The sequence below is a fragment of the Henckelia pumila genome, chromosome 2, assembly GCF_033568475.1.
Source record: "Henckelia pumila isolate YLH828 chromosome 2, ASM3356847v2, whole genome shotgun sequence".
NCBI classification, from domain to species: domain Eukaryota; kingdom Viridiplantae; phylum Streptophyta; class Magnoliopsida; order Lamiales; family Gesneriaceae; genus Henckelia; species Henckelia pumila.
Window position 1 is genome coordinate 165,207,685 of NC_133121.1, and position 72,089 is coordinate 165,279,773.

The 72,089-nt window shown below is 37.6% G+C and overlaps 4 protein-coding genes and 1 long non-coding RNA gene across 5 annotated transcripts; 2 read left to right on the plus strand and 3 right to left on the minus strand.

The window, feature by feature from the left end:
- Positions 1 to 1,345: 1,345 nt before the first annotated feature.
- Positions 1,346 to 4,951, minus strand: LOC140882422 (UDP-galactose transporter 1-like). The gene is made up of 5 exons (XM_073288415.1): positions 4,502 to 4,951; positions 3,223 to 3,472; positions 2,786 to 2,993; positions 2,314 to 2,545; positions 1,346 to 1,831 (listed from the first exon to the last, which is right to left on the minus strand). The coding sequence occupies exons 1-5, from the start codon at positions 4,610 to 4,612 to the stop codon at positions 1,592 to 1,594; spliced, it is 1,041 nt and encodes a 346-aa protein (XP_073144516.1). The 5' UTR covers positions 4,613 to 4,951; the 3' UTR covers positions 1,346 to 1,591.
- Positions 4,952 to 5,874: 923 nt separating this feature from the next.
- Positions 5,875 to 7,476, plus strand: LOC140878874 (uncharacterized). The gene is made up of 2 exons (XM_073282498.1): positions 5,875 to 6,807; positions 7,093 to 7,476. The coding sequence occupies exons 1-2, from the start codon at positions 5,875 to 5,877 to the stop codon at positions 7,474 to 7,476; spliced, it is 1,317 nt and encodes a 438-aa protein (XP_073138599.1).
- Positions 7,477 to 16,669: 9,193 nt separating this feature from the next.
- On the minus strand, positions 16,670 to 19,173 carry LOC140885239 (uncharacterized). The gene is made up of 6 exons (XR_012150846.1): positions 19,053 to 19,173; positions 18,855 to 18,889; positions 18,670 to 18,748; positions 17,611 to 17,673; positions 17,424 to 17,518; positions 16,670 to 17,079 (listed from the first exon to the last, which is right to left on the minus strand). It is a non-coding gene; the product is annotated as an uncharacterized lncRNA (long non-coding RNA).
- Positions 19,174 to 21,470: 2,297 nt separating this feature from the next.
- Positions 21,471 to 23,721, minus strand: LOC140883134 (KIN17-like protein). Its single transcript, XM_073289482.1, has 2 exons — positions 23,510 to 23,721; positions 21,471 to 22,874 (listed from the first exon to the last, which is right to left on the minus strand). The coding sequence occupies exon 2, from the start codon at positions 22,852 to 22,854 to the stop codon at positions 21,649 to 21,651; it is 1,206 nt and encodes a 401-aa protein (XP_073145583.1). The 5' UTR covers positions 22,855 to 22,874; positions 23,510 to 23,721; the 3' UTR covers positions 21,471 to 21,648.
- Positions 23,722 to 64,647: 40,926 nt separating this feature from the next.
- LOC140878875 (uncharacterized) lies at positions 64,648 to 66,358 on the plus strand. The gene is made up of 3 exons (XM_073282499.1): positions 64,648 to 65,220; positions 65,313 to 66,079; positions 66,274 to 66,358. Exons 1-3 carry the CDS (start codon positions 64,648 to 64,650, stop codon positions 66,356 to 66,358), a joined length of 1,425 nt encoding a protein of 474 aa, XP_073138600.1.
- The last annotated feature ends 5,731 nt before the right edge of the window (positions 66,359 to 72,089 follow it).

Here is a 72,089-nt window from a genome sequence, read left to right on the forward strand (position 1 = left end):
AATGTGGATACAAACACCAATTTAAGACAATAAATTGAACATAAGGAAAAATCTGACAATACACAATTCATCTCATATTTTTTAATAAATAAATAAATAATAATAATAATAATAATAATAATAATAATAATAATAATAATAATAATAATAATAATAATAATAATAACTACTACTACTACTATTACTACTATTAGATATATCGGTAAAGTAAATTAATTTTTTGTATTATTTAATGAAATTATTTAGACCGTTATTACTATTATCGATAAGTCATTTTACATAACTAATTATTTTAATTAATATTATTATATATTTATTTTAATAAACAAATACTATAGTTATATAAATATTATTAAAGAAAATTTCTATATCTTACATTATAAATATTGAATTTTAATAATAATGTGTTTTTATAGTGCAATCATTTTTTTAAAAATAAAATATTGATAATTTTACAATTATTTTAATTATTTTTATGTTATAAACTATTTATCCAATTAGGTTTCTAATGATGACAACTAAATTTTTAATTTTCATTCTATCTCCATTAAATTTGGTAAAAATCAAATAAAGAAATTTTTTAATTTAGTGGAAATAGAATGAAAAAATTTAGTGGATACATAAAAAACCATAATTAATGGGGATGCAAACATCAATTTAAGACAACTAATTAAATATAAAGACAATTTGAATGATACACAAAATTATTTACACAATGAATTTAAAAAAACGTAGTTTTATTTTATGTTTACACAATAAATTAAAGAGAACATGACAACAAAATTTAATTGAATAGTAAGAGGGGAAAAGAAATATTTGCAGGATAAAAAAATCATCTAACGCGTCAATAAATTAAGAGGAAGACAATTAAGAGGAAGAAAATTCACCTTCTTTAATTTAATTTAATGTTGACACAAGGACAAATTGGACATGACACAATTAAACTCTACCTTTTTAATATTTACATAGACAAAATAAACATTACACAATTAAACTCACACGTTTTAAGATATTAGAATTAGAATTAGAATCCGAATATGAATATTAGATAATACCATACACACAAATGAATATCTTTTTCTCTCTTCTTCTTAATAACATTAATCTTTCTTCTTAATAACATTAATCTTCCGTAAAACTTTTGACTTTTGAGACATGTTGAATTAAACATATATTCTTATTAATAACATTAATCTTTCGTAAAACGTGAGAGAATGTTGGATTAAACAAATATGTGTAATTCATCGTCCTTAACACCAAAGGGTGCTTAGTATATCACCATCAATCACTTACACCCTATGCTAAAAGCACAAAATTGTAGCAGTAGAGTGCAACAAGCAAGAAATGGCTTAAAAGGAGGGGAAATCGTTCCCCAAAACATGATATGCTATTAAAATTTTTAAGGAATTACATCCATCTGTTCATACAAGAACAAATATGTGAAATCATTTGAGTTAAAAAGAAGACTTGAGTATGTATAATAATCAAGCAAAATATGCAGTCCTATGTAGATCCTACACTAAAGACTCTTTTACTTTCTACTTCCATCCATCTGTTGCCGTTCTACGACCAGGTTCTGCAGATGCTCGGTTCAAACCTTATCGTCTAATTTCTCGCTAATTAAAGGAATCAACTCTGTTTTCCCTCGTGGGGTCCGAGGTGTTCGAGGGGTACGAGGCGTACGAGGGGTTCCGGGTGTTTGGAGTGAAAGCTTTTGCCTAACATATCCATAGAAGGTACATCCAGCTAGAGTTATAGCACATCCAACAGCATTCATCGCCGAGATTGGGTTTCGGAAGATCATCCACGAGCATGTGACAGCAACCGCAACCTTGAAAACCAAACAAGAAATAAGATTTCAACAACATTGACGAAGGTGGCGACTAACATAGAAATGCGTTCACACCGCAAGGACACTGGCAAAGCCACATTCTATGATGGAAGTATAGATAGTAGGGCTCGTCGATTTATCAGAAGTTAGAGTAAAGCTAAGCTGAAACTCATATATTTAAACCACAAATACAGCCGGTGCCCACACGGACCACCAATGATAATTTTTGTTTCCAACCTAGTATAAAATGGAAACGAACAAATTCTGCATCATAGTTTAGATAAAAACCGGTGTATTTTGCATTGCTATTCATGGCTACTAAATAACAGGTAGCTGATAGATTAAAAAATACATTTTTTTTATTTCATTTACAAGCAATGAATTCCACGTGGTACTTCAACAAACAAACATTATTGCTTCACATGACATTTAAGATAATATACAAGAAGGTGAAGAGTATGTATCCAGAACGAAAAACTCACCTTTAGGTTCCCCGCAACATTGAATGTCACAGCAGTTGTAGAGTGAATTACATAAAAGATCGAGAAGTTCAAGCAAAAAGCTAGAACACCCGAGCCAAAAATGATAATGAGAGATGAGAAAAGCGAGGGACATGTATGAATCCATTCCAGAACCCCCGCACCTTCCAGTAGAATGGCTGGCACAGCCAAGATCATAGTTGCAAATGGCGCCATGTAGTACACCGTGTTTATGCTGCAGTCATAAAACATAATTTCTTAATAATTTACCATTCTTTAATGATTAAAATTAAATAAAGGACAATCGTAAACTGAAAAAGAAAAAGGACATCATATCATTTTAGGACCATGAAAAGAAATGAATGTAAAAGGAGTTAACTGTTACTCTTATCGCCATGGTTGTTAACTTTCTTCTCGCATTGCTTGTGGTTACGGCGAAATGAAGGGGGAAAAAGAGGGGGCAAGAAACCAATACCTGTCAAATTTGTACCCGTGCAACAGAGACTCGGCAAGAATCGTTTTTGTAGAGGTAGCAATGCAACCAAACAACGCAGCACAGAACCCGAGCATATTAAAACTCAGCTCTGTTATAGATGTGACTAATATCCCTCCAACAATGGGAATCAAGGAAGTCCAAATTCGCCAGTCAAAATACTTGTTCCAGATCAGCCACTGCAAGACAACTGTTTGGAAGCATTAGAACTCCACGTGGCATTTTCCGTTGACGCAAAAGTACAAGTCATTCACAACATAAGATCCATAAAATTTATCAAAACAAAAGAGTATTTTATTGAATGAAGCCACAAAATGAAAGTTCTGATGAATTGAATCGTCGTTAATAATGGCTTTTCCTGACAGACAGTAATAATCTAATATTTGATACTTCAAAATAAATTTTTCTACAAAATTTACCTGTTGTCGCAGGAGTGAAAGATTTGATTGTTTGCATGAAAGAAACAGGAATATACCGCAGGCTCACATTTCCTAGAACTATGTTGATACAAAATATAAATGACATGGGAAAAATCCTCCTCCATCGATCTTCAGGTTCAACCAAAATGAGCGGCTTAAGTTTTAGCACTTTAATTACCAAGTATGCACCGATTGCCGAAGATATGAAGTGAATGCACGACACCGTTAACGGAAACTTAAAGTCCAATTTCTGTTAAGGAAAAAACACGGACATTTAGTTAGCCATATCAATTATAGTAAAAAAAATCAATTCACAGACATTTAATACATTGATCACAACCCAGGATATCAAATCACAAACTTTATCATATTTAATATTGTATTGGTTGGACTAACTTAAAAGTGTATAACCATTTTGTGAATTGATCATGAAATTAAAATTTTCACAGGGCAAAATAATTCATCACGGCTAGCCACCATCATCATCCAAGGACTGAAATAGGACCATTCGTCACTAACTCCTCGCCTATAAACTGTATCACTTCAAAAGCACCGATTATCACAAGCAAATGCATACTTCCACAGGGCGAGTTTAAATAATTTTATTTAAGATCTACAAAAAGTCACACCTCACAACACACAAAAGAACAGAAGATTCGCTCTAGTTTAGCAGCTACAATCATATAACTCTACAGACAGTTCAAAAATACGTTTTTCCTATCCTCCCTGTGAAATGCACCCAGCTAAAACACTTGTTAAATGCAACATCTACATGCCACAAGAAAATATAAATGTACAGATAGTCGAACGGATAGAAGTAAAAGGGCATAACAAAAAACAGTGTCGATTATGAAAGTTAAATATTCAAACATACAAACATTATAAAGCTGTCACAAAACCAGAAATCACGAAAAATGTCCTCATTGAAGATTAAAAAACAACATAAACAAAGAGACCAAAAGTTGCTTCAATCAAATCAAACTGATGATTCACACAAACCTTCTCAAGATTAGAATTCCCACAAACTTTGGAACTGAATCACACGATAGATAAACACAATTCAATCTGGATACAAACACAATCCAAATTTCAAAGGAAATAAGTAGAAACACAAAGATCAATTTAAAAAAATCCAATTTGCACAAAACGTCAAACTAAAAAAGAAACAAAATTCCACCAAATTAAGCTGCATACAAAACTTAAAAAACGCAAATACGCAAAATAAAGCTGTTTTCACTCAAGAATCTTGGCTACAAACAAAGGGGAAAAATAATCCCACCTGAAAGATCCATTTGTTTGTGATAATAACGGCGACATTGAAACTCCACCATTGAAGAATAGCTAACAGCGATCGAATTACACCCCACTGACACAAAACACTCTCCTCCATTTCCCTTCACCACCCAGATCAGAAATCGCAAAAAGAAACAATCTTTACCCAAAAACAAGAAGAAAAAACCCAAGAAAACAGATCAACGGTGCAAGAAATGAGAAACCCAGATGAATTCGAATGGAAGGCGAAGAGGTGGTGTAGAAATGTGGCCTGCTGGAGCAGTGGCACGAGGCTGAGGTGGCTTGTTTCCGGTAAGAAAAATGCACATATGTATGATATAATATATGGTGTGTTGTTCCTACTTTTTTTAATTTGATTTGAATTGAATCCAAAACGTATGCGGCTTTCTCACCAGCCTCACGCCTTTGGTCTCCCTCTTGCTAATCACACAATTCACACAGACATGTGAGAGTGAGACACGCAGTTTAGGTGGGGGTGGGTTGGATTGGGGTGGCAATTAGGGCGATTAAATTTTTTTATAATAATAAATAAATTTCTTCAAAAAAAAATAAATTAATTAATTAAAAAAAAAAGCTCGCAAGCTCGCATAAGCCGATATGGTCGAATAATATTATATTTTACGCTAAAAGTATTATTTTGCATTATAGATATTGGTCGAGTCCATCTTTCTTACAAATGCAGATTGGTGAGATTGTTTTATAGGATAGGACATCTAGTCTTAAATTTAAATTTAAATTTAAATTAATCTATGTTATACAAAAAAATACTATATTGTCTATTATATTATTAATGATGTGATGGAAGTCCAATTTGTTAATTAATAAAATAAGTCTAAATTTATGAGCCCAAGACACAAGGGCCCAAGCCTGCGAAGCATTCCTAAAACATCTATAAATAGATGTGTCTCTCTTATATCCAAGGTACATTCTCATTTTTCTAGGGAACTTGAGCTTTCTTATTTTGGGAGATTATCATTGTGCTTTTTGCTGACTTGAGCGTCGGAGTGCCTACGCCGGGAAACCACCCGGCGCCTCTAACGTTTTTTTGTGACGCAGGTGACGATCCACGAAGTTTCATCTTACGCTACGCGATTATCTTACGCTACATGTTCACCTTACGCTGCAAGGTTCACCTTATGCTACGCGTTTACCTTACGTTGCAAGGTTCACCTTACGCTACGTAAGTACCCTACGTTGCAAGGTTCAGCCTACAGACCTTACGTACCAGTACTTGTATTTTTTGGCTACATCAGCTTGGCGCCGTCTATGGGAATCTTGTTTATCTCGTCACTGAGAATGGATAATTAGCCTCACACCTCTCAAGATACTGAAAACGATGGACTACCACATCAACCGACAATGCAGATTGCACAGGCAAAATTGAGAACCATGTTAGAGGAGACCTCCGCCCGCGCTGCGAGTGAAGCGTTGGCAAGATTCTTGGAATCCCAACAAAATGACAAGGCTGAGAAGATACCCGACAAAAATGGTTTATCCACCGCTAACCCGAAAGAGGACGCACAAAAAAAAACAGCAAATGAAGCAAAAACTCCACCACGTAATTCCAAAAAGAAGACAACTCAAAGAGAGGATGAGGCCCAGAGTCAAGCTCATAGCACCCCAATGAATGAAGAAGAAAAATCCTTGGAAATTCTACCTACCCGACGCAGCCCATTCACTACAGCTATCCTAGCTGAATCATTGCCCAAGGGAATGAAAATTATCAATATTCCAGAATATGAGGGAGCAGGTGATCCACAAGTTCACCTTTACAAATTTTATGTGAAAGCGGATTTATATGACATAAGTAATGCTGCTTACTGCAAGATATTTCGAACCACTCTGTCAGGACGTGCACTATCTTGGTTTAACAAACTACCTTTCGGAACCATTGAAAACCTGGAACAGTTAACCCAGCGTTTTCTCCATCAATTTTCGATCAACAAAAAGTATCCGAAAACTGGAGCATATCTGTTTACAATCATTCAAAAGGAGGGAGAAGGTTTACGAGACTATGTACAACGGTTTACACAAGCCGTCCATGAAGTTCCTCATGTTAACCATGATTTGCTAGCAGGAATAATTCAACAGAACCTCCAACACAGAAATTTCAAAGAGTCGATTGCAAGGAAGCCCTCAACCACCCTAGAAGAATTACTGGCAAGGGCAGAAAAATACATCCGCATAGAAGAGTCTATCGAGCCACGATACCTGGGGAAGAGAAAAAGGGAGGAAGAGAAACCGAAAATAAGAGGAAAGATGATAGGAGAACTCTTCAAACCCCCAACTCCAGTCCACCCCCCCCCCCCCCCCCCTAAATGCATGTCTGATAGACGTAATGATTGTGGCTGAACAACAGGGGTTATTGCAGTCCCCACGCCCGATGAAGGAGAACCCTAAACGAAAATGATCGGAGAAGTATTTCGTTTCTACAAGGATAAAGGGCACACCACTAAAGATTGTTTCAACCTTCGTGCTGAGATAGAAAGGGTCATCAAGCGAGGATACTTGGCCGATTACGTGGATACGTCTCACAGTCAACAATGAGATAACAAGAACCACGACAACAATCTTCAGCGCGAACAACATAAAGAGCGAGGGGATACAAGTAAAAAATCCGACCAAAGAGAAGTGAATATGCCCACAGGAGGCACAATATCTGTCATAGTCGGAGGGCCTGCTTGCGGTGATACAAATAATGCTTGGAAAAATTTGGCATGTGCAACTTCAGGAGATCATCCATACTCACGCCCAGTCTTCATCCAAATAGTACATGAGATTTCAAGACCAAGTGAAGAGGTGTCATTTGGAAATGCAGACTTGGAAACCTCTCGAGATGAGCACAAAGATGCCCTAATAATTTCTGCCACAATTTTTAACTTTTGGGTGAAAAATATACTAGTGGACTACGGAAGTTCAGCAGAGATTATTCTTACAGGGCATTCCAAAAAATGGGAATAAGCAACACACAACTAATGCAAGTGAAAACTCCTCTCGTCGGTTTTGTGGGAGAGACGGTTGAAGCAGCAAAAGAACTCACACTACCACTTTATCTAGGATCATATTCTCGACGAACCACCAAAATGGTGAAATTCTCAGTTGTTAAGGCCCCTTCGCCTTACAATGTCATACTTGAACTTCCAAGTCTGAATCTGTTTCAATCAATAACATCTACGCATCACATGAAATTGAAATTTCAAATTTCTGACGGAACCGATGAGGTGATCTGAGATAGTCGGCTTGCGATAATGCCATGCATCTATCCTAAGGAACTCTACGTGAAGTCGTAGATAGTCAGGTCCTTGTGACAACTCATTGAAAAAAAAAGAAGCAATAGCTTGACTATGATAAGGATGGAAACAACATACACCTTATCGAGGGAGAATCGGAAGAGTAGGAGAGAATGAAAGTCGCAAAAACCCTCAAATACATAGAGATAGTGCAAGAACATCCAAAAAAAATTCCAAAGATCGGATCAGATTTGCCAGTCAAAGAGGAAAATGCTTTGACAAACTTTTTGCAGCATAATATTGATGTCTTTGCTTGGGGTGATGAGGCTTTACCAGGTATACCTCCAGAATTAGCACTTCATCATCTTAATGCGGATCAGCGAATGAAACCAGTCGAGCAGATGAAAAGATCTTTCGGTCTAGACAAAAGCAAATATATTGTTGCAGAGATTGGAAAGCTTTTAATAATGAAATATATCAGACCGGATTTGTACCCAGAATGGCTAGAAAATGTCGTATTGTTTCCAAAACCCGGAGAAAAGTGGCGTCTTTGCATAGATTATACCAATTTAACAATGTTTGTCCAAAAGATATTTTTCCGTTGCCTTGCATAGATATCTTGGTCGATTCAACTGCAGGCTGCGAGCTTCTTAGCTTCCTTGATGTGTACCAAGGGTACAATCAAATAGACATAGCCCCCAATGATCAAGAAAAATCAAGTTTTATCACTTATCGTGGAATCTATTGCTATGATGTAATGCCCTTTGGACTCAAGAATGTCGGAGCCACATATCAGCGATGTGAATAAAATATTTGCAAACTTAATTGGACAAAACATGGAGGTATACATAGATGACATGAAAGTTAAGAGCATCCAAGCAAACAAACATGTGGAGGACTTTTTCGAGTGTTTTGAAATATTGGAAAAATATCAGATGAAGTTGATCCCCAAAAAGTGCTCTTTCGGCGTGCGAGGTGGAAATTTTTTGGGTTACATGGTTTCACAAAGAGGAATAGAGACGAATCTCGAAAATATTATAGTTGTTCTAGGCATGCAACCCCCACGGAGCGTTAAAAGAATACAGGAGTTGACTGGCAGAATAACAGCCTTAAACAGCTTCATTTCTCGTTTTGATTCGTCAAAATATTACGACAATTAAAGAGATTCCAATGGACCGAAACATGTCAACAAGAATTTGAAGATTTGAAGAGATATTTATCAACACCGTCACTCCTAACCAAATATCGCAAAGGAGATACTTTGCTACTTTATTTAGCAATATCATCCGAAACAGTTAGTGTTGTACTGGTAGTTGAATAAGGAAGAGAGCACAAACCCGTGTATAACACAAGCCAAACATTGCAAGGAGCAAAACTCTGTCACACCAACATAGAAAAACTAGCATTAGATTTAGTGACTACAACAGGAAAGTTACATCCAGACTTCCAATCTCATCAAATGGTGGTACTGACCAATCATCCACTCAAGCAAGTGCTCGCCGGACCGAAGGCGTCTGGTAGAATGGTTAATGGGTCGTCAAATGAGTGAGTACAGAATTGAGTTCCAGCATCACCCGGCTATTAAAGTGCAAGTTCTTGCAGATTTTCTCGTTGAAATGACAACTGCTGACGCAGAATCCTCAGCCTCAACCTAGACACTGTATGTAGATGGATCCTCCATATAGCATGGAAGTGGAGCCGGAATTCTGTTAGAAAGCCCTCGGCAAGACAAGTTCCAATATGCTGTCAGATTTCAATTCCATGTATCAAACAATGAAGCTGAATACGAAGCGCTCATCATTGACACCAAGTTGGCTCTCTCGATAGGAGAAACAACGTTTGTAGTTCACAGTGATTGCCAGCTAATAGTGAATCGAGTCCATGTCACTTATGAAACAAAAGAAGAAAAGTTGCTCATATACTTGACTTGAGTTAACGAGTTCCTTTCCCGGCTAGAGAACTACGAGATAAAACAAGTACCCAGGAATGAAAATGAAGAGGTTGATTGTTTAGCAAAACTAACAAGCTCCTTAGCCAACATTGATAGTCGAAAGATAACATTCCTGACGCTCAGTAAGAAAGAAACCAAGACGTTGGTTTTAATATTTTTTCCACAGAAGAACATAAATCTAGCTGGAAAATTGAAATTGTTAACTACCTGACACGTGACAACCTCCCTTCAGACCCTACCACTGTACGAAAGCTAAAAGTGCGAGCCACCAGATTAGCCATCATAGATGGAGAATTATACAAGCGAGGTTACTCCCAGCCATTCCTGAAATGTCTCATTCCAAGTAAAGTAGATTACGTTCTCCGTGAGATTCACGAAGGAATATGTAAAAATCATTTAGGGGGAAAATCACTTGCTGCCAAAGCATTACGTCATGGATACTTTTGGCCCACCATGAAGAAAGATGATTTGGCACTCGTCCAACATTGTTGACCATGCCATGAACACGCCAATTGACCGGCTTTTTCGGTATAAATAAATTCTACTAGCAAGTGAACCAGGTCAAATTATAATAAAGTGGACTAAGGTCCAGATGTCGAACCCACAGGGACTGTAAAAATATGATTACCAAAATATATTTATCTCTACTTAATCTAGACTAATGAATAAAGATGATTTCAGATTTTAGATAAAAATAATAAAATTGCAATAATATCAAATTAATTAGAACCCAAATTACAACACAGTTGGAAACTTTGAATTACGTAAAATTTTGGAAAAATTCGATCAAGGACACACGTAGGTACCAGACAATTCATGCAACAAGCAATCGATCTAAGATATCAGACTTAATCATAATTCACGGGAATTTTCCTAATTTGTTCGAAGGACTATTTCTAGAACAATCAAACCTATTCAAATCTTGATGAACTAATCTTTCGTAATTCTAATCAAATTTGAATGCATAATCACTGTGAAAATTCAGTTAACCCCTAAACCGCATAATGAAACCGAATTCTATTTCTAGTCAGTTTTACACTATGTTGAAAATCAAAGTGATCGAATTCGAAACCTCCTCTGTAGACTTGGAATCGATTAACAAGCAAACAAATAACTGGCCAAGAAATTTGTAAGACGAAGATAAATTTGATAATCAATAAAGTCAATTAAGTCTGAAAATCTCAAATAAATAAACCAAGTTTTTTTACATAAACTGTCTGGCTCAATCACGTGGCCTTGATCGAAAGAAAAAACTACTCACTAATAAACATGATTCAATAATCCAAGTTTTAAAACATAAAGTAAAAAAATACTAGAATAAAAGAAAATCTGAAGAACTTTGCTCCCTAGCCGCCGCAAGTTTTTCCCGTACTCCAAAAAGATCCAAAAGTCCTTAACAAAGGCATCCAAATTCTATATATATGACCGCGCCCAATAAAATTCCTTCAAAATAATATTAAATTCGAAAACTAGGTCACGGACATGCGCGCGCGCGCCTAAGCAGTCTCGCGCGCGCGCAGCTTAAAAGAACAGTGACTTCAAATGCCTCGCGCGCGTGCGAGGAAAGAGCTCGCGCGCGCGCGCATCCTCTCGAGATTCTCTGGAAATTTCTTCGGCGCGCGCGCGGGACATGAGCTCGCCCGCGCGCGCCTCGCCCTGGAAACCTCTGACTTTTCCTTCTGCACATGCGCGAGACTCTTTCTCGCGTGCGCGCGGCTTGGACGCACAGAAATCCCAAATTTTCTTTCATTTCCTACAAAATTCAACCAGGTGAACCCAAATCAAACACATAACATAAAATGCTAACAAAACTTACGAAAATCACTTAAATGCATGCAAACTAAACATGAAATGCTATAAACTAATGCATACTAAACACACTTATCACCAATCTTCACCCCTAGCCCGCAACATTGCTACAACCATTGGATAGCCCACTACCTTTTGTCCAATGGGGAATGGATCTTGTAGGCCCTTTTCCTCTTGCTACTTGGAAAAGAAAATTCTTTATTGTATTAGAGTAGGTGCCCATAGAGCCAATGTGTTGGTCGATGGTCCTTGAGAGAACTCTTGTATGACAATTTTTATTTTAATAATATTTGAAATTATTTAATTTGGCAAACATTTATTTTTATACTCATGCAAGCTGCATAGATAAAGCCCTTGAATATACAAATAGTAGAAAGAATATGAGATGGTCATGGGATGACTATCATGAAACTCATATTTGGAATACTGTATATTCTAAACTGTTCCTAGTCGATTCAGTTGCCACAAAGAAGGATAAAGGCCGCTCGAGCTTGAGACTAGTATTTGCGATGTGAGTACCACGTTTCATTGGTAGGGTACATGGTGATGTCCAAGCATGCAAATAGGTGCTCCTTGTAGAGTGCACTGAACAATCCTTCCTAAAGGATTTTCCAAGTGGTTCTCACTTATCGAGTTGAATAGTCCTAGTTTATGGTTGTACATCATTAGTCCTTATGACTCGGGACAACATGGAGACTCGATATGCTAGTGTTTTACTTTGACTTGTTTACCGACTCATCTGGGGTCATCAGGTGGCAATGTTGGGTGTTGTGATGAAACATATAGGAGTCGATGCATTGTAGTCGAAAATTCACCGCTTACCTACGGGTATGGATATCCTATGTGTTCTCATGCATATGTAGCTTGAAATCTTTGATCAGAGTAGGTGGTAATTAAGAAAGGGTTTCTTGAATTACACCTTCGATGCAACTACGGCATGACACATAGTTATCGATTCAATTACAACTCTCGATAAACCAATGGTTGTCGAATCGATCAGGATATATGAGTTGAAGGGACCGTATTGTACGTTAACCATGATTGATTGGTTCTTGCAGGCACTATCATTTGATACCTAGGGAGTCATGTAAGCGATGCTGCTAGACGTTTAACATGACTGATTGGGTACTATCAAACTTGAGTTTTCTGACGTTCTTATTATCAAGGAGTTGAACAATAAGAATGGAGCTATATAGGGTATGCTCATATAAGGGACTTGTTGATCCCGAATCACATGAAGATGTGAACCCGGTGCTAGTTGTATAAATGAACCATTGAGGGTCACACAAGTACTAGATTTCTAGATCCCGTTGAGATTAAAATTAGTTCAATATGTTGAACAACTTATAAAAGAGTTTATAAGTAATATAAATTAGAAGTATGACTTCTAATGGAGAATAAAGAGGAAAGTAACTTTTAATTTGTGAATGTGTTCCAAAATTAAAAGTTGACTTGAAAAATAATTATTTTGTGAAAATGGTGATTTTCTAAACTATTATTATGAACTTAATTAAATTAATTCAAGAGTTGAATTAATTTAACACTAGTAGACTTTGTAGTGTACAAACAATTAAATTAATTCAAGTGTTGGATTAATTAAACACTATTGAGTCTAGTAGAGCTCAAATCGATATAGTGTTGAATAATTATATACTAGTGGACTTGAATGAGTTCAAGTTAGATTTAATTAATTATTTAAACTTAAATGGGTTTAAATTTAATATTTAATTAAATATTAAGTTAAAAAGTCATGTATATATATTTATATATGTTTGACATATATATATATATATATATATATATATATATATACATATAAAATATATGTGTGAGGAAATTTGAAGGGTTGGAAGAATGGATGCAATTTTCCATGCAAGTCTTGCACTTTTTCATGCATGGTTTAATTGCTAATTAATCTTTGACCTTGAATTATTATTTATCAATATTCCTCACACAATATACATACATAGTTGTGGGTTCCCTTGAAAATTATCCAATTTTATGTCTTTCAATTTTGGGAGAAAAGGCAAGAAACATCTCAATGAAAAATGCTCTAAATATTCTAGTGCATATTTAGAGTGGATCTAGATTGTCTAGTCGTGGACCTAATTTGAAGGAGGAGCTATTTCGAAGAAGGTGTGCTCTTGGAAGCTTGTAGATTGTGTCTATCATTTCAAGAGCTAAGTTGTTCACAACTTGGTTAGAGCCATAAAGAAATCTTTTGAGATTGATAGGTAAAATTTTCTAAAACACCCTATGGATGTTTGATGATTTTGAATGCTACACAAGTGTTCGGTGTTTACTATAAAACTTTGAAATTCTGCTGCGTTTTCGGGCATGAGTTAATCGATCCCCAACATATTTTTGCAGTAGATAATTTCACCAAATGGGTCGAGGCGGAGCCACTGGCAAAAATCACCGAAAAAGATTTCATCGGTATTCTTTGGAAAAATATAGTGTGCAGGTTTGGAATTCCCCGAGCATTTATCTCAGACAATGGAACCCAATTTTCCGGGGTAAATATAAAAGGATGGTGCAAGGTTCTATCTATCCATCAGTTTTTCAAATTAGTCGGCAACCCATAGGCTAACGTCCAAACAGGCGTTACTAATCGAACAATCTTGCAGCATCTTAAAACCCCCTTGGGTAATGCTAAAGAAAAGTGGGTAGAAGAGTTACCAAGCGTACTATAGGCTTACTGAACGACACCCCGTGCATCAACAGGAGAATCACCATTCAATGATTTCAATCTAACTTACGGAGTTGAGGTTGTAGCTCCAGCAGAAATAGGAGAGACCTCTTCGCGGGTGGGTCAAACAATATGAATCGTCCCAGAATGATCAAGCACTTCGACACTCTTTGGATTTAATCGATGAATTGCGAGAAGAAGCATCAGTCCACGCAGAAAGTTATAAGGCTCGCATGGCTAAATCTTACAATAATCGAGTCAAACTTCAATCTTTCCAAGTAGGAAATTTCGTTATGAGAAGAGCGGATGTTCTGCACCCGGTCGGAAAATCTCGATCCAAAATTGAAAGGCCCATATAAAGTGATTGAAATCATCAAGATAGGCACTTATCGGCTCCAACATACCGAGGGAGGAATACTCCCCCGACCGTGGAATATGGCGAATTTGAAAAGATTTTATTCTTAAGATCTGTTTTAAGCGAGTCTCAACTTTGTCAACTCCTCACCTTACGTTACGCAGTTTCATCAATACCAGTTTAGATAAAGTTGATAGTTCTATTATCAAACACACCTTGGTTTACTATGCGCCATACGATTTCTCTTGCTCTCCATGCTTAACGAAAACGTCACCGACCCTATAAGGTGGGTTTATGACTTCCCCTTGAGACAAAATCTTGAGAGACTGATCTCCTCTCAAGCACACACCAGTTAAGCATTACAAAGCGCAACATACATCAATAAATACGCAAAAGATAATAATCATGCGAATGTTAGTTTCACGAGTATGTCATCCAACACCTCACGTAGATACCCGACATCATGCCAAGTCAAAGACCTATTGTGGCTACACTTTACTCGATTCAAGATCGTCATCTAACGATGGACTCTTAAGATAAATTCTACTATTTTCCCACAAAATCTACTTTGAACGTCTTCATTACATGAATTCACTCGAGAGTGGGGGGACTTATGATGGGATGGAAGCTCAATTTGTTAATTAATAAAATAAGCCCAAATTTATGAGCCCAAGACACAAGGGCCCAAGCCTGCGAAGCACTCTTAAAACATCTATAAATAGATGTATCTCTCTTATCCAAGGTACATTCTCATTTTTCTAGGGAACTTGAGCTTTCTTATTTTGGGAGATTATCATTGTGCTCTTTGTTGACTTGAGCATCGGAGTGCCTACGCCGAAAAATCACCCGGCGCCTCTGACGTTTGTTTGTGACGCAGGTGACGATCCACGAAGTTTCAGCTTACGCTACACATTTACCATACGCTGCAAGGTTCACCTTACGCTACGTGTTTACCTTACGCTACAAGGTTCACCTTACGCTCTGTAAGTACCCTATGTTGCAAGGTTCAGCCTACAGACCTTACGTACCAGTACTTGTATTTTTTGGCTACATCAATTAATAATAACTATTATTATATGAATTAAATTTTAATTTTAAACATGTTAATAATCTATTATAAATATCGTTAGATGATCTATAACTATATAGAAGAAAAGTAATCAATTTCGTCTTGAAAATTGTCAAGTTTTATATTTTGATCATCTAGCTTGGAAAAGTCGGATTAAGGTCCCGTGACTTTTCATTAGTTTAACTTTCTTTATTTATATTTGTTGGATTACTCATGTGATATTGAAAAAATATTAACATGTAATTGAAAAATTAATGATATATTCACACCTCGTTAACATTTCATCTAAATATAATTAAAAACCAATAAAATCAAATTTGCAAGATTATAGTTAATAGTATAACTTTGACTAGTAAAATGATCAAAACAAAAAACGTCACCACTTACTGAACAAAATTATCTATTGTCCCATTATATTATGTAGGATCCATTATTTTTTATTATTATAATGAGGATTAATGTTATAAATAATTCATAATACAAAAATCAAGTATGTAACTGAAATACATCATAAAATTTTATTCGATGTGTACATTTGCATTCTTTATGTGCGCGTCAATATAACTTTATATATGGAAAGTATTCAGATATATGGCAAGTGGAACGATGAGAATAGGGTTGAGAATAGTAGGGTTAGGAAAAAATACCAAAATGTTGTCATATCGCTTACTAATTATAACGACGTAAATAATTTCTGTCACTAATTATAACGACGTAAATAATTTTTTGTCACTAAACTTAAGGACTGAATAATTAATCTGTCATTACTTTTGCGACGGAAACAAATTATCTGTCGTTGAACTTAACGACAAAGTGTTTAAATCTTTCAATAAACTGGCGACGGAACTTAATTTGTTGTCGTTAGGTTTAGCGACAACTTTGACTATTTGTCACTAATATTAGCGACGCATCTTTTATTTCCGTCGCTAACTGTGCCAACCCAGAGCCAATAACCCCTGCTCCCCATATCTCAACCAATACAATGTAATACAAATTCAGAGTCAAAATATTCAATAAAACATTTTCCACCACAAATCCCAGCCAACACAATCTAACACAAATTTACAGTTAAAATATTCAATAAAACAACCAATAATCATTCCATAATATCAGTAGTTCCAAAATATCAAGACAAAAATCATTCTTACTGTTGTGGTCACATTCCAAAGTATACAATCATTCATTGACAAAAACATGAAAACAGTACCATAACACACAAGGTAACTTAAATACCTTCCAAAAAAGTCTAGCACCGACTTATCTAAGATGACTATGGCTGCATGCTATCATCATCGTCGTCAAGAGCACTCGAAAAGGGGGCAGATTGGGGATCAATAAGTGCATGCTCCATCAAATAATGAACCTGCTGTTGCAAAGTGTTTTCCTACATTGATCAGCTGCAAGTGTTTTCCATGTTGCCCTAATATGAGCATCATGGTCAGGACGCCAATTATATGTTTTCTGCATTTCAAAAAAATACATATTATTTATTCACATAAAACAAAGAAACAAAGGAACCAAAAAAAACCCAAGCAATCACTTTGAAACAAATGTGTACAATTATTCCAAAAATATCAGTCATGACCATAGAAAACAAGCAAAACACAATGAGATAGATGCTAAAAAGAATTTTTGCGTAATCAATTAAATTCCAAGAAAGCACGTACAGAAGAATGTAAAATTCATTAAAAAAAAATCTGTAGATTAAAAAATTATTGTTGTTAATTTTAAGTCAAATAATTAAATTAACCATGTTTTCCTAATGGATTTAATTATTATTAAATAGGTAAGATATTTAATCTTACCACAAACTCCCCCAGTTTTTCAGCACTGTTTCTCAGCAAATTTAGCAAATTTATCAGTGATAAAAGCCGATACTGCATTGCTCTCCGGTAAAAACCTACATCATATCGATCAAATAGTAATAGTAATTATATAAAATAATGAGCAAACAACTTGTAAAATAAATATAAACAACACAATATGACTTACTTGCCACCTTAGTCAACAATCAAGATCCTAGAATCATGAGAACTATTTTTGAAGCCGTCTCAGCTAATTTTCAAAATGAACAAATACAAATTCATATATAAATATGATCATCATGCATGATATTAATATTAAAACACATTCTAACAAAATATAAATATCGACATCCAGAAATTTCCTCAACATCGATGATATGCTGTCCAATTTCCTCGTTTTGGAAAGCTTCATTATCTGCAGACGATACCTCACCAAATAATAAAAAATGAGATAACTCAAGTACTGAAAAACTCTAATATACTAATATTAGGAATTGTTACTGTCTTGGTGAGGGAGTTCCCAGAAATGTAATTATACATGTGTGTGGCCTTCAATTAAAATAACTCGCACATAATCAAACTTTTCCAAAGGCTAAAAAAACATTAATCCAGTAAACTGTCAACCAAGCAATTAAGCACATATAAGCACTTTATTTTCAAGTTTCAATTGATAAATTATATCGTGTTTCCTTGTGAACTTGTGGAAAAAATTGACAAATCACATTTCTTCTATGATTAAATAATATTCATCCTAATTTTTAAGCTATTGTATCACCAAATAACGTACCGCTAAATAAAGATGTCGATATACCATATAATGTATAAATCCATTCCCTAAGTATCAAAAGTAGATATATATATATATATATATATAGATTTGATATTGTGAGCACCCATGATGTGCACTTAAGTGTGCACCGCTGACGTGACATCATCTACATCCAATAACATCCAATAGGTAAACGCCACATCAACAGGTGCGCACATAAGTGCACATGATAAGTGCTCACAATATCAAAACTCTATATATATATATATATATATATATATATATGTCGAAATTTTGTTCAAATTTCACATCACACGATAATTAGAGAAACACATTTTAACAGTACATACCAAAACCCAATTTTAGTAGTTTATAACAAAAAATTTTATTATTCTTTTTTCCCATAAAAAATCATTTATAAACAAAATCCTATGAATTTTTATAACAAAAATAAACAAAAAACAAAACCTTAAGTACCGAATCTGATGCAAGGGTAGACGGAGGATGCTACGGTCGGGATTCTCGGTAGTGACCGGCGTGGGTGGCAGTGAACAAACTAAAATTTTAAGAAAATATGGATCTGTTAATCGGAATGAAATAATTTTAAGAACAAGGTTTTTGTTCAGGGACAGAGGGGCGCGTCGACATTGGCGGAGAAATACCTAGAATTTGGGAGAAGAATGAATGAATCTGTAAACTGAAATAAAAAAAAAAAAAAAAACTTGTAAGTACCGGTCCATTTGCAATGTAGAATGAGAGACAACATAGGCCTATAATTTGGGGAAAATTTTGTGTTCTATCAAACCACAATTTTGTAAATTAAAAGTAAAAAAAGAAGCAAAAGAGTTATGTAAACATACCTGGGAGAGCTGAGAAGAGCTAGATGTTAACGTGAGGAGAATGAAACCCTCAATCTGTGAAAAGTGTTGTGTAGAAAAACAAAGGCGCGAAGAGGTGGGAATTACAATTGAGGCTAAAATCTTTATGAAACGACAGATGTTCATTTGTTGTCGTTAAATAAGGACATATAATTCAAATCCGTCGTTAATTAACGACAACTCAAATATATTTTGTCGTAAATACCGACAATATTTAATATTTGGTCATTAATTTAACGACAAGAGATGTTGTTGTCGTTAATTGACGACTAAACAATGACAAAACTTAAGACGTCACAAATTAACGACAAATATAATAATTTTGTCGTTAAACAACGACGGAATTTTTATTTGCCGTTAAATCAGCGACGGCGTTTTGAAAATCTGTCGTTATCTGCGACAAAGAATAAATTTTCATCATTAAATAATATTGGTGACATATTATTTAGTTCAGTCGTAAATTAGTGACAACATTTATATATTCAGTCGTTAAACGCATTTTTTCTTGTAGTGTTCGGTATTTCGATATATCGAAAAAAATATAAAAAATTCGGTCGGTATCATACCAATACCATACCGAATTTCGATATACCGAAATTTTTCGGTAAAAACGGTAAGGATTTATGTCATACCAAAAATTTTGGTATAACCGACATTTCGATATACTGAATTTTCGGTACGATATCGGAATCGAAATTTTCGGTACTGATATTTTCGGTACGTATATGCGGTATTCGTTGAATACCGCGGTATACCGTACCGAACCACCCCTAGACAATAGGGTAGGATTCATGGTTCATCTTGTCAAAAAAGAATTTGAATCAAGGCTTGAACTCATCTAATCTTAAAACGCAAAAAAAAAAAAAAAAAAAAAAAATCAGTTCGGATTGAACCCGCAAACACATTAAATATTAAAAATATTTTTAATTCTAGTTAATATAAAATAAAAAATTCAATAATTTACCAACAAAGGACGATAATATTTTTGATTAAGTTAAAGAATAAAAATTTTATTATTTAAAATATTATAAATATATTCGATGAGACTATTAAAATAAAAAAATCTCTTACTTGGCCCGAACTTACTTTCGGATTCGTTGACCGGTTAGCCTCTCCTTGCTCGGCAACTCATTTAATCAGGTTTAGCGGACTGGATGCAGTATTGATATTGTTTTTGGAAAGCACTTTTCATTTTTTATTTCACATAATTTTCAAAATTTGTGAAAGGAAGTATTTTTTTATATGCAATCACAAACACTATCTTAATAAGCGGGATCAATTATCATGCCTGATGAAAAGTGAAAAAGGACATATAAATTTGTATATTAGATATTTGGTGGTTACAAATTGCAAAATTATAGAATCGATTTTGAGATAAATGAAAACAAATATTGAACTTTTCTGACCAAAAAAATTCTAAATTTTAAAACATTCAAACCGCCAAACCCAAACAATGTCTTCTTGTGTTTAAAATTGAAATCACATGTATCCTAGAAAACAAAATAAGTGCTCGATTAAAATCGAAGGTATAAAATAATATATTTTAAAAAAGAATCTTCATTAAAAAACCAAACAAAACAAAAACAAAAAGTTCCATATATCCAAAATGCAGTAAAATAATATGATTTCTTATTTTTTTAAAATTTAATTTTGGTTTGGACTTGGAAAACCCAAGATTCAAGAAGATAATAATTTTGGAACAATAAATCTTTTTTTTACAATTTCCTACTTCATTTCGTAGCACACTCATTCTCCAATTGCCAAGTCTCCAAATTCATCCTAACTTTGCACTTCGATAAAAGTTATTATTCAGAATTAATTATTATGCACATCCAAAAGGTTGAATTTGACCTTTTTTTTGTGTGTGTGAAATTTGAAAATTTGAAGAAATTTTGGTGAAGAGGAATAAAAATTGGTGCCAAAAAATGTCGAGGGATAGAAGTGTGGGTAAATATCAAATCAAGAATAAATCTTTCTGTATTTCTAAATTTCTTCAATTTAGTTACGACTAAATCAACCACAAAGTTATACTTTTCGTGTGTTTAAACTAAATTGTCCCTACTCCCAATTCTTGACTCACGATATTCTCAGATGGCCAGCTACCCAAATATTTACCCATCAAAGCATGATACACATACAAAACATTCTGGTCAAGTTGCTCAAGAAGGAAACTCTGTTTTATACTTCATACTATTGTTTTCCAAAAAAACTTCTTTGGGCGAATTCAAGGGGACGGGACGATGCTTTAACATCAATATTACAGAAAGCACATAGAGGGAAAAAAATCTTTGGCTTAGTTTATGGGATGTGATATTCCGTCGGACTTGCCTAAACGTGGCAGATAACAGCGAGGTTTGAGAATCTCAGAATTGATGTATATTCGAATCAAAGAAGAGCTATAGTCACGGTTAGTAATTGACATACAATATGATGAACGCAAGAAGTGGATGTGAAATAGTATTTGAAATCCATTAACTGATAAAAAGGTTGTATTTGCAAATACAGTAGACAGAAGACAACCAAAAAACAAATACCTCTCAGAGAGCACAAAAGTAATCTCTCTCTGTACCCAAAGTACTCATTGCGCCAATTTGCACAAGTCTTCATACTCAACAGCCTTGAGAACCCTTCCATCATAAAGACCTTTCTCAACCCGCACCTTGGCGCAAAACCTTTCAGTATCAATTGCTAGCAACCTTGCATTCTCACCCCGATACGCCCCGTTCACTATCTTGACAAGGCCTCCTATCTGTGGAATCACCGTCTCCAGCTCCTCCTGATCGATCCTCAATACATGCTTATTCTCAAGCATTTCAATCTCCCCAACATATTTATCAATCACCCTCCTTACAAACCCCTTCTGCTTGTAATATCCTTTATCCGCCAATGCCTTGCTCATCACCTTCACGACTATCCCCTCAAACAACCAATAATCCTTCCTGTTGCTCCGTTCTTTTGCCTTTTCTTGTTCCTTCATCAGTTCATCCAGTGCTGATTCATTCTTCCCTGATTTATCGTCATCTTTCTGCTTCTTGCTTTTTCCATTCTTACTCTCGAACTCTTCCTCATCAAACAACAATTTTGAACTATCTTTCTTATCATGTGCATTCTTGGCCGATGACCCCAAACTCAGCTTAATCTTTTTATCGGCGTCTTCCTCGTTTTTCTCCAACATTCTTGATTTGCCTCCCTCTTCATTCTTCCCATTTGCAGCAGCAGAATCCACTGTTTCCATCATCTGCTCAGCCCGCTCTATTTGCCTCTGTATCTCCCTCTCCTGCTTCTCCTCATCAGCAAGATCTGCCCTTGCCCTCTTATTCTTCATCCTCTCCTTGAAAAGTGTCTCGGAATCTCGATCAATATATGTAATGAACCAACCCTTGGGGGTTTCTTCAACCTTACACTTCCCAGTTCGACCCAAATACTTAATAAACTCAGTCAAGGTAGCCCACTGCGTTGAATTCATGTGAACATGGTGGCGATCTGATATGTATTCATTGTACACAACTGTGGCGGCGATGCGGCTGAAGCGGTGGCTGCGCTTCATGTGTTCAAGGAATGTGGTTTCAAATTCTTCAGAGTACCCGCCGACAATACGGGTAGGATTTTGGCCAAATACCTGCATCTGGCGTTGGTGGGACTCGCTCATGCAATGACACTTGAACCCATTCTCATCGCGGCATTGTTTCTGGCACATTTGGCAGTACCATCGGAGTTTTTGCAAACCCTTGGCTTTGATTCGGTTTGCGATTGCTTTTGGGGTCAAGAATTCGTTCTTTCCCATTGCAGAACAATGTCAGTTAACTGATAGAACATAAAACAGATTAATAATTAACGGGGATATCATTCCTAATTATTGAACAATACAATCAAAATAAACGTAAAAATAAAAGCATTGAAACCATTCCAAAATCTCAATGAGCGAACTCCTGTAAACTATCAACCAAAGCATGCTACTACTAAAATATTTACATCTTCAGCTCATTAACATCTTTATAACTTGAGAACTAAACTATAAAGGCTAAAAAATTTATAAAACCTCTGATTCAGGCTAGTATACAAATTTGAGCTTCTTGGGCAAGAACCTAACTTTTAAATCCAAAACCCTATGAATGCAGGTTTGATCTTGGTACAGGATTTTCGGGCATCACACAACACTTCAAACATACACAAACTCAATTGTCCCCTGAATCAGCCCGAGACGCAGCAGCTTCTCCGCCGCTGTAGCCGAGTTTTCCATTCACCCCCCCCCCCCCCCCCCTTTCCTACCTTATTCCCCAACTTGTTTCTCAATCCTACCATGCCCCTACAGTTACCCTACATGGATTTGACCGTTCAAAAATGGATTAAATAGTCGTAATAACTCTTACAAAAAGACCATAAAATACTATCCAAATCTAAAGAAATGAAGAGACATAATTGAGAGTTGAGATTTAAACCTTTCGAGACCTAATTATCAACGAAAAGCGATGGAATCAGGGAACAGCAACGTGAAACAGCCCGGTCCTTGGCTTCGCTGTTGCGATTCAATTTCGGTGGTTTTATACGTTTTCCGATTACTCTGGCGGCTGTAATTGGCCGGTGACCGACCGGAGAAAGCGGTGGCTCGGGGCTGAATGAGGCCTGGTGCGCAGTTAGAGACTTGTTTGGATTGGCCGATAAGTAGTTATCATTTATTAATAATTAATAAGAAGATATAAAAGCTCAAAATTTCGATTAAGATCTAATCAAACTTTCTTTCAAAAAAAAAATAAATAAAACTAAACTTACTAACTGTGAAATAAATGTATAAAATATAATATTAATAAATGCCTTTACATTTTTATCAACCACAATATTTTCGATTCGATAATGTTTGGTGCGAAAGATAAAACATTTAATGATTATATGTTCTTGTTTTATCTAATTGATGAATGTTCTCTAGTATAGATTTTTAAAAATAATTTACTGATTTTTTAGAAATGAAAACAATGATGATTTTTTAACTATAAAAATATTTTTATAAATAGTTGTTCAAAAACATTTAAATAATTTTTATAATATTTTATAAAAAAATTAAAAAAAACTATTTTTATCAAAACGTTTTATAAATATTTGTTCAAATGAATGTGTGCCATTCTGTTCTCCATGCTACTTCTAGTGGGTCACGAACACACATGATATGTGTGTTAAGAATTAAATATTTTTTGACAAGAACAAGAAGTTAAAATAAAAAAGTTATGAATTTTTTAAAATTAAAATAGTAGGAGAAAAATAAAATATAAAGAAAATTGCTATCATAATATAGTAAATCATATATTATATAGTAAAAAATATATTTATTTATTTATTTATTTATTATTTCAATATTATCATTCTTCAACAGATACGCGTTGTGTGAGCATATATTTATATATATACATATATATATATATATATTATTTATTAATTTTTTAAATCATATAGAATAATTTAATTTGAATGGAAAATATGTATGCATTTTTTTCCCCAAAATCCGCCTGTTGTGCCGGGGGTTATGCGGACCCCTACTCGTTTATTAGAATAAAAAAAATACAAGAAAGAGGGACTAGACCAAAACCTCTCAAGAATTTCAAGAGCTCAAAACAAAATAAAAGAAGCAAAAGTTCGAATAAAATTTAAATACAAAAAAATAGATTTAACTCTAATATAAGGCAAACCAGATCTGTCTAGCCTACAAATCTCCTTGAGACGCCCATGAATATCCTCAGGATGTAAAATGGCCGCACCCTTAACCAATCCTAGATTAGCCAATTCGTCCGCCTCAGCATTAACTTTTCGATAGACATGAGACTTCCTGACCATAGAGGAACGAAGAATCCCCTGGATTTGTGTCTGGATGCTGCTATGTTCCCTCGTATTAACCACATCAATAATGGACAAGACCACTATGGAATCTACTTCCAGCCACAACGGAAACAGATCATAAAGCAAACAAAGCCACAACCCCTCCAAGATTGCACAGAGTTCGGTCCTCGTTTTAGTCCCAAGACCAATAGAGTCATGAAACGCAAGGATTGGCTTGCATGTGTGATCTCTGATAATACCACCAATCTCCGACTCCCCTCCACCTTTCGAACAACCATCCGTGTTTAATTTAAAATGATCAAAATTAGGCCGCACCCATTGAATCACCCGAACCTGAGTGGTACGAATGACTCGAGACTGCCGCCCCAGCGAAGAATCCACCTTCTCAAAACCATTCCAATGAGCATCCCTCAAGATACCTGCACGGCCAATAGATAGAATAAACTCATGAATATGCACAATAATTCTAGCCGATTGGATGCGAACACTCCTGTGCTTGTGATCATTCCTAGCTTTCTAAAGGAACCAGATAATCAGAAATGACATTAATTCTCTTATATGTCCACGACGCCAATCATCTGCCACCTTCCACCTCGAGAAATAATGATAATTCTGAACTCCAAATCATGCAGCAAAAAATTTCCAAACACGACAAGCTATAGGGCTCGAGAAAAATAGGTGACCTAATCAACAATTTTGGTCAAAGATATAATCAACAATTTGATATCTTCATGAGTAAGACCCTTCGTTTCAAATTTTAGATTTAACTCAAGAATGCCGCCGTAAGGACGGTCAAACTTAAAATACATCTAAAATTCTATCATTAGAGATCTAGCCTTGATATTGAATCAAAACGGACACCACCCTTAGGGTAACGAAATCAAAGCGTTAAAAGGCGTCATTCTAACTCCCACGTTGCATGACCAATGAAGGAGACCAATAAATAATTACTCATTATTTAATTGGTATTTTTTTATTAGATAACTAATTATCCAATACAAACTAGGTTTTAATAATCATATTATTAATTAGACATCATATATGTCATAATAACCGAGAGTTTTACAATTTCAATAGGATTCTCAATTCTATAAAATTCTAATGTACAAAATATTATTATTTTTGTTATGATCGAAAATATGTGTAGAGGGAGGGGGGGGGGTGAATACACTATTTTAAAATATAAAGAGTCTTCGATCTGATTTGTTAAAATCAGACAGAAGTTTTTGTTGCTTAAAACTTTTGATCTGCTCGAAAGATCTGAAAGATAACAGGCGGAAGAAATCTTTCTCGCAGATTTAATATATGTATAGCTAAGGCATATAAAGGTAAAGTAAGTGCAGTAAATAAATAGATAGAGTTGTTTCTGGATGTTCGAAGATGAATTCTCCTACGTCACCCCTTCTTCTGTTTTCAAAAGAATTTCACTAGAAGACTTTGATTTATACAAGACTTTGTACAAATCCAATCCAATCAATCCTTTGAGAGGAACTCCTAGCAATACTTTCTCTTAAAGAAGATCGAACTTTCTGCTTTGAATTATACAGTACAAATACAGAGTGTATTTCGGTGTTTTGATCTGGATAGCTATGAATGACTTTGATCTGGATCGATTTCGTATATGCTTCCTTTGAAGTTTGATCGATCTTGAAAATATATTCTAACTCAGAATATCGAGACTCTTATCTGATGATGTGGGTATCTGAGTTATGCTGAGTGAAGGCTTTTTGAATAAACTTCGATTTAGATAGCTTGTGTTTTTCACTCTTGGTCTCGTGTTTGAATCTTTGAAGTGTTTGAGTATTTATAATCTTCAAAAGTAGCCGGTGAGCCACCAACAATTTCTGATGATGAGACGCCAATCAATCTCTGATAGATAGCTGCCAACATATCTTAATAAATATCTCACAAATCTTGACTTTGATGGAGACAGATTAATGTTCAAAATATCATTAAATGATTTTGTCTTTTCTTCAACAATCTCAGCAGGCTTTTGATCTGGTTGAAAGCATGTTAGATCTGTCTTAGATCGATCTGTAAAATCCGTTGAGAGTCTTCTTGATTGATCTGGATATCGGACACTTGTTCTGGCAATTTATACTTCAATTGGTTTATCCGAATATCTTGCATTTGATCTGGCATTATATTTGATCCGCTTGAAATCTAGGACATTTGATCTTGAAGAATCCGAATAGATTTAGCCCTTCAATTATTTTATTACTTGGTTTTGTTTTGACTTGTTATCACCGAAACTATTAGGGTTTGATTTCCAACAATTTCCCCCTTTTTGGTGATATCAAAACCAAGTTCATTTTCGGATCAAATTTTGATAAAGGTGATAGATCAAAGAGCTTTCCAAAATTATTTTATCATAGATCGAATAATAATTTTAGACAAAATAAATGTCAAAAATTAATTTTCCAAGATGATCTGATCTACTCTGCTCTTCTTCAGATCTGGTGGTCCTTACTTCTTTCTTTTGCCTTTGGCTTTAGATGAGATAGCCTTTTCCCCCTTTTGGCATCACTATTCTCAGATAGAAGGTCTAGGATAACCGTGAGTTGGGTACCAAAAGTGTCATGAATCTGTTTATTGTGAGCTTCTGTAGAGGCTTCGAGTCTGTCAAGTTTCCGAAGAATATTTATATATTCTCTAGCTTGTTGCTTCTGAACACTCAAAACAGATTCACTGATGTTATTTATTATTGTCAGCACGTGTGATTTGAAATCACAAAGTTCTTCAAATGTCTGGATCTGATTAACGTGCAATTCTCTGACAAAAATAGATAGTTGAGCCAAAGATTCAGACAAAGAATTATCGGACCTATCTTCATTTGGACGAGTAGAAGAAGTTGTTGCAGCTTCAGATGAGGCACACATTTGAAGTAGTGGACTAGAGATAACCGGAGGTGTAAGAAGAACATCTTCCATAATCTTCGACGATACATCTGGATCTGTGATCTCTGAGAGGGTTGCAGATGGAAGACTTAACTTGTCTTTGAACATGATGGTAATAGGCCTGAATGGACTATGAATAAGATCAGTCCTAACTACCTTAAAGATAGGAGGCAGATCCATTACCAATCGTTTAGAAGAGACGATCTTCATAGAATCGTCATATAAGTGATGACTTTGTTCATCCACTGGAACGAATGGTACCATTGCTGTGTGCGGATCAATAGCAGAGATATTCATTCGTTCTGGAAAGTCCACGATCATTTCTTCAATAAAAGAATCTTCTTGAGCAGAAGTATCAACTAACAACTCATGTGCAACTAGTTATTCTGTAGGAATTAAGAGTTTCATCTGGTAAGGTTGTGAGAACAGTTGATGCAACCAGTGGTACCTCTATTTCACTTTCAAAGTCAGGATGTACAGAGAGGTCAGTTCTTTCTGTAATGATAAAATGATCACTCGATGTATCTAAAAAATGAAATAAAGTCAGTGGTTCCTCGAATAGGGATTCCTGAGAAGATTGATCTGTGGGAGCAACGTCAATGATTAATGACTTCTGTGGAGGAGAGGCAACTCTAACAAGTGAGACAATTGGAGAATTTGGATCAGTAGACAGACTGAGTTCATCCGATAAACTAAAATCATCTGTGGCAGATTGCATATCAGATGAAGAAGCCTTTGCTTTGATTGGAGCTTCCAGAGGAAAGTCTTGTCTCATTAAATTTGCCTTTGTAGTTAACACATGAGCGTCATTCTCCAGTTGAGTAAGTGCGACAGATATATCAATGATGTTCAAACTAGTGGGATGAAGCTTTGCTCTCTGTATTCGAATGTGAGATCGAAGAATGCTTTCCTGAAGCATGAGTTTTACAAACTCTCTTCTTTCCAGAGCTCGAGAAATGACTTGAGTCTCAGCCCATTCAAGAATTCTTTCTTCAAGAGATGCAATGCTTTCCAGTTTGTTCAAATTTTTGATATTGGTGAAGTGATCCTCAGTGCGATGAAATACCCATTTATCAAAGATCTTCATCTTTAAATCGACATGTTTGACAATACGATCAGCAGTCAGATCAATTAGTTGTTGAGTCTTTGATTGTGGATTTGAGACATCATCAGGCTTTTTGAAAAATCCAGAGCAAAAAGCAGTGATTTTCATCTGAGGTACTGGAGGGACAATATGTTCAACCATAGAAATAGGTATGGTGGGAACTGGTTCAGGTTGGGTAGGCATAGGGATCCGAGGGGGAAGTCTAAATGTCCTCCTTCTCTGTTGAAAATATGGTGCAATAATGTCTGCAAGAATCATTTGATCTGATTCCGAGGTCTTTGAGTCAGAAGAATGAATCACCACCTTTCTTTTTGCTGAAGATCTTTTCTTTGGAGTAGCCTTTTTGGGAGGTGATACTTCTTTAGCAGCTACGATTAATAGAGGCTTGCTTTCATCCGGAAGAGTAAGATCTTCAATTTCATCTGAATGAGATGAACCATGTTTGAAGACTGTTAATTTTTTAGCCCTGTAAACTTCAATTGCTCTCTCATTCAGAGTCTTATGCGGATGAAGTGCAGATGAGGGTCCCAGATGGACATTCAGATCATTCATGTGAGATCCCATTTCTAATAGTTTAATCATGAATAATTAAACACAATCGAATACAAAGAGCTGGGAAAACAAATCAAAAATTTTTTTTTTTTTTAAAAAGAGACCCCGCGCTCGCGCGAGATCCTCATCTCGCGCGCGCGCGGGCTAACTCAACAGAGCCCGACAGAAGACCTCGTGCTTGCGCGAGCTATACCCCTCAAGCGCGCGTGGGGTTACAAGACAGAACCCTCGGGAAAAACTCGCGCCTGCGTGAGACACTCAGCTTGCGCGCGCGCAGGCCAACAATCCAGAGCCCTCAGGCCTCCCCTGCGCGTGTGCGAGGTCAAGGCTCGCCCACGCGCAGGAAAAATAGACAGAAAAATGCTGGAACCTGGAAAATTCATCCAAAATTAATTCCAATCAATTCTAAACTCAAACACACCTACATATCAATAATCAGATCATACAATATTCTAAGTTCTGCCCAAAATACAATAAAAAGTTCGACGATAGGGTCATTCGACAAGTCAAATAAATTCGAGTTTCCTAAACATGATTCAAGACATGAAATTTCATCAACCCTATAATGCAAGATTTCTAAAAGAACGAACTTCTAGACGGTGTCTCACTCTATCACTTCCAACTCGATCTAGTCATGCAGCTTTTGACTCGATCCTGCCCCACCTGCCGTCAAGTACACATACAAACAAAACGACAGCCGGATAATCCGGTGAGAATATAATTCCCAGTAAAAGAGACAAATCAAGCAATTCCAAATAATATATCAAATCATGTTATATAGAACAACGAGTCAATCAATTCAAAAAGGCATATCAGCACTCGACTCGAAATGCATTAAAATGCAATGCATGACTTCAAAACTCGGGATTATCTAATCGGATAATCGAATATCAATCGGAACTCGGTTGGGATCTCGGGGTCAAGTTTTCACGAACAACTCACCGACACACCCATTCGGGGTGGATGTCGCTCAACTCAAACCCCTAGACTTCAGAGCAACTATAAGAAGTATTCTAGCAATTGGAAAAACTCAAAATCCAAAGTCACTTCAATATAGCTCCCTAAATCGTCTAAGTTCAAAACGAATCGAATCTTCGGCTCAAGATGTATGCAAGTGAAATTAAATTCATTCAAGTTAAAATCAAGTAATTCTAATAGCATACAAGTATGTGATTTCTTTTGGGCACTCGAACTAATTCAAATTCGAGTTAATCGTCTCATTCATTCAATTGTCGTCTTCTTACATTTTCAAGTTCGTCGGGGATTCAAATCTAAAAATAACAACGAACTCAACCAATATCGAATCGAATCAAACGAAACAATACAAGAACTATACCGTCTTCAATTCTCAAATCGATTCAAACTCCCAAGTTTGTTCCAAACCCGAATCTTCAACCCAAATCTGAAAATGTTGAACATACGGATTCGATATCAATCTACTCATTCAAACAAACCCGAAAAAAAACCGAAACAATAAAATCTCCAATTCAAACTCGATTTCGACGACATAATGACTATAAACGGTCAAACCAACAATCATCAACATCATCAAACAATTCTAAGAAACTCATATCATCTTCCAATCCATCAAAACAACCAAGTCCAACCAAAATTCCAAGACCCATTTTCAAAAATTTGCTCCAAAAATCATATAAAATCCAAACTTCGTTCTTTTTCCAAACCGACTTCGAATACACGGTCTATGCTAGCTCAAGCACATCATACTCGAAAATTATCAAATTCTGACAACCCGAACAAAAATCAAAGTTCATGGATCGTAGCAAAACTTACGTCAAAACGACGCCCTCGATGCGGTGATCGTGAATCTCAACTCTAACCTGAAATCTGACGGTCGGATCGTGCAAATCGGAAGGAAGAAAAGCTTGAAGAAGCAACGGCCATGGCTTCTCTCTCGGTCGACGTGAAGGAGGGAAGAAGAAATGAGGGTGGGATGGTAATGAGATGATAATAATAATAATAGTCTTGCTTTGACCAAGTACAACCATCTAATTACCAAATCGGCCCCTGAAAGCTCCAAATTAAATCGATTCAATTCCGGCTCAATTAATTTCCACTAATTCAATTCTAATAATTAATAAATTCCACTAATCCCAAAATAATTAATTTCAGGGCCTTACAATTCTCCCTCTCTAAGAATCGATTTCGTCCTCGAAATCAAAGAGGTTCCATCTCAGAAAAACAAGATACAGTTCGAAGACTGCTATAATAATTCTTCTCTCAAAATAACTCTGAAATCGCGGTTCTAATCAACTCCGCTTCTTGTATCGTTTCTTCAAATTCGTATCGGCTCATCTGCACAAACTCATCTGAATCGGTCGTCTCAAACAAAACTGGCGACTCATCAATTTCCGTCTCAACATCAAAGAACATCTGCGAATTTGGCAACAAAAGACGTGAAGCACGTTGAGAAAACTCGGAGAATACGGAAGAACAAAGCAGTGGAAAACATAGAGAACTGAAGGAGTAACAGTCGGTAGGCGAGATTGCCTATCTCCTCTAGAATCTCAAAGGAACCCGTGAGTTCATCAAGACAGTTCTTTCTTTAATCATAACTGCCACAGCCTCTAAAAGGGGAATCTTCTGAATTACTCGATCTTCCTGAACATAAGTACATAGATCTGCGTCGGAATCCGAATACTTCGTTCCTCCTTCTTCTCAAGTCGTCTTCATAATAGACAGGAAATCTTCATCCGTCTATCGAACCTCAAATCAAATCTGATCCCAAGTCAGGGAACTCAGAAAATCATCTCAATTCAATTGAGATTCTCATTTCTTCTCGTACAACTCATTCACAAAAATTGATATCAAGATACTCGTCTGGTAGCTGTTGTACAGAAACTTCGCAAAAGATGAGAAATCCATTCAGCTAGTGCTAAAATCAAGCACTATAGCTCAGCATATCCTCTTAAAGTTTATATCTTTTATTCTTGGATGTCCTTCGTTCTGAGGATAATAAACAGAACCCAATTATAATCCAATAATAAAAGTCTCTTAAAGACTGAGTTCAAGGTGAGAGTTAACTCAAAATCTCATTCTTAAAGGACATACCTTGACAAGTCAACTATCTGAAAGTCCTCCTGACAACAATCCCAATCATATTGTCGTATCTAAAATCCATTCTGTACGAAAACATAAGCAAACTACAGTAATATCTCAATTATAATCAGATAGCATCTCCAAATCAGACAATTCTATACCTTTGTGACCACATGCTAAACACTCCCAATTCTATTCTGCACGGGTATCCTACGACAGAGCAAAACAATCTAAAATTATTTCTGACCAACTTTCCAAAATCGGGTCGAGTCTGGAATTCATTCCGTATGGATTACAGTAGCAGATTTCTGCAATCGACCTAATAAAGCTCAGATGGCTTCTAATTTCCAAACTGATCGATAGCTTCAGAAAGGTATTCGCTGAAAAGTAATTCTTGTTTTCAGTCCAACAATTAACTATACCACAGACAGTCGGTTCCTTTTCTCTATCAGTTATCAAATGTGGACAGACTAGCAATTACGAAATCATACTTTGAACTTCATTCCTCAACTGTTCCTATAAAGGTCGATTCCTTAATCCTCTTAACATCTTTCGGTCGTCTGAAGGAATAATGAACAACTGCAAAGTGTCAATCTCAAGATACTCTGTCTCAATCAAAATCTCTGGCACAACAAAACAATTAATCATAAGTGAGGTATTGTCACTGTCCTGAAACTCAGACTGTGTCCAGTTCTGACTCTTCTTCAATAAATTCTCCAATTCGAATCTGTTTTCAGCGCTATCTCCATCTTCTGAACCAATTCTGGCTCAATTCGGATAAAAGAATTCTGATAGACTTCATATCTGTTCCAGACTCAAAATCAGAAGTGCAACACTCATCGGTCGGCGAGGTCAAGGATAGTAGATAAAATAAGAACAGATCCATCGGTTCAAAGAGAATAACGGTAGTAGATAAAATAATAATAGATCATTCTGTTCATACCTCAGTTGCTGCATTGAAGTACTTCGGATAATACTAGAATTCACTATCGGATTCTTCATCATATCCAATCTTTTCCTCAATCTCAAAATCAATTCGGTCGCGAAACTCATACTTTGACTTCTCCTCTGAATAAGAATACCTCCAGAATCTGGATAAGAAGATGCAATGTACTGAAGATTATCAGTACAGAGGAAATAAGAAATACTGGAGTTTGGGTCGGTCTCTTTTTCATGTCAAACAAACTGATCTCATAAGATTTGGTTAAGGTACAAGTGCACTCTCTGGAGTTAGATGAGAAATCGGCTCCACGACGCTAAGAATCTCTCGAAAATCTGCTATAGAACTCAAAATTCTCAATTCTCAGGTACATATGTCTGTTTGGCTTCAATCAAAATAATTTCGGTCTTACAATGATCGCAGAAATTCCAGCTCTAGAATTAATATGATCGAGGAAAGGACATCTCGATACCAACAAAATTCAGACTTCAATAGCATAGCATGCAACGTCTCGACACGCAGTTCTGTAAGACCATTCTCCAATACTCTGTATGATCAGTACTATTCTTCGAACATAACCAAAAAGATCGATAAGAATTTCTAATTTCATCTAGATACCTCTGATAGATTCAGTTCAAAAGATCTACAATACTGTAGACGAGTTTCACTTCAAACGGTATGACTATAATCCAAGGCAGTCATACCTCGATCCAATTCCAGTCTCAATACTTCTTTCTATCAAACTCTCAGCTGATAGTGTCTGATCTCAAGTCATTGCTGAATCTAACCTCATGACTCTGAGGTAATCCAGAAATCTCCTCTGGATAATAAAAAAAATTCTCTAACCACTGGTTTATCAACCAATTCAGGCTAGATTCTAGGACATTAGTTGCGAACAAGAGAATTTCTCCGCGAAATTATGAAATCAGAAGGTCATTCGGCAGATCAACTAACAAAGAATCCTGGAATCGAGAATCCTTACCAGAGGATTTCAGTTCGTCTATTGACTCGGATCTAAATCTATCAACTTCCTGAAACAATCCACAATAGTCCTGTACTGGATAAAGCAGCTAACAGACAATCAAATCAAAATCTCAATCAATTCAGAATCTGGAGTATAATACTGTTCGGTTCCAACTTATCTCATCAATTCAAAGAATTGCGACTACTGTTAATCAAATTTCAACAAACCGAGGTTCATCAATAAATATCAATAAGAAGAAAGATAAGGTGCGTAACCGATCACATCGGAATAAGAAGAGAAACCATACTCTACTGATTCCTGCAGTCGTCATCGGTGAAATCTAAGTCTGATCCTCGATAAGAGTACAACTAGAATATGTTGCCTCTAAGATCGATTCGTCATATGATTAAGTTCTCATAGAATCTGTTATTGCGGCCAAAAGGAGCAACTGAAACGGCTAGTATATTTGTCGGAGTTAAAGACACAAGGAAATTCCTTTCGGAGATCTTTCGATAATATCATGATGACGAACTCCGGCATGGTGTCCGGGCTGATAACAGACCTGAAAGCGTCTTCTGATCTCAAAGCACTGCTCACTGATTCCATAAACTGCTTTCTCTTCGATTAAAGATGATCTCTAAGTCCTTCTAACTCTGATCAAACGGTGCAAAGAAATCTGTCAAAGAAATTCGGATGAAAGCAGATTCCAAAAAGTGATCGAACCTTGATTCCCTAACTCTCTCTTCTTCAAATTCTACCAACGTTTATCATTCCTCTACGTTGGTACCATACTAACCGAATTCTCCGATCATCTGTGTAGTTCAGATAATCACCCACTGATCGATATCTTCTATTCAACTTCTGCGTCCAACAGCATTCTCGGTACTCTTCAGAATTGGTAATCTAAACAACTAAAACCTCCTCGGTAGTACTCCCATCGGTGTCAGAGTGACATCTATCAGTTGCAGTAGTGGTACGATCTAGATCAGTCAAAGGAGTTACTGCTGGTTGTCGTCTGCTAAAATTCTTCAGGAGACAATTTTGATATACAGTATGACAAGAATACCAAATCTCCATCTCAAAATTAGGTGTTCCACATCTCTGTTCGATAAGTTCATTCAACTACAAATCACTGAATTTCGGATCTCAATCGGATTCTAACTCAAATCGCAAACAATCTCTGATCTGCTAGCTCAAGCAGATGGTGGAACTCGGATCCGAAATTAAAAAGATACAGTTCATATTTCAAGTAATTCATGCTTTAAAATTTAAATCACCTAATCATGTAATTCCAAGTAACTCATAAATAATAAAGCATGCTTTCAATCAAATCAAATAATCGTGCTTCAAAAATTAAATCACAACTCATGTAATTCAATTAATTCAAGAATCAATAAATCATGCTCGCACGTATTTAAATAATCATTTAAATAAATCAATCACATGCGAGAATTCAATTCATGCGGACTCGATCTACCCCGCTCACTCTAATTCAATCCAAGATCTTATCTCTCTGATACCACTTAATGTGAGACCCCGTTTCTAATTGTCTAATCATGAATAATTAAACACAATCGAACACAAAAAGCCGCGAAAACGAATCAATTTTTTTTTAAAAGACACCCCGCGCTCGCGCGAGATCCTCATCTTGCTCGCGCGCGGGCTAACTCAATAGAGCCCGACGGAAGACCTCGCGCGCACGCGGGGTTACAAGACAGAACCCTCGGGAAAAACTCGCGCCCGTGCGAGGCACTCAGCTCGCGCGCGCGGGCCAACAATCCAGAGCCCTCAGGCCTCCCCTGCGCGTGCGCGAGGTCAAGGCTCGCCCGCGCGTAGGAAAAATAGACAGAAAAATGCTGGAACCTAGAAAATTCATCCAAAATCAATTCCAATAAATTCTAAACTCAAACACACCTACATATCAATAATCAGATCATACAATATTCTAAGTTCTGCCCAAAATACAATAAGAAGTTTGACGATAGGGACATTCGACAAATCAAATAAATTCAGTTTCCTAAACTTGATTCAAGACATGAAATTTCATCAACCCTATAATGCAAGATTTCTAAAAGAACGAACTTCTAGACGGTGTCTCACTCTATCACTTCTAACTCGATCTAGTCATGCAGCTTCTGACTCGATCTTGACCCACCTGCTATCAAGTACACATACAAACAAAACGACAGCCGGATAATCCAGTGAGAATATAATTCCTAGTAAAAGAGACAAATCAAGCAATTCCAAATAATATATCAAATCATGTTATATAGAACAACGAGTCAATCAATTCAAAAAGGCATATCAGCACTCGACTCAAAATGCATTAAAATGCAATGCATGACTTCAAAACTCGGGATTATCTAATCGGATAATCGAATATCAATAGGAACTCGGTTGGGATCCCGAGGTCAAGTTTTCACGAACAACTCACCGACACACCCATTCGGGGTGGATGTCGCTCAACTCAAACCCCTAGACTTCAAAACAACTATAAGAAGTATTCTAGCAATTGGAAAAACTCGAAATCCAAAGCCACTTCAATATAGCTCCCTAAATCGTCTAAGTTCAAAACGAATCGAATCTTCGGTTCAAGATGTATGCAAGTGAAATTAAATTCATTCAAGTTAAAATCAAATAATTCTATTAGCATACAAGTATGTGATTTCTTTTGGGCACTCGAACTAATTCAAATTCGAGTTAATCGTCTCATTCATTCAATTGTCGTCTTCTTACATTTTCAAGTTCGTCGAAGATTCAAATCTGAAAATAACAACGAACTCAATCAATATCGAATCGAATCAAAACGAAACAATACAAGAAGTTCAATACTATACCGTCTTCAATTCTCAAATCGGTTCAAACTCCCAAGTTTGTTCCAAACCCGAATATTCAACCCAAATCTGAAAATGTTGAACATACGGATTCGATATCAATCTACTCATTCAAACAAACCCGGAAAAAAAACCGAAACAATAAAATCTCCAATTCAAACTCGATTTCGACGGCATAACGGCTATAAACGGTCAAACCAACAATCATCAACATCATCAAACAATTCCAAGAAACTCATATCATCTTCCAATCCATCAAAACAACCAAGTCCAACCAAAATTCCAAGACTCATTTTCAAAAATTTGCTCCAAAAATCATATAAAATCCAAACTTCGTTCTTTTTCCAAACCGACTTCGAATACACGGTCTATGCTAGCTTAAGCACATCATACTCAAAAATTATCAAATTCTGACAACCCAACAAAAATCAAAGTTCATGGATCGTAGCAAAACTTACGTCAAAACGATGCCCTCGATGCGGTGATCGTGAATCTCAACTCTAACCTGAAATCTGACGGTCGGATCGTGCAAATCGGACGGAAGAAAAGCTTGAAGAAGCAACGGCCATGGCTTCTCTCTCGGTCGACGTGAAGGAGGGAGGAAGAAATGAGGGAGGGATGGTGATGAGTTGATAATAATAATAATTTTCTTGCTTTGACCAAGTCCAACCATCTAATTTGCAAATCGGCCCCTGAAAGCTCCAAATTAAATCGATTCAATTCCGGCTCAATTAATTTCCACTAATTCAATTCTAATAATTAATAAATTCCACTAATCCCAAAATAATTAATTTTAGGGCCTTACAATTCAATATATCTCCGATCTGAACTACAAATCCCTGGGATTGTTCTGCAGGAGCAGTTATCATAGAAGATAGGATGTTGAACAGAACAACAGACCAATTTACAGTAATACCAGAAGAGATAGCAACCATAACATCAAATTTTTCAGATGTAATAGCATCAAAAGAACCTGCTTTGGCCAAAAGAGAATTGGCCACAACATCGTGCAAAATTCTGAATTCCATCTTCAATTCCTTCTTTTGCAAGGAATGCGGACTGGTTTGTCCGTCAAGGAGTACATGCTCTTCATCCGTTGCTTTGTTTCGGTAGAGATAGTCGAGAAATCAATGATGCCCTGTCGAGGTAGATCGAATGAAGTGGTGAATAAAGTAGATGTAAGTTGGACTGATTCTCCACCCAAGGTTGCAAATATAATACCGTATTCGAATCTGGCTGTCTGAAAGAATTTGGGCAAAGCTTGCTTGTAGAGCGATTTCCCTCCTTCGACAAATTTTTGCAGTCCAGATGCTTCAATTGTTCTGAACATGTCCACCATTCCTTGATCTGTAAGATCGAATATGGTGTGGAAATCAACTAGAAGAACGTTTTGTGTAATGGGTGTCATGTTGTTCCTGCAAAAATCAAAGATACGAATGCGAGTATTCTGTTCTTGCAAAACAAATTTAGGGCTTCGTAGAGATTTTAAAAATGTGAAGAAGAATAAATCCGATATGTTTAAATAACCTAAATACGTGGCACATGACGTAAGCAACTATCCAAATTCAAAAAAAAAAATACGGCTGATGAGATATATCAAGCACACGACAAATAAAATAATATTTTAATAAATTCTCGGGAATGTAAAAAGACAAAGAAACATCCCCTTATAAATAGGACACTCGGATGAAAGATCTGAGTAACCTTTCGCAATTTCAAGGCAAGAGAGAGAGAGCAAATAATAGAATCATGAGTTCCAATCAGTCTGTCGAAGAGTTTAAAGAGGAATTGCAAGAGTTCATCCTTAAATGGGTGATGAGGCTTTGGTTCAAGGTTGAGGAGATACGGATGTATCAACATGCTCCATTCCCTCCATGCAAATATGAAGATGATTGCGAGTTAGAAGATCGCAAGGATAAGTATATGGAGTTGTTGGGTGCCATAACTGTTGATGAGATTCTTACCCATCAGGGGGTGTCCTTTCTGATGTACAGGAAGGAGGTGAAGGTCCTTAATCATCTGATTAATGCAGGTGAGTACAAGGGTAGGCGATTTGATCCGGCCTTGATTGAGTGGTTGAACCTGTGGCGTCTTGATGTTGATGTGAGGAAGAGGGTCTGGGGTCCAATATGACAGACTCTAGGTGATTAGGGTAGGTATTTGTAAGATGTATTTGTATTTTGTAAGCTTCCGAAGTTTATGAAATGAAATATTTTGCTAAAATATTTCTATCTTGTTCAGTAGATTAAACGAAGTGAAATAACATATAATACAGAATAAGACTATGAAAACTACTAAAGATAAATAAGGGAAAATCAGATGAGATTGTTCCGGATGAAAGTTTATCAACGCTTCATCAAAAGCAGATGAAACATTTAAATAGTCAGAAGAGAGATTTCCTAGAAAAGTGAACAGACAATAAATTAAATGCATAAGGTAATAATGATATTTTGAAAGTTTCGAAGCAAGATAATGTATACACATAAACAGAAAAAGAACTATTTATGATTGGACATGCTGTCTGTGAAATAATTGCGTGACTAATTAATTTCTTGCATGGAATATGAACTGGTATTAAATTCAAAGTAATTTTGATAGGCTTTGAGAATTTCAAGAAGGATTGATGCAATCCTCTAGATATGCAGATTAACTTTTATCAGCTCATAAACAGCATTGATTGGACAGTTGTGAGGTTGATATAATCGATGTCCCTTCATTTTCTTGCGATGTACCTCTAAAAGCAAGACTAAAAGAAATATTAGAATCACAAGATAAAGTATTCAGAAGATAATAGCTAGTATGAGTAATAGTAATGGTTTATCTGTTGAGCAAGAGTATGAAATCCGGAAGGATCTGTACAGGAGGAGAGTTTTCGATAAGAAAATGAAGATGTGGAATTTTCTTGACTCTCTACGCTGTCCTCGCCGTGCTAACCTTCCTCCATTGACTCCTGCAATGCGTCGCCGTAATCATGCTAGAATGTGATGGTGCAAATTCATGCTTGGTACTCAAAATACTCGAGATGTCTTGAAGTCTTCAGGAGTTCGGCTTCTCATTCTTTTCAAGGAGCGAGATGAGATGCAGAACATATGCTTTGAAGATGACGTCTGCAATGGTCAAGGCTCCCTAAGTGCTTGGATGATCAACTGGAGCCAAGAAATGCGTTGTAGAATAGATTCTGCTCGTGTAACTTATGATGCAGATCAATGAATGAAATGCAATATCTTTATGTTTTTTCATCTGTTCCTCTGTTCTTGAACAAAAAGTTTTATTATTGTATAGCAAATATTCCCCCTAAACAAATTCTTAACTAATTAATATCAATTAAACCAAGAACATTACAAAAATAAGAAAATTTAGCGTCGGGTAAAGGCTTTGTGAAAATATCAGCAACTTGCAGATCAGTTGAGACATGTTCCAGACGAACATCTTTCTTTTGAACATGGTCTCGGATGAAGTGATGACAAATGTCAATGTGTTTTGTTCTGGAATGCAAGACAGAATTATATGTAATAGCAATTGCACTTGTATTGTCACAGAAAATAGGTGATTCAGATGAATCAACACCATAATCTCTGAGTTGCTATTGAATCCATAACAATTGTGCACAACAAATTCCTGCGGCTTAGTATTCTGATTCAGCTGTAGATGTAGCAATAAAAGTTTGTTTCTTACTAAACCAAGAAATAAGCCTGTCTCCAAGAAATTGACAAGTCCCACTTGTGCTTTTACGATCAATTCTGCAACCTGCATAATCTGCATCTGAATAACCAATAAGATTAAAACTTGAATCCTTTGGATACCATAATCCGGCGTTCTGAGTTCTTTTAAGATATTTGAGAATCCTTTTGGCAGCAATGTAGTGAGATTTCTTAGGATCGGATTAAAATCTTGCCGACTGAGAACATAATGTCCGGTCTGCTTGCTGTCAGATAAAGTAAGGAACCTATAAGTCCTCTGAATAAGGTTTGATCTACTGAAGGTACAGCTTCATACTCATCTCGAATTTGTCCTGCATCATCTTAGAAAATTTCTTACATAATTTGGGGTTAGTTGACCCAAATATGATGTCATCAACATATATTTGCACTAATAAAGTATGATCGCCTTTGACAAATTTAAAAAGAGTTTTATCTACAGAACCAACAGTAAAACCATGTGCATTTAGAAAAAGTGAGAGAGTATCATACCAAGCTCGTGGAGCTTGTTTTAACCCATAAAGAGCTTTATCCAGTTTGAACACATGATTTGGATAAGTTTTGCTTTCAAAACCTGGGGGTTGTTCAACAAATACTTCTTCTTGGAGAAGAACATTGAGAAATGCACTTTTAACATCCATCTGGAATACCTTAAAGTCCTTGAAAGCAGCATAAGCAAGAAATATTCTAATAGCTTCAAGTCTAGCTACAGGAGCAAATGTTTCATCGAAATCAATACCTTCTTATTGTCTGTAACCCTGTGCTACTAAGAGAGCCTTATTTTTTATTACAGTACAACTTTCATTGAGTTTATTTTTAAATACCCATTTAGTTCCTATTATAGATTTATCTGAGAGTCTAGGAACTAAATGCCAGACAGAGTTCCTTTCAAATTGGTTCAGTTCATCTTGCATAGCTTATATCCAATTACTGTCAAGAAGAGCTTCTTCTATCTTCTTAGGTTCTATATGAAAAATAAAAGCAGCATGCATGAATTCATTAATCATCTGACCTCTGGTTCTCAAAGGTGCCGATGGATTACCTATTACCAGACTTGGTGGGTGAGTCTTGGACCATCTGTAATATGGACCAAGATGATCTGTGTTTCCTTGTTGGGTTTGATCATTGTGAGGTTCAACCTAATCTGTGTTAATTGGTATCTCATTATCAACTGGAGGTTCTTTTGGTCTCTGTTCTTCAACCTGATCTGGCTCATATTGAATTTCTCTGTTCTGTATGATCTGGATCTCTTCCTCATCATCTATGTCAAGCTTTGAATCTTTTATTCTGTTACTAAGATCATTTAAGCTTGGAGATTCATTAGTTATAGATGTTTCATCAAACACAATGTGAACTGATTCTTCAACTATTAGAGATTTAGTATTAAACGCTCTATATGCTTTACTAACAGATGAGTAACCAAAAAATTATGCCAGCATCTGATCTGACATCGAGTGCAGTCAGATGATTCTTACCATTGTTATGTATGAAGCATTTATAGACAAATACTTTGAAATAAGATATCACTGGAAATTTATCATACCAGATCTCATAAGGTGTATTTCCGACTTTCTTATTAATCATTGATCTGTTCTGAGTATAACAAGCTGTGTTTACAGCTTCTGCCCAAAATTTTTGTGAAATACCTGAATCAGCAATCATTGTTCTAGCAGCTTCCTTCAGAGTTCTATTTCTCCTTTCTGCAATACCATTTTGTTGTGGCGTTCTAGCTGCTGAATACTCATGCTTGATTCCATGATTTTCAAGATAAGTAGACAGAGTTTGATTTGTAAACTCGGTTCCTCTGTCACTTCTAATTTTATCAATCGATTGAGATTTCTCATTTTGAAGTCTTAAGAGAAGTTTAATCAATTGGGTGGCAGTTTGATCTTTGGATTTTAAAAATATCACCCAAGTGAATCTCGAGAAATCATCAACAATAACTAGGGTGTACTTCATTCCCCCTAAGCTTTTTACTGGCATAGGACCAAAAAGATCCATGTGCAATAGTTCTAAGCTTTTAGAAGAAGATTTACATCCTTTGTTTTTAAAAGTTGATCTGATCTGCTTACCCAGTTGGAAGGCAGAACACACTTTATCTTTTGAAAACTCGATTTTAGGCAGACCTGTAACCAATTCATGTTTACTCAGATTAGCTAACGCTTTGAAGTTCAAGTGATTTAGTCTCTTGTGCCATAACCAATTTTGATTCATTTTTGTTTCTACCAGACAGACTGTAGTGAGTGGTTGATCCGACCAATTTACCTTATAAGTATTTCCACTTCTCTCACCTGTCATAATGGTTAGTACAGATTGATCTTTTACAATGCAAGTGTGCTTTTGGAATTCTACACAATAGTCATAATCACACAATTGACTAATACTAATCAGATTATATTTTAAATTTTCTACAAGTAATACATCTTTAATGCGAATATTTTCATGGATAAGCTTACCCTTACCCATGGTTGTAGCTTTAGAGTTATCTCCGAAGGTAATCTTAGGTCCTGATCCTGGAATATAGTCAGATAGCATTCTTCTGTCTCCTGTCATATGCCTTGAGCATCCACTATCCAAGTACCAGACTGTTTGCTTAATGAGTTCATTTTTGTTTACCTGCAAAAGTAGAGTAAAATAACTTTGGTCCCCATTCCTACTTGGGTCCATGCTGGATTAATCCCTTTGAAATCCACACTTGTATTATTTTACAGGCTTTCCATGGTGTCGTTCTCTTGAGATAACTGATTTATCTGATGACCTTTGTGCATTGTGCTGTGTATGCCAAGTGTAGTGATCATATTAATTGTTCCTTTTTGGCTTCCAATACTTTCTATAAGAGTTATTAGAATGTGGTTTATGTTGAGTTGATGAAGTTCTTTGCCTTTCAAGACCATATCCAGACCAATTTGATCTAGGTTTAGTCCATCGAGACTTAGATCTGTCTGGTTCAACATATCCCAGCCCTCTATGTAAGAGTTTACTCTGTTGAGGTATTGAATATGTCATAGGAATCTCTGGTTCATATATCGTGCTGGATCTCACAAACTTCATGGATTTAAAGTTGTTATTTTCCAGGCAAGATTGAGTAGTTGAGATAGATGAACTTCCTTCATTCATGTTGTAGCCTAAGCCAGATTTATCTCCAGCTTGCTTTTGCATTTCGGTAAGTTTATCTAAGGATATCGATGCTTTATTCCAAGAGTTTACTAGATCTGTTAATCTCTGATTTTCAGATAGAGTTTCTTGAAGCTGACTTCTCATATCATTGTTCTCAGTCATTAACAAACTTATCTGAGCTTTTAGACTGTCTGATCCAGTGTACTCATCTGAGTTACTTTGATCTGAATTATCTGTTGAGCTCTTTCTATTTGTTCTGACCTCATCAAACTTATGAGATAGCATGCGATATTCATTAACCATCTCATTTAATGCATTAATAAGATCTTCCTTACTAAATTCATCAGAAGTAAAGTCTAGTACCTCTCCATCATCAAGAACATCAACGTCATTAGCCATAAGACATTTGTTAGCTTCATCTTCACTTTCACTTGATGATGTTTCTAAATCAGATGAAGTGGAGTCCGATTCAGCCCATTTGCTGTTGCTTTCATCTGCTAATAGGGCCTTTTGTTCTTTCTTCCTGCTGAATCTCTTCCTTTTTTCTCTTGAATTCTTCTTGTATGATGTTCTTTTATCGTTTTCTTAGGTTTGGTACAATCGGCTATGAAGTGTCCTTCTTTTCCACAATTGTAGCAAGCTCGGTTTTGTTCAGCTGGTTCCTTTGGTTTGAAGCTTGATCTGTTTGCTCTTTGGAAATTATTGTGATTCTTCCTCATGATTCTTCCAAACTTCTTAACAAATAGTGACATTGCATCACTACTGATTTGTTCTGCGGTTTTCATTGCTGGGATTTCATCTGCTGCAGTGAGAGCTTTAGTAACTTGTGATGTTGATGTGTCTTCCTCAGTTCGAACTCCCAGCTCGAACTCATAGGCTTTGAGATCTGCAAATAGATCATGTAGTTCGATCTTATTGAGGTCTTTGGATTCTCTCATTGCTACTGTCTTCACATCCCATTCTCGTGGAAGAGCTCTCATGACTTTGAGTGCTACTTCACGTTTGCTGTAACTTTTTCCGAGTGCATTTAGCTCGATCATAATGCTGCTGAATCTTTCATCAAATTCATTCATTGTTTCTCCTGGTTTCATCTTTATGTTATCAAACTTTTTAATAGCCACCATGAGTTTGTTTTCCTTTGTTTGATCATTTCCTTCACATAGTTGGGTGAGCTTTTCTTATATTTCTTTGGCAGTAGTGCAACTTTTGATTTTGCTAAACATGTTCTTGTCCAGAGTTTTGTATAGTATGTCTCTGGCTACATTGTCCAGATTGGCTTTTCGCTTATCTTCAGAAGTCCATTCAGATTGAGGCTTTTCTATCATCTGTGGAGCACCTTCAGTGATAGCAACTGCAGTGTTAACTTTCATAATCTTCATTGGTCCATCTGTTACTACGAACCACATGTCATCATCCAGTGCTGATAGATGTGCCTGCATACGAATTTTCCATTCATCATAATATTCTTTTGAGAACATAGGAATTTTACTAAACGATGTCATAGCTAAAGATGCCATAGTTTAAGAGACGATTCAGGTGATAAGCAAGAACCGCTCTGATACCACTTGTTAGGATCGAAAATATGTGTAGAGGGAGGGTGAATACAATATTTTAAAATATAAAGAGTCTTCGATCTGATTTGTTAAAATCAGACATAAGTTTTTGTTGCTTAAAACTTTTGATCTGCTCGAAATATCTGAAAGATAACAGGCGGAAGAAATCTTTCTCGCAGATTGAATATATGTATAGCTAAGGCAGATAAGGTAAAGTAAGTGCAGTAAATAAATAGATAGAGTTGTTTTTGGATGTTCGGAGATGAATTCTTCTACGTCACCCCTTCTTCTGTTTCCAGAAGGATTTCACTAGAAGACTTTGATTTATACAAGGCTTTGTACAAATCCAATCCAATCAATCATTTGAGAGGAACTCCTAGCAATACTTTTTCTTGAAGAAGATCGAACTTTCTGCTTTGAATTATATAGTACAAATACAGAGTGTATTTCGGTGTTTTGATATGGATAGCTATGAATGACTTTGATCTGGATCGATTTCGTATATGCTTCCTTTGAAGTTTGATCGATCTTGAAAATATCTTCTAACTCAGAATATCGAGACTCTTATCTGATGATGTGGGTATCTGAGTTATGCTGAGTGAAGGCTTTTTGAATAAACTTCGATTTAGATAGCTTGTGTTTTTCACTCTTGGTCTCGTGTTTGATTCTTTGAAGTGTTTGAGTATTTATAATCTTCAAAATTAGCCGGTGAGCCGCCAACAATTTTTGATGATGAGCCGCCAATCAATCTCTGATAGATAGCCGCCAACATAACCTAATAAATAGCTCACAAATCTTGACTTTGATGGAGGAAGATTAACGTTCAAAATATCATTAAATGATTTTGTCTTTTTTTCAACAATCTCAGCAATGGTTACTTTGAAGTGAGGCTTTTGATCTGGTTGAAAGCATGTTAGATCTGCTTTAGATCGATCTGTAAAATCCGTTGAGAGTCTTCTTGATTGATCTGGATATCAGACACTTGTTCTGGAAATTTATACTTCAATTGGTTTATCCGAATATCTTGCATTTGATCTGACATTACATTTGATCCGCTTGAAATCTCGGACATTTGATCTGGAAGAATCCGAATAGATTTAGCCCTTAAATTATTTTATTACTTGGTTTTGTTTTGACTTGTTATCACCGAAACTATTAGAGTTTGATCTCCAACAATTTTAGAAACAAAATATCCAAATTAATCGAATTAATTCATATCATGCATCGTATAAATTCACGTAAACAATTTTATGAAATAAATGGTAGATGCAACATGCTACGATGCATATGATAGATATATTTATATATGGCGTTTCATAACATATAAAAACATCTATGAGCGTACTGTATAATTTACCAAACAAAAACAATAAGACATGCAATTTCACTAAGCATCCAATCCTGCCTCAAAAAGTGTTCTGGACACCAATTCATTTTTCAAAAGAAAAACATCAATTAAAATATTTAACTTCTGATAATTACGTGAATTATCAAGACTGTCAAATAAATTAATTAAATGTGAACAAATTAATATTATTCATTGGATCTGATAATTACATTAATTATCGAATCATTAATTCAATATTTAATCTATTGATAATTACATTAATTATCAAAACTATTAAATAAATTAATTAACTTTAATTGAAACTTTAATGTTTCTGCTCATGATAGCCGAAGGGTGAATTAGAAAAAAATCCCTAAACATAAACTAGATTTATCATTCAGTCCCTCCAACAGCCAACTATCATTTGCACTCCCTGACACTCTACTGCATTTGTTTTTCACTCCCTACAAAGTCCAATTTACATATTTACCCTTTATATATATATATATATAGATACATATATTATTTTCATCGGCTTTGAATTTTCTCTTTTCTGAACCCCACCTCCAATCTAAAGCCCTCACCACCCATTCAACGGCAGAAAGCTCACGGCCTCAACCACCGAAACCCATCAACCGACGAAACTCATCTACAAAGAGACTGAAGCAAGCAACGAGTCACCTTCTCCGTTCTTCGCTCTTGCATATTGACTGAAGTTGTGTGTAAGTGCTCATCTTTTGTATGTGTTTATTGACCATCGATGCCTCTGTGTCGTGTGTTAATTTTGAGATTTTTCAGTCGATTTGATCTTCTTTATATGTTTTTTTTCCAGATTTGTATAGATTTGATCTATCCAGACTCATTTCAAGTGGAATTAAGGTACTTGATATTCATTAGGTTTTAAACCCGAAAACATAATGTCATTAATATAAATTATGAATGAGAAGTCTTCATTTTGTTTATTTATTATTTCCTTTACTTGAAATATATGATTTTTGGTTGATATAAAGAAACGATTAATTACCCTTGTGGTTTGAGGATTTACCAGGACATTATAACTTTGTGATTTAAAGTTTTTCTAATTGGTGTAGCCCGCAAGATTTTGTTATTCAATGATTGTTCAAATTGATCGTATGAGCTACAATCGAAATTCCCAAATTTGATAGATAGATTCATGTTTTTGGTTATATGAAGTTGGGTCTTGTTTTTATATTTTTTATATAGGTTTTGATACGATATTATGTTATAGCCAATATTGCATTTCTTCTAGTTGAAGTAAGTGAAGATTTTAATTTTTCAATATTGATGATAATAGTGCATGAATATTGAAGTGCAACGCTTCAAGATTTTTTTTTGGGATTTAAAAAAATCAATTGTAAACTCAATCATTGTTACGCATCTATCTACCAACGAGTTTTATTTATCCGAAGAAGATGATATTGTTGTGCAATCCACTCACCATTTTTTTTGGCTTCTAATATTTTGTAATGTTATCTTCATTTCTTGTATTTTTTAGATGCCCAAATCCATGGTTCTCTTGTATATGATTTTCATAAAACTCTGAATCAAATATTGCACCAACATTTGGCTTAGATTGACATTTTTCTAAATAACTCTGAGGTTATATTTATAATTTATTATATAGTTCTTTGTTTGAAATGCTTGTACGTTAAATTTTGTTTGATTTGTGTTGTTGAAAGATGAAATCTTACTTATTTCAGCTTTAAATGAATTATAGTTCTGGAAATATCATATGCGAGAACTTTTATTGATTGAAAACTACTTTTATTTTTGTAGAATGGAATCTGGAGTAGGGTCTTCTTCCAACCTTGCTTTTTTGGGTTGCTGCAAATGTAATGAGAAATTATTTGTGATTTCAATTATGAGTGGATCTAGTTTGGATGATTTATTTCGGAGTTTGTCAAGCAAATATGAACAAATTAATCCTCAATCTATGTCACTACAATACATAGCTCCACAGTACAAGATGTACGTTACCTTGAACAACAATGATGATGTCCGTAATATGATACATCTTCACATGTGTATGAGGCTAACTATGATTGAATTGAGGGCCGAGAAAAAAGATCAGACTACAGGAGGTTTAAATACTGAGAGGTATAATTCACTCGTTCCTTTTTTTTTTTTGCACTGTCTATACTGTTTACTTCGATAATTATTTGTTATCTTTATGTATAGATAGAGTTTGAAAGCGTGATTTTGTTATTGTACTTCGTTATAGTTTTTTGGTGATTTTTAATGTTGATTCATCCTAAAAGTAATTCTAAAGTTATGGTTGTGAAATTCATAAGGGACGACGAAGATGACAGACAATCCAGAAGTGATAATGAGCTTGAAGAGGCTCCCGTACAAAATTCCCTTGATTCTTGGTTTCATTGCATACGTGGGGTGGGCCAAAAATTCAAAGATGCTGCAGAATTTAGAATTTATATGAAAAAATATTCTGTTGCTATAAGACGCTCATTTTTGTATGCCAAAAATGATCGAGATAAGATTATTGTTGTTTGTACTGAACATAGTTGCAAGTGGCGAGTTTATGCATCCAGACATAAGGCAGACAATCTATTTGGGATCAGAAAATGCAATTTACAACACACTTGTGGAGAAGACAATTTGTAGTGACCCTTACCTGGATCACCTACTAAACAGAACTTAGGCATGCAATTAACTTAATTAAACAGATATTAGAATAATCTTGCGAAAACCATAAACAAATACAATCCCAAGAAAAGGAATCTGTAATTTATCGAATATTAAACAACCAAATCGAATAGCTGTATCAACCCAAAACAATAGAAATAAAAACCTAGACGAAGCTCCAGCTGGCCAACCACTGACTAGCCCCTCTTGGATCCACCCGCCTCGTCCAATCGCAAACCTGCCCCATGGAATAGGGTGTCCAGAACACAGAGTACGAGACGTGAGCATAAAACGCTCAGTACGAGAGTATGAGTATACATGCATGCAAAGTGAACTCCCTATAAACTCGAGGTCAAGGATCAGATACAAAGACAGACCGGGCCCTAGTATGTAGCACGTTGTGCCGTCACTTCAGGAGGTGGCTCCCATACCATAATACCAGTGGATATGCCGGACCCAAATCGATGCAAGTTCAATCACTAACAGGATAGGAAAAACCCCTACTAACAGAAATCTCGAAGGAGATAGCTTAGTATGAAAATGAATGCAGCATAAATTAATGACATATAAATCATGCAGTCACATAATACATGCATACTCAGTCAGGATATCTCGAACAGTACTTTCGTACCTCAAATACTAGGCAAGTGCTATCAGTCCTAAGTCCACGCCTATAATCCGCGCTACACTGCCAAATGATACTACTATCATTATAGCGCTCTAAAAGCCTTAACTAAGCTAAAGCATACTCCTAAATATTTTTAGAAAGCAAAAGCTATACCTTCGTCCGTCGTTAGCCCTTTGCTGTCGAGTGCCTCAAAACTAGGCCACAACTCCGCTACGACGCCTAGATCGCTATGCCACTTCCGGATTCCCGACGAAACGCCTAGAATTCCCTAGATCTGAGTTAGAAGTCTAAGGAATCGAGAGAGAAGAGAGGGATCGGTGCATTCAAAAATGAGCTCGGCACCCCCTATTTATAGACGGAGTTTGGATCGTCCAAACTGGACTTCGGGTCGTCCGAACACGTTCGGGTTGTCCGAACTAGGCTTCGGGTCGTCTGAACCCGATATTACATCATTGCTTATGTCAGCATGATGACGTCATCCATGACGACTGTCGGCAGCACGTTCGGAGCGTGCGAACCACTCTTCGGATCGTCCGAACCATGACTTCGGACCGTCCGAACCTTGACTTCGGAGCCTCCGAACTCGATGACCCTCAAACCATTTTCAAGTGTTCTGAATCCAATTCCGGACTCCGTTAATCCATTAAGAGTTCCCTTAATCACATTTACTCTTAATTAGTAGGATTAATGAATTTATTAACACTTAATCAATGATTTCGGGTACGGGCTACTACATTCTCCCCCACTTAAGATGCTTCGTCCTCGAAACCAGATCTTAAGTACTAAATGTAAAACAGAAATCAGAAACATTCTTTATTCAAATCAAACGTTTACAGCGTTTGCAACTGAATACAACTAAAAGAATGAAATCAAAACAACTCAGTATGGTCTTCACGCATCCTATCTTCAAGCTCCCAAGTAGCTTCCTCAGTGCCTCGGCGCTGTCACTGAACTAAAACCAAAGGAATGACTTTTTTCCGCAAAACCTTATCCTTATAATCCAGGATACGAATAGGTTTCTCAACATAGGTCAAATCCTTATCCACTTGAATCTCAGACCACTGCAGAATATGAGACTCATCCGCCACATAACGTCGCAACAGAGATACGTGGAACACGTCGTGAATACTGGAAAGATGCGGTGGCAAAGCTAGTCGATAAGCCAAATCGCCAATGCTCTCCAAGATCTCAAACGGACCGATAAACCTGGGAGACAACTTGCCCTTAAGGCCAAATCTGAGAATCTTGCGGAAAGGTGACACTCTCAGAAACACTTTCTCCCCGACATCGAACTGCAAAGGCCTATGCTTGGTGTTAGCATAGCTGGCCTGACGATCCTGTGCAGTCTTAATCCGTTTCTTGATCTGATCAACAATGTCTACCGCCTGCTGGATAAACTCCGGTCCCTCAGCCTGTCTCTCCCCCACTTCTTCCCAGAAGAGTGGAGTACGACAACGTCGCCAGTACAACGCCTCAAAAGGTGCCATCCCAATACTAGTATGATAGCTGTTGTTGTACGCGAACTCGATCAATGACAAATGATTCTGCCAGGCTGAACCAAAATCCATGACGCACGCTCTAAGCATATCCTCCAAAGTACGGATAGTGCGCTCTGATTGACCATCAGTCTCCGGATGATAGGCAGTACTCAAACTGAGAGTAGTACCCATCGCACGCTGAACACTCCCCAGAATCTAGAAGTGAACCTGGGGTCCCGATCGCTGACAATGCTCACAAGCACTCCATGAAGTCGAACGATCTCCTGAATGTACAACCGAGCCATACGATCCACATTGTACTCCCGGCTATAGGAAATGAAATGCGCTGACTTGGTGAGTCGGTCCACCACAACCCAGATAGCATCACAGTTCCTCGGGGATAACGGAAAATGGGTCACAAAGTCCATTGTGATAAACTCCCATTTCCATTCAGGAATAGGCAGACTGCGAAGCAATCCTCCAGGTCGTCGGTGCTCTGCCTTGACCTGTTGACACACCAAACATCTCGAAACGAACTGATAAACACTGCGTTTCATACCCTTCCACCAGAAACGAGTACGTAGATCCTTGTACATCTTGTTGCTCCCGGGATGAATACTCAACTTAGTGCGATGCGCCTGAGACAAAATATCCTCTCGCAACTCTTCATCCTGCGGAATCACAAGCCTACCAGACAAACACAAAAAGCCATCTGACTGATAATGAAATCCAGACAAGCTACCCTCGTTAGCTAGACGAGCTAAACGCTGGGTCTTCGAATCAGACATCTGAGCATCTCGAATCCGCGAATACAAAGCTGGCTCAGATAGTATCGCAAACATCTGGATACTCTGCATACCTTTCTTATGCTTGAAGGTATATCCCGAAGTACAACAATCACTGATCGCACTAGACATCGAACAAGTCTGAAGTGTGGATAGTCGCACCTTGCGACTCAAAGCATCAGCGGTGAGATTAGCAGCTCCCAGATGGTACTTAATCTCGCAATCATAGTCCTTAAGCAAATCCATCCAACATCTCTGCCTCATGTTCAACTCCGCCTGAGTGAACAAATACTTGAGATTCTTATGGTCGGGGAAGATCTCAAATTTCTCGCCATACAGATAATGACGCCAGATCTTCAAAGCGAACACAATGGCTGCTAACTCCAAATCATGGATTGGGTAGTTGTCCTCGTGAAGCTTCAGCTGTCTAGAAGCGTATGCGATCACATGCCCATTCTGAGTCAGAACACAACCTAACCCCTGAAGAGAAGCATCAGTGTATACCACATACCCTCCAGATCCTGACGGTAATGCCAACACCGGCGCAGAAGTCAACCGCCGTCGAAGCTCATAGAAATTCTCCTCACACTCGGAGGACCACTCGAAGTCCATACCCTTGCGGGTAAGCTGCGTCAAAGGTCGAGCTAACTGAGAGAAGTTCAGAATAAAGCGATGATAATACCCTGCTAGACCCAGAAAACTACGGATCTCAGCAACTGTCGTCGGATGCGACCAATTAAGTACCGCTTCAATCTTGCTTGGATCAACAGAAATCCCCTTCCTGGATATGATATGGCCAAGAAAGACCACTCGATCCATCCAGAACTCACACTTGCTCAGCTTGGCGTACAACTGCTCATCCCGAGGAGTCTGTAGTACCAACCGCAAGTGAGAAACATGCTCTTCCATATTACGCGAATACACCAAGATATTGTCAATGAAGACCACGACAAACTTGTCCAAATACTCCTTGAAGACACGGTTCATCAGATCCATGAACATAGCCGGCGCATTAGTCAAACCAAATGGCATCAATAGGAATTCGTAATGCCCATAGCGAGTACGGAATGCAGTCTTGGCTACGTCTTGATCACGGACTCTTAACTGATGATACCCAGATCTCAAGTCAATCTTGGAGTAAACTGACGTGTCCTGCAGCTGATCAAACAAGTCATCAATACGAGGCAACGGATACTTGTTCTTCATAGTGAATCGATTCAGCTGCCGATAGTCAATGCACAGCCGTATCGACCCATCCTTCTTCTTTACAAAAAGAACAGGAGCTCCCCAAGGAGATACACTAGGACGAATGTACCCCTTGTCCAAAAGATCCTGTAGCTGATTCTTCAACTCACGCATCTCTGACGGGGCCAGACGATACGGTGCTCGAGAAATAGGCGAAGTACCCGGCATCAACTCTATGCCAAACTCGACTTCCCTAGTAGGAGGAAAACCCGGAATCTCATCAGGAAATACATCTGGGAATTCATCCACAACAGGAATGCTCTATATCCCAATACTCTCAGCGGACAAATAAACTGCATAGATAAGGTAACCTTCCCCGCCAGACTCTAGAGCTCGACAGGCTCTCAAAGCTGATACCAAAGGCATCGGGGGTCGCGCTCCCTCACCATAGAAAAACCAGCTCTCACTCCCTTCCGGATGAAAGCGTACTAATCTCTGATAGCAGTCCACTGAAGCTCGATAGGTAGTCAACATATCTATTCCCAGAATGCACTCAAAGTCGTCCATCGCCAGGACCATGAGATTTGCTAACAGAATGTTCCCTTCGAACTCTAAAGGGCAACCCATCACTAGACGCTTAGCCAAAGCAGATTGGCCCGTCGGAGTAGAAACAGACATCACTACGTCTAGTGCAATGCATGGTAACTTATGCCTCTTAACAAAACGTGCAGAAATGAAGGAATGAGATGCACCAGTGTCAATAAGTACAAGAGCAGGTATACCATAAAGCAAAAATGTACCTGCGATGACTTTCTCATTCTCCTCCACTGCCTGATAATGCCTCAAGGCAAAAACCGGGCCGAAAGCTCGTGGCCTCAAATGAGAACTCCCAGCAGGCTGTCCCTGCGACCTCTGCTGAATGGTGGCCTGAGAACCAGATCCTGAACTAGAACCAGAACCTCCTCCCCCAGATAATGGACAATCTCTCCGGATATGACCAGTCCCTCCACAACGAAAACAAGCTCCAGAAGCTCTACGGCACTTGTCGGATGGATGGTTCTTCCCACAGTGATCACAATTGTCCTTCTTACCAAAACGAACAACTCCAGCAGAGCTAGAGGAAGAAGAAGTAGATCCAGACTTCTTGAAAGATTGGGCACGGGGACCCAAAGAACTAGCAAACCTTGACTGAGGAAAAGACCTGTTCTGCCGAATGCTGTTTTAGTAACCCAGATACCATTTTAAGATAATAATATGTTAAACATGATTAAGGGTTGGTATTTAACCAATTTTGGAGTGTTATTGGACTTCAGAAGTAAAATTTGGGCTTTTTCATTTTGGGCCGGATAGTAAGTTCCGATCCCGGATAGTAAGCTCCGATCCCGGATAGTAAGCTCCGATCGGAACGGAAGCTCCGATCCTGGAACGGAAGTTCCGATCCCCAGCTGCCAGAAATGATCGATGACTCAGTCGCGAGTTTTGACAAGTGTCGGTCATAGAGCAGATCGGAAGCTCCGATCGTAGATCGGAAGTTCCGATCCTGGCGTGGCAGACATGCACGCAATGAGCTGGATCGGAAGCTCCGATCTCGAAATCGGAATTTCCGATCCTGGCCGAGAAATTTGCCTATAAATAGGGCTTCTCAGATTCATTTCTGAATTACGAATTCCCGAGTTTCCTTCTTCAGTTATATAGTGTGAGTTATACACTTGAGGGCCCTATCGGTTATAATAGAGGTTCTGGAATAACCAAGGGGTGGTTATAGTCATCCGGGACTAGCGACTCCAAAGGGCTAACTACGGACGAAGGTATGGTCCGGGAATCTATTTAAGTTTTGGGAGTACTTATTAGCTTAGTTAAGACTTATAGAATTTATGTAGTGATACGGTGAACTTTTGAATATAGGCTTGGAACCTAGGATCTACTTTACTTGAACTAGCCTAGAGGTACGTACACATTGACTGAGATTGCCAGCGAGTATATATGTTTATATGTTGCATTTATTTGGCATTATTATATGGCATGATGTATGTTTTACTGTTTTCTATACTCATATGTCATGTGCATATACACGTTGAGCCTATACCTTGTTATACCTGATTATAGAGCCGCTCAGCTCTATACTCGATAGTCTGTCACTGAGAGTACCGCGACGGCGGGGGCATTTATGTCTGTCTACTCTGGTGTACTAGACGAGTGTGGTTGCACCCAGAGGTTGATCCGTGCGGTGGCAGCACTCATATGGCGCCGGTTCTGAGCATGACTTTTCAGATGACCCTGTACCAGTCATCATGTTGCATGCATTATATACATATGTTTACTCATGTCTATGTACTGGGCGTAGCGCTCACGTCCTAGTTGTTATCTTGGACACCCTATTCTATGGGGCAGGTCGCAGGATGGACGGAGCTGGTAGTTCAAGGCAGGACTAGGGGGCAGGAGCCTTGAGGATTTTATTATACAGCAGGATTCGATATAGCTGTATAATGTTTACTGTTTAAGATTTCAATTTGGTTGTATCATTACAAATTTAAGTCTGGATTATGTTACTAAGCTGATATGTAAATTATGATTTTGTTTCCGCATGTCTTACTCTGTTAAGTTATTTTGCTGTATTAAGTTTAATGCATGCTATTAGTTGCCAGTTAGTAGGTGATACCATGCAGGGTCACTACATTTTTGGTATCAGAGCATGCATAGATTTTGGGATTAGTACTTGGGATTTAGAATTAGTTAGAGTAATTCTTGCGCATTTGGGGTTTTAATGTGCAATTCTTTTCAGGATATGGCTGACGAGAGTCACGGTAGTGTTGGCCAGGGAGGTGGTCATCATCATCGTCGCCATCATCATCAGGATGATCAACATCGTCCTCATGAGGGTCGACGTCGCTATACTATTAATAAGTTTATGCAGGTAGGACCGAAACCCTTAGTGGGAGGCGAGAATCCTGAACAAGCTAGAAGCTGGATGTCTAAACTTGAGAGCACGTTCCGAGCTTTCGAATGTACTGAGGAGCAGAAACTGGAAGTTCTAGAATTCGTTCTAGAGGATAGAGCACGTTTTTGGTGGGATGCCAAGGTTGCTCAGGCACGTACTGAGAGAGGACAGGTGACTTGGGGGGATTTCTGTCGGGAGTTTCAGAAATTATATTTTCCTCCGGCTGTTCGCCAAGCACGATCTATGGAATTGCTTACTTTGAGGCAAGGATCAATGACTATTGATCAGTATCAGCAGCGATTTCTTGATCTGCTACCTTTCAGTCCTCATATTAATGCGAGTGATGCGTCGAAGTATGATATCTTTCTGCAAGGCCTGAACCAAGATATCTACTCTCAGGTTGTCGTCTGTGATGACCCGGTGTCTTATGAGACTTTGGTGAACCGTTGCCGTCTTGTGGAGACTAGCAACAGGCGTGGACAGTTGATGATGCCAGCACAGCCTAGTGGATTTATTGAGCCTCGAGCTCAATCTGTTGTGTCATCTGTACCTACGTCTTCTTCTACTCCTACTACTTCATCTGGTTCTCGTGGTTCACGAGGTACTTTCCGCTTTGGGAAGAAGAAGAAGAAGGAGGAGTTTTGTAGCCACTGTGGTGGGAAGCATCCTGCAGCTTCATGTCGGAGAGCTACTGGGGCGTGTTATATTTGTGGTCAGCAGGGACATCTGCGGAGAGATTGTCCTCAACGTATGGGTTCTGCTAGTGGATCGGGATCACAGGTTGGATCTTAGGCTTCTATTGTTCCACGTCAGCAGCCAGCACCACAGAGTTCTTCTGGTTATCGTCCCCAGACTCAAGGGCAGGTGTTTGCTCTGTCTCAGGAGCAGGCTACTGAAGGAAGCGATCGCATGTTGGCAGGTAACTTCTTGTTATGTGGTATTCCTGCACTTGTATTAATTGATACTGGAGCATTGCATTCCTTTATTTCTAGTTGCTTCGTTAAGAGACATAGATTACCTTATGTATCATTAGATATGAATTTAGTTGTATCTACTCCGTTGGAGCAAGAGATAGTAACTAAGCGTCTAGTGATGGGTTGCCTTCTGGAGTTTGAGGGTAATGTGTTAATAGCTAATTTGATGATATTAGCGATGACAGATTTTGATTGTATATTGGGAATAGATATGCTGACTTTGTATCACGCTACTGTGGATTGTTATCAGCGTCTGGTACAGTTTCATCCCGTTGAGGGTGATAGCTGGTACTTTTATGGTGAGGGTGCGCGACCTCCGATGCCACTTGTTTCGGCTCTGAAGGCATGTCATGTCTTGGAGTCAGGTGGGGAGGGCTACCTCATCTATACAGTTGATATGTCCATGAGTAGTACGGGTATTGATCAGCTACCGGTTTTCAGCGAGTTTCCTGACGTATTCCCTGATGAGATTCCTGGTTTTCCTCCGGTTCGAGAGGTTGAATTTGGTATTGATCTAGTACCAGGAACTACGCCTATATCCCGAGCACCTTATCGTCTAGCACCGTCAGAGATGAGGGAATTGAAACAGCAGTTGCAAGATCTGCTTGATAAGGGATATATTCGTCCGAGTGTTTCTCCATGGGGAGCACCTGTTTTGTTTGTCAAGAAAAAAGATGGATCGATGCGATTATGTATTGATTACAGGCAGTTGAATCGTGTCACCATCAAGAATAAGTATCCTTTGCCGCGGATTGATGATCTGTTCGATCAACTACAGGGTACTTCTGTTTATTCGAAGATAGATCTGAGATCTGGATACCATCAGATGCGGGTACGAGACTCAGATATATCTATGACTGCTTTCAGGACCAGATACGGGCATTATGAATTTCTAGTGATGCCATTCGGTTTGACGAATGCACCGGCAGTCTTCATGAATCTGATGAATCAGGTATTTCGAGATTATCTGGATAGATTTGTCATCGTCTTCATAGATGATATTCTTGTCTATTCTCATGACAAGGATGAGCATGCACAGCATTTGAGGATTGTTCTACAGACGTTACGAGATAAGCAGCTATATGCGAAATTGAGCAAGTGTGAATTTTGGCTTGATCGGGTAGTATTTCTCGGTCATGTGATTTCTAATGAAGGGATATCTGTTGATCCTAGTAAGATAGAGGCAGTGCTGAACTGGTCTCGACCGACGACGGTTGCTGAGATTCGTAGTTTCTTGGGTCTAGCTGGATATTACCGTCGGTTCATCGAGAATTTTGCACAGTTGGCAAGGCCTTTGACTCAGCTTACACGGAAAGATGTTGCCTTCATTTGGTCCTCGGATTGTGAGGAGTCGTTTCACGAGCTGCGTAGACGTCTTACTACTGCACCTGTGCTAGCTCTACCTTCTGGATCAGGAGGTTATGTTGTTTATATTGATGCCTCTGATCAGGGGTTGGGATGTGTGTTGACACAGCATGGACATGTTATTGCCTATGCTTCTCGACAGCTGAAGACGCATGAGAATAACTATCCAGTGCATGATCTCGAGTTAGCCGCCATTGTATTTGCGCTCAAGATTTGGAGACATTATCTTTATGGCGAGAAATTTGAGATATTTACGGATCACAAGAGTTTGAAGTATTTATTCACTCAGGAAGAGTTGAATATGCGACAGAGACGCTGGATGGATCTCCTGAAGGATTATGATTGTGAAATCAAATATCATCCAGGTTCTGCTAATCTTACTGCTGATGCCTTGAGTCGGCAGGTGAGACTGTCTGCACTTCAGACTAATGAAATATCTTATATGATTCAAGAGTGCTGTTCATTGAGTTTTACGCTCAAGCACAAGAAAGGGAGGAATGGGATTCGTTTGTATACTATTCTATCTGAGCCAGCATTGTATTCTCGGATCAAAGATGCTCAGATATCTGATGTTAAGACTCAGCGATTGGCACGTCTAGCCAATGGAGTTAATACATCTGGATTCCATTTTCAGGCAGATGGTTTATTGTGCCTATCCAATAGAGTGGTTGTACCTAATGTTGCGGAGCTCAGGAATGATATTCTATCTCAAGCTCACAGGAGTCGATTATCCGTTCATCCTGGAAGTATGAAAATGTATAAGGACTTGCGAACTAGATTCTGGTGGAAGGGGATGAAGCGAAGTGTGTATCAATTTGTTTCGAGATGTTTGGTTTGTCAACAGGTCAAGGCTGAACATCGACGACCAGGTGGATTACTACAGAATCTTGAGATTCCCGAATGGAAGTGGGAGCACGTGACTATGGATTTTGTTACCTATTTGCCTATGACTTCACGTCAGTGTGATGCTATCTGGGTTGTCGTTGACCGTTTGACAAAATCAGCACATTTCATTCCTTATAATCGGGAGTATTCTTATGATCGCATGGCACGCTTATATATCCAAGAGATTGTGCGATTACATGGGATTACAGTGAGTATTGTTAGTGATAGAGATCCGCGATTTACTTCACGTTTTTGGGGTAGTTTTCAGCAAGCGTTGGGTACCACTCTGAGTTTGAGCACGGCGTATCATCCGGAGACTGACGGGCAGTCAGAGCGCACTATTCGTACGCTGGAGGATATGCTACGTTCTTCTGTTATGGATTTTGGCTTATCTTGGCAGGATCAGTTACCTTTGATTGAATTTGCCTACAATAACAGTTATCATCGTAGTATTGATATGTCACCATTTGAGGCATTGTATGGTCGACGGTGTCGTACTCCGTTATTCTGGGATGAAGTCGGGGAACGGCAAGTCGAGGGTCCTGAATTGGTACAGCAGATTGTAGACAAGGTAGATTTGATCAAGCATAGGATCAAAGTTGCTCAAGATAGACAAGCCAGTTATGCGAATATTCGCCGCAGGCCACTTCAGTTTGAGCCTGGTGAATATGTTTTTCTGCGAGTATCACCTTTCAGGAAGGTGATGAGATTCGGTGTGAAAGGCAAGTTGTCTCCTCGTTACATTGGGCCTTTCCAGATACTGGAGAAGATCGGAGATGTTGCTTATCGTTTGGCTTTACCGCCATCTCTTTCCAGTATACACAATGTTTTTCATGTGTCGTTGCTTCGACAGTACATAGCTGATGAATCTCATGTGATTCAGTCTACTGATATTCAGCTAGAGCCAGATCTGTCTTTTGTTGAACGACCAATCTGTATCCTAGACAGGAAGGAGAAAATTCTTCGGAACAAGACTATACCACTTGTGATGGTACAGTGGCAGCGCCGAGGCGTTGAAGAAGCAACTTGAGAAACTGAGAGTCGTATGCGAGCGGAATATCCTGAGTTGTTTGCTTTATATTTTTGATTACCATGTAAGATGTAATTACCGTTGTTGTAATAAGACATGGTTTGATGTTTCATATTGTTATCTTGATTTATCTTTAGATGTTATTTCGCGGGCGAAATATCTAAAGGTGGGGAGAATGTAGTAACCCAGATACCATTTTAAGATAATAATATGTTAAACATGATTAAGGGTTGGTATTTAACCAATTTCGGAGTGTTATTGGACTTCAGAAGTAAAATTTGGGCTTTTTCATTTTGGGCCGGATAGTAAGTTCCGATCCCGGATAGTAAGCTCCGATCCCGGATAGTAAGCTCCGATCGGAACGGAAGCTCCGATCCTGGAACGGAAGTTCCGATCCCCAGCTGCCAGAAATGATCGATGACTCAGTCGCGAGTTTTGACAAGTGTCGGTCATAGAGCAGATCGGAAGCTCCGATCGTAGATCGGAAGTTCCGATCCTGGCGTGGCAGACATGCACGCAATGAGCTGGATCGGAAGCTCCGATCTCGAAATCGGAATTTCCGATCCTGGCCGAGAAATTTGCCTATAAATAGGGCTTCTCAGATTCATTTCTGAATTACGAATTCCCGAGTTTCCTTCTTCAGTTATATAGTGTGAGTTATACACTTGAGGGCCCTATCGGTTATAATAGAGGTTCTGGAATAACCAAGGGGTGGTTATAGTCATCCGGGACTAGCGACTCCAAAGGGCTAACTACGGACGAAGGTATGGTCCGGGAATCTATTTAAGTTTTGGGAGTACTTATTAGCTTAGTTAAGGCTTATAGAATTTATGTAGTGATACGGTGAACTTTTGAATATAGGCTTGGAACCTAGGATCTACTTTACTTGAACTAGCCTAGAGGTACGTACACATTGACTGAGATTGCCAGCGAGTATATATGTTTATATGTTGCATTTATTTGGCATTATTATATGGCATGATGTATGTTTTACCATTTTCTATACTCATATGTCATGTGCATATACACGTTGAGCCTATACCTTGTTATACCTGATTATAGAGCCGCTCAGCTCTATACTCGATAGTCTGTCACTGAGAGTACCGCGACGGCGGGGGCATTTATGTCTGTCTACTCTGGTGTACTAGACGAGTGTGGTTGCACCCAGAGGTTGATCCGTGCGGTGGCAGCACTCATATGGCGCCGGTTCTGAGCATGACTTTTCAGATGACCCTGTACCAGTCATCATGTTGCATGCATTATATACATATGTTTACTCATGTCTATGTACTGGGCGTAGCGCTCACGTCCTAGTTGTTATCTTGGACACCCTATTCTATGGGGCAGGTCGCAGGATGGACGGAGCTGGTAGTTCAAGGCAGGACTAGGGGGCAGGAGCCTTGAGGATTTTATTATACAGCAGGATTCAATATAGCTGTATAATGTTTACTGTTTAAGATTTCAATTTGGTTGTATCATTACAGATTTAAGTCTGGATTATGTTACTAAGCTGATATGTAAATTATGGTTTTGTTTCCGCATGTCTTACTCTGTTAAGTTATTTTGCTGTATTAAGTTTAATGCATGCTATTAGTTGCCAGTTAGTAGGTGATACCATGCAAGGTCACTACAGCTGTCCTCCGCCTGGTGACAACGGCTCACCAAACCCTCGTAGGACATGTCATCGCCAACCGCCACATGGTCATGGATCTTAGGGTTAAGGCCCTGAAGGAACAGATTATACTTCATCCCAGAGCAATCAGCGATCTCGGGGCAATAGGATAGCAGATCAAAGAACTTCTGCTGATACTCATCGATAGACATGGCTCCCTGTCGCAGACTCAGTAGCTTGCCTGCCTTCGACTGACGGAGTGCAGGAGGAAAATACAGCTTCTGAAAAGCTATGCGGAACTCGGCCCAGGTGGCCACTCCTCTCGCCGCAACAAAAGATGCAGAAGTAAACCTCCACCACCTGCGCGCACGTCCATCCAGAAGATAACCCAGGGTCTCCATCTTCTGCTCCTCGGTGCAGTGGAAAGTCTGAAAAGTCATCTCTATGCGGTCTAACCAGTTCTCCGCATCCTCCGGAGACTCACCTCCAACTAAGGGCGTAGGACCCATAGCTAAGAATCGACGCACAGTGAAATGCTCGTCGTCATGATGACGATGATGCCGTTCTCGACGACGCTCTCGGTCGGCATCGCCCCAACGACCGCCTCCACTTCCGTGGCTACTCTTATCATCGTAGTTTTCCATCTACAAAAATACCTCATGATGAGACTAAATCCCAAGAATACTTTTGCATGCTCTGATACCATAAATGTAGTGACCTTTATCTGGAGCACCTACTAAACAGAACTTAGGCATGCAATTAACTTAATTAAACAGATATCAAAATAATCTTGCGGAAACCATAAACAAATACAATCCCAAGGAAAGGAATCTGTAATTTATCCGAATATTATACAACCAAATCAAATAGCTGTATCAACCCAAAACAACAGAAATAAAAACCTAGACGAAGCTCCAGCTGGCCAACCACTGACTAGCCCCTCTTGGATCCATCCGCCTCGTCCAATCGCAAACCTGCCCCATGGAATAGGGTGTCCAGAACACAGAGTACGAGACATGAGCATAAAACGCTCAGTACGAGAGTATGAGTATACATGCATGAAAAGTGAACTCCCTATAAACTCGAGGTCAAGGATCAGGTACAAAGACAGACCGGGCCTTGGTATGTAGCACGTTGTGCCATCGCTTCAGGAGGTGGCTCCCATAACATAATACCAGTGGATATGCCGGACCCAAATCGATGGAAGTCCAACCACTAATAGGATAGGGAAAAACCCTACTAACAGACATCTCGAAGGAGATAGCTCAGTATGCAAATGAATGCAGCATAAATCAATGACATATAAATCATGCAGTCACATAATACATGCATACTCAGTCAGGATATCTCGAACAGTACTTTCGTACCTCAAATACTAGGCAAGTGCTATCAGTCCTAGGTCCACGCCTATAATCCGCGCTACACTGCCAAATGATACTACTATCATTATAGCGCTCTAAAAGCCTTAACTAAGCTAAAGCATACTCCTAAATATTTTTAGGAAGCAAAAGCTATACCTTCGTCCGTCGTTAGCCCTTTGCTGTCGAGTGCCTCAAAACTAGGCCACAACTCCGCTACGATGCCTGGATCGCTATGCCACCTCCGGATTCCTGACGGGACGCCTAGAATTCCCTAGATCTGAGTTAGAAGTCTAAGGAATCGAGAGAGAAGAGAGGGATCGGTGCACTCAAAAATGAGCTCGGCACCCCCTATTTATAGACGGAGTTCGGATCATCCGAACTGGACTTCGGGTCGTCCGAACACGTTCGGGTCGTCCGAACCCGATATTATGTCAGCATGATGACGTCATCCATGACGACTGTTGGCAGCACATTTGGAGCGTCCGAACCACTCATCGGATCGTCCGAACCCTGACTTCGGACCGTTCGAACCTTGACTTCGGAGCCTCCGATCTCGATGACCCTCAAACCATTTTCAAGTGTTCTGAATCTAATTCCGGACTCCGTTAACCCATTAAGAGTTCCCTTAATCATGTTTACTCTTAATTAGTAGGATTAATGAATTGATTAACACTTAATCAATGATTTCGGGTACGGGCTACTACACAATTTATCTGGTAGAGGACATCCAAGAGCTGATTCAGCTTGGGTCGCAGATTTGATGAAGAATAAATTGAGGGGAAAGCCATCTTACCATCCCTGTGCAATGGTGAAAGATGTACACAGAGATTTTGGAGTAGATTTAGAGTATCACAAGGCTTGGAAGGGCAAGGAATTATCTATGCATGATCTCCATGGCACAGATAAGGGGTGTTATGACAAATTGAGATGGTATTGCCGTGCAGTTAGAGAAACAAATCCTGGTAGTGTGGCAGATTGTGAGATTGATGTAGTAACCAATAAATTCAAACGGTTATTCCTTTGTTTTAATGCATGTGCAGTTGGTTTTGCTACTGGTTGTAGACCAATGATTTTTCTCGATGGAACTCATATTAAGAACAAATATAAAGGTAGTATCCTACTTGAAGTGGCAAAAGATGCCAATGATGATCTTTTTACATTGGCATACGCTGTAGTGGATGCTGAGAATGATTCGAATTGGGAATGGTTTTGTTTTCATTTGAGAGGTGTCCTTGTTTTGCAACATATCATGGTGTTTGAAAAGTTCACTTTTTTCTCAGATAGACATCCCGGTATTATCAAGGCTGTTAAGCTATTATTTTCGGGAAGTCACCATGCGTATTGTTTGAGGCACTTGGTGGATAATTTTGTGAAGCAGGTTAGTAAGTAATTTAAATTTTTGTTTGAAATCTTCACATAGTATTATTTATTGATGGTCATATAAATGTGTTAACTTTCTTGTAATTGAAGGTCTTGCGAAGTTATCCGCTGCACAACAAAAAACATTGGTCATCTGTGTTCAAGAAAGCTGCATATGCCCCTTCACAACAAGAATTTACACGCCACATTAATAATATTTTGGAATCCATGCCTCGTGCTAGTACTTTTATCACAAGTTCTGATCCACAAAGTTGGGCAAATGCTTTGTTTCCTGGTAGGCGATTGGGTGTAATAAATAATAACATTGCCGAATGTTGGAACAATTGGGTTAAACCAGCTCGTCATCTTCCAATTGTTTCTATGGTGGATCATGTACGTGTGCAAATCATGAACATGATGCACAGACGACGGGAAACAACATCGGTCATGGTTCAAGAATTAAGCCCGAAGAAGGAGAAGGCTCTAGCTAGCACATATATTGAATCCAAAAACTTGAGTATTAACAAATCATGTGGTTGGAAATTTGAGGTAGTTGATGGTAATAAATCATTTGCGGTTGATTTGAATGAATGGACTTGTTCATGCAAATCTTGGAAGATTAATATGCTTCCGTGCAAGCATGCTTGTGCAGCTATTAAATCAAAGTCAATGTCGTTATATGCCTTTTGTGATCGGTATTTCCATATTGAAATGTATCGTCAAGCATATAAAGGAATGATCAATCCCATACCGACATTTGACATGTATGAGAACAACAATGATGAAGGATCTGTAATCAATGCTCCGGATATACGAAGTCAACCAGGTTGTAGAAGGACTAAGAGGATTCCATCTCAAGTTGAAACACGTGTGTCAAAGTGTGGTCGTTGTCATAAGCCAGGGCACAACAGACATAGTTGCAAAGAAGCTATAGAATAGGTTTATATGGTTAATTGGAACAGTATCTCAATATTGAGTCTACTTATAATGATTTACTTGTCGACATCCTTTCTTATTATATATTATTATTACGAAGTATTGATAACTAATTACTTTTTTTACATTTTTGCAGCAGAAAAAGGAGAGAGGAAGGGCAATTGATCGTGGATTTGCCTGCTAGGAAGCATACGCGTTCCAGTGGTGGATTTGTGGTTTAGTTTTAGTTTAATGGTTTCAGTTCTTAGACATTTTAGTCCGAAGTTTGTGGAGTTCTAGTTATTTATGGTTTAGCGTTGCCTAGATGGTTCTTGTGTTTGTATTGTGCACAACTTATTGATATGCTTGTTATCGTTGACGTTTAACCTTGATGGTGTTGTTATTTGGTGTTGCTGAAAACATTAACATGGATGATGGTTTTTTTGTGCACACATGGCTAGTTTGATAAATGACCAACACATGTCGGATTTGTTTACTGAATATTAGTACATATACTAAGAAATCAGGTTCACTCAATCTACACATATGGTACAACATACACTACAGTAAGGTATAATTGTCGAGATTTCATTTATAAATGATTCGATCGATCGATATATGGTACAACATACATGAAATTATACTCTATTGAGTATATACCAAATGGTTTTACTATCTTAGACATGAAATTCAACAAGTCTTGCTTTGTTGCAACGTTCTTGGTTTACCATGATATGTACTTTATTATCGGTCATATGTACTTAAATACTGACTTGGATATACCTTATTTTCTTAAATATGTACTCTAGTTAGGTCTTTCAATATTTATTGTCAAATTATTATTTGTCACTAAATTTTAGTGACTATTACCCAAAGTGCACATGCATGTCCTATTTTCACCTCATCAACTTAATGAATAAATCCGAGAAAATGCTTGTGATTATGCGTAAATTATACTATATTGAGTATATACCAAATGGTTTTACTATCTTAGACATGAAATTCAACAAGTCTTGCTTTGTTGCAATGTTCTTGGTTTACCATGATATGTACTTTATTATCGGTCATATGTACTTAAATACTGACTTGGATGTACCTTATTTTCTTAAATATGTACTCTAGTTATGTCTTTCAATATTTATTGTCAACTTATTATTTGCCACTAAATTTAAGTAACTATTACCCAATGTGCTTGTTTTACGACGTTATGTACTTTATTATCGGTCATTTGTACTTTATGGTAGGCTTGGTTGTCCCCTAATTTTCTGAAATATGTACTCTCGTTAGTTCTTTCAATATTTATTGGTTAGTGCATATTTATTTGCCAAAAAATTTTATTCACTAACCAAAGTGCACATGCATCTCCTATATTCACCTCCTCAACGTAGTGAATAAATCGGAGGCTATGCTTGTGATTAAACGTCAATTATACTATATTTAGTAGATACCAAATGCTTTTAATAACTTAGACATGAAATTCCTCAAGTCTCACTTTATTCCAATGCGCTTGTTTTACGAAGTTATGTACTTTATTATCGGTCGTTTGTACTTTATGGTAGGCTTGGCTGTACCTAATTTTCTGAAATATGTACTCTCGTTAGTTCTTTCAATTTTTATTGGTTAGTGCATATTTATTTGCCAAGGAATTTTATTCACTAACCAAAGTGCACATGCATGTCCTATATTCACCTCCTCAACGTAGTGAATAAATCGGAGGCTATGCTTGTGTTTAGACGTTAATTATACTATATTTATTAGATACCAAATGCTTTTAATAACTTAGACATGAAATTCCTCAAGTCTCACTTTATTCCAATGTGCTTGTTTTACGACGTTATGTACTTTATTATCGGTCATTTGTACTTTATGGTAGGCTTGGCTGTACCTAATTTTCTGAAATCTGTACTCTCGTTAGTTCTTTCAATTTTTATTGGTTAGTGCATATTTATTTGCCAAGGAATTTTATTCACTAACCAAAGTGCACATTCATCTCCTATATTCACCTCCTCAACGTAGTGAATAAATCGGAGGCTATGCTTGTGATTAGATGTCAATTATACTATATTTAGTAGATAACAAATGCTTTTAATAAATTAGACATGAAATTTCTCAAGTCTCACTTTATTCCAATGTGCTTGTTTTACGACGTTATATACTTTATTATTGGTCGTTTGTACTTTATGGTAGGCTTGGCTGTACCTAATTTTCTGAAATATGTACTCTCGTTAGTTCTTTCAATTTTTATTGGTTAGTGCATATTTATTACCAAGGAATTTTATTCACTAACCAAAGTGCACATGCATCTCCTATATTCACCTCCTCAACGTAGTGAATAAATCGGAGGCATGCTTGTGATTAGATGTCAATTATACTATATTTAGTAGATAACAAATGCTTTTAATAACTTAGACATGAAATTCCTCAAGTCTCACTTTATTCCAATGTGCTTGTTTTATGACGTTATGTACTTTATTATCGGTCGTTTGTACTTTATGATAGGCTTGGCTGTACCTAATTTTCTGAAATATGTACTCTCGTTAGTTCTTTCAATTTTTATTGGTTAGTGCATATTTATTTGCCAAGGAATTTTATTCACTAACCATAGTGCACATGCATGTCCTATATTCACCTCCTCAACGTAGTGAATAAATCGGAGGCTATGCTTGCGATTAGATGTCAATTATACTATATTTATTAGATACCAAATGCTTTTAATAACTTAGACATGAAATTTCTCAAGTCTCACTTTATTCCAATGTGCTTATTTTACGACGTTATGTACTTTATTATCGGTCTTTTGTACTTTATGGTAGGCTTGGCTGTACCTAATTTTCTGAAATATGTACTCTCGTTAGTTCTTTCAATTTTTATTGGTTAGTGCATATTTATTTGCCAAGGAATTTTATTCACTAACCAAAGTGCACATGCATGTCCTATATTCACCTCCTCAACGTAGTGAATAAATCGGAGGCTATGCTTGTGTTTAGACGTTAATTATACTATATTTATTAGATACCAAATGCTTTTAATAACTTAGACATGAAATTCCTCAAGTCTCACTTTATTCCAATGTGCTTGTTTTACGACGTTATGTACTTTATTATCGGTCATTTGTACTTTATGGTAGGCTTGGCTGTACCTAATTTTCTGAAATCTGTACTCTCGTTAGTTCTTTCAATTTTTATTGGTTAGTGCATATTTATTTGCCAAGGAATTTTATTCACTAACCAAAGTGCACATTCATCTCCTATATTCACCTCCTCAACGTAGTGAATAAATCGGAGGCTATGCTTGTGATTAGATGTCAATTATACTATATTTAGTAGATAACAAATGCTTTTAATAAATTAGACATGAAATTTCTCAAGTCTCACTTTATTCCAATGTGCTTGTTTTACGACGTTATATACTTTATTATTGGTCGTTTGTACTTTATGGTAGGCTTGGCTGTACCTAATTTTCTGAAATATGTACTCTCGTTAGTTCTTTCAATTTTTATTGGTTAGTGCATATTTATTTGCCAAGGAATTTTATTCACTAACCAAAGTGCACATGCATGTCCTATATTCACCTCCTCAACGTAGTGAATAAATCGGAGGCTATGCTTGTGATTAAACGTCAGTTATACTATATTTAGTAGATATCAAATGCTTTTAATAATTTAGACATGAAATTTCTCAAGTCTCACTTTATTCCAATGTGCTTGTTTTACGACGTTATGTATTTTATTATCGGTCGTTTGTACTTTATGTTAGGCTTGGCTGTACCTAATTTTCTGAAATATGTACTATCGTTAGTTCTTTTAATTTTTATTGGTTAGTGCATATTTATTTTCCAAGAAATTTTATTCACTAACCAAAGTGCACATGCATGTCCTATATTCACCTCCTCAACGTAGTGAATAAATCGGAGGCTATGCTTGTGATTAAACGTCAGTTATACTGTATTTAGTAGATACCAAATTCTTTTAATAATTTAGACATGAAATTCCTCAAGTCTCACTTTATTCCAATGTGCTTGTTTTACGACGTTATATGCTTTATTATCGGTCGTTTGTACTTTATGATAGGCTTGGCTGTACCTAATTTTTTGAAATATGTACTCTCGTTAGTTTTTTCAATTTTTATTGTTTAGTGCATATTTATTTTCCTAGGAATTTTATTCACTAACCAAAGTGCACATGCATGTCCTATATTCACCTCCTCAACGTAGTGAATAAATCGGAGGCTATGCTTGTGATTAAACGTCAATTATACTATATTTAGTAGATACCAAATGATTTTAATAACTTAGACATGAAATTCCTCAAGTCTCACTTTATTCCATTGTGCTTGTTTTACGACGTTATGTAATTTATTATCGGTCGTTTGTACTTTATGGTAGGTTGGCTGTACCTAATTTTCTGAAATATGTACTCTCGTTAGTTCTTTCAATATTTCAGCGCAAATTTAAGTTTTCTTTATTTTCTTGTACAAAATTCCGTAGAAGCGACCATCTTCACTTTTAAAATCCCTAACTCCACCTTCACGCCCCCAATATCCTCAAAATCATGATCTACTCTTGCCAAGCTCATGGTCCGGCCAGTGCTCAAGAATTATTCCGGAATCCAAACTTGACAATTGCAATACTTCACTCTCTCCGGTCGAAGCCATCGTGTGAAAACTCTACACAAAAGTCTCCGAATTGCCTCTGCTTTTGCCCGAGTGTACTACATCAAAGTAGGTACTTGGCTATCCCTCTTATGTTGGTTGAATTGTTATTGAGTAATTGTGAAGGAAAATATAGTTAGCCTCACGTACACAAGGTGTTTGATAAATTGTATAAGAGAGTGTGAAGGGCTGAGTTGTTGAAATCTTTATTGTGCACTTGTTGCTTGTGATTAGTGGGTTATTTTGTGATAATTGGTTGAATTGAGTGCAAGGATGCCACCAAAAACAAAAGGAAAAGGATCGGCCTCGTCATCTTCAGGACAACCATCTTTTGATAAAAATAGGTTTTGGAATGCTGCCGCGGCGGCAAATTTTGTTGAATTGTCGCTCAAAAGTATGCATAAGGAGCGGGAAATGGATATGAGGGACTTAAACGCTAAAACTTTGATTGAAGCACGGCGACGTAATTGGCAAGCATTCGTCAAACAACCTTCCGAGGCTGTCATGTCTATTGTTCGGGAGTTCTATGCCAATCTAATGGTGAAACATGATGAATACAAAGTGAAAGTGCGAGGGAAAATGGTGGCGTTTGATGATCAAACTATCAACACAATGTATCAAATGCCGAAGGTTGCATTTGACGATTATCAGCTTTTCACTCAGAATGAGTTCCCAGCCGCTGCCATGCTACAGGCACTTTGTATTGAGGGTGCCGAATGGAAATTGAATAAGAAAGGTGTCCCTGTTACATTGTACTCCAGATTTCTTAACCGGGATGCCAATAATTGGCATGAGTTTGTCACCGCACGCATGTTGCCATCAGGTCACACTTTTGAAATTACGATGGAAAGGGCTAGTTTGGTGTACTGCCTAGTCACAGGAAGGACGGTTAATGCGGGTAAAGTGCTTCAGCAATACATTTACGCTGCTAGTAAAAAATCTCCTCTTAGCAGCTTAGTCCATGCTTCATTGATTACGGATCTTTGTTGTTATGCTGGAGTGACTTGGGATGCCACTGAGCAACTTCATCCTACTCGTGCTCCTATTGTTCTTGTCGGGCCATTGAAAAGGGATAAACATAAGCAGACACAGCAGGCCGATATTGCACAGCCCCCACCACAGCCGTCTGAGCCTACCCCTCCACTGATTCATCCGTCAACAGCACTTCCTTCACATGATGCTCAAGGGAGTGACTATTCTGGCCGCTTCGATGCTTTGGAAATGCAAATGCATAAGAAATTGAAGAGAATGCGAGATCACATGGCATATGTGCATGATTTAAATGCGGCACTCGCTCAGAATTTCCCTCCTACCAATGTGCCAT

Coding starts and splice junctions, on each gene's coding strand:
- LOC140878874 (XM_073282498.1), top strand. CDS start 5,875: ATGCAGATTGCACAGGCAAAATTGAGAACCATGTTAGAGGAGACCTCC. Junction 6,808..7,092: donor TCTTCAAACCCCCAACTCCA/GTCCACCCCCCC, acceptor AACAATCTTCAG/CGCGAACAACATAAAGAGCG.
- LOC140882422 (XM_073288415.1), bottom strand. CDS start 4,612: ATGGAGGAGAGTGTTTTGTGTCAGTGGGGTGTAATTCGATCGCTGTTA. Junction 2,546..2,785: donor CACGGGTACAAATTTGACAG/GTATTGGTTTCT, acceptor TTATGACTGCAG/CATAAACACGGTGTACTACA. Junction 1,832..2,313: donor ATGTTGCGGGGAACCTAAAG/GTGAGTTTTTCG, acceptor TTGGTTTTCAAG/GTTGCGGTTGCTGTCACATG.
- LOC140878875 (XM_073282499.1), top strand. CDS start 64,648: ATGGTGAAAGATGTACACAGAGATTTTGGAGTAGATTTAGAGTATCAC. Junction 65,221..65,312: donor TGGATAATTTTGTGAAGCAG/GTTAGTAAGTAA, acceptor TTGTAATTGAAG/GTCTTGCGAAGTTATCCGCT. Junction 66,080..66,273: donor GTTGAAACACGTGTGTCAAA/GTGTGGTCGTTG, acceptor ACATTTTTGCAG/CAGAAAAAGGAGAGAGGAAG.
- LOC140883134 (XM_073289482.1), bottom strand. CDS start 22,854: ATGGGAAAGAACGAATTCTTGACCCCAAAAGCAATCGCAAACCGAATC.